The 72089-nt window shown below is 34.5% G+C and overlaps 1 protein-coding gene and 1 long non-coding RNA gene across 2 annotated transcripts in view; both read right to left on the bottom strand.

Annotated features, from left to right (window-relative positions):
• Nucleotides 1-8764, bottom strand: part of LOC120080052 (beta-galactosidase) — a 13088-nt gene extending 4324 nt beyond the window's left edge. The window contains exons 1-8 of the mRNA XM_039034604.2: nt 8476-8764; nt 8061-8205; nt 7832-7899; nt 7689-7742; nt 7504-7587; nt 7271-7356; nt 6075-6155; nt 4784-4914 (exon numbers count right to left, since the gene is read on the bottom strand). Coding sequence (XP_038890532.1) covers nt 4784-4914; nt 6075-6155; nt 7271-7356; nt 7504-7587; nt 7689-7742; nt 7832-7899; nt 8061-8205; nt 8476-8564 — 738 coding nt within the window. The 5' untranslated portion in view covers nt 8565-8764. The remainder of the gene's footprint in view (nt 1-4783; nt 4915-6074; nt 6156-7270; nt 7357-7503; nt 7588-7688; nt 7743-7831; nt 7900-8060; nt 8206-8475) is intronic.
• Nucleotides 8765-40665: 31901 nt separating this feature from the next.
• LOC120080107 (uncharacterized) lies at nt 40666-46811 on the bottom strand. The gene is made up of 3 exons (XR_005482423.2): nt 46416-46811; nt 46183-46330; nt 40666-41122 (listed from the first exon to the last, which is right to left on the bottom strand). It is a non-coding gene; the product is annotated as an uncharacterized LOC120080107 (long non-coding RNA).
• Nucleotides 46812-72089: the final 25278 nt, after the last annotated feature.

Raw genomic sequence — 72089 nt, 5'->3', positions numbered from 1 at the left:
GTTCTGGAGCTCTCAGATGCACAGTGTAACGGTCATGCTTGTCCAGGGCCTGTTGCCCATGGCCGCATGCCCAATCCAACCCCCTTCTAGCATATTTTCATGTCCTGTATTGTATTAGTTTAGTTAGCTTGCTTTCTTTACATTTTCATTGTAAGTGACCACTCGCCCTTTTGCATATGCAAGGGCGCCAGTTGGCTTTTTGTTCAGAATGCACTATATGGGGATAAGACTAACCATCATTTCCTCATACCCGGAGTAGTACTCTATAAAGCCGTTGTTGTTGCTTATTGCTTTCTAGTCTACTACAATCTTTCTTTCTTTATTCACACTCACAAATCTTCTTACGAAAACCTTTTCTCCAAACCCGTTTTCTAAAACCGTTTTCCCTAAAACGGGGGTGGAGGTTGCAAGAGGCACTCGGTGTGCCATCGGCAGTCCGTAATCGAGTTGGCTGGCTTGTTCGTGAGCGGGAACAAGTGCCGCACAATCGCTAAGAGAAGCTTCCGAAAGAGCGATTGTGATAGTTGGTATCAGAGCCAAGTTGGCTTATAGAGGGAAGATCAGTGATCATGTCGGCGACGAAGAACTTGAACAAGTCCCATGTGGACAGATTGGTAGAGATAGAAGAACAAATGCTCTACCTGAGAGAGGTCCCAGATAATGTTCGTTTCCTTGAGACTCGGCTACAAGAAGTTGCCGAGAAAGCCGATGGAATTGATGCGGTGGTAGGCCGCCTAGACGGATTACCCGTCAGAGAATTGATGATGAGGGTAGAGACCCTCGAGACCAAAACAGTACGGTCCGGCAACTTTGAACGAGGCGATAGCTCCTCGGGTTCTGTTGCCCACATAGAGGAGCGTGTCGAAGAGCTGGACAGCTCCCAAAAAGCAATACTTCAGATGGTAACCGACCTATCTGAAGACTTTCGATCGGCCCTGGATGTCGTCAGAGCCGAGATAGCAGATGTGAGTGCGAGGGTGAATCTCACCATCCGAGCGGTAGGGAACCAAGCCCCACCTGGGGGCGCAGTGGCAGTAAGCCGAATAAAAATCCCAGAACCAAAACCCTTCTGTGGGGTGCGAGAAGCGAAAGCCCTGGAAAATTTTATCTTCGACCTTGAGCAATACTTCAAGGCGACGAACACAGTGACTGAAGAGTCGAAAGTCACAATAGCAACGATGCATCTAATTGAAGATGCAAAACTGTGGTGGAGATCACGATTTACAGACATACAGGAAGGACGTTGCACTATTGATACTTGGGATAGATTGAAACAAGAACTTCGTTCGCAGTTCTTCCCTGAAAATGTTGAGATCTTGGCTCGACGAAAACTCAGAGAGCTAAAGCAAACAAGTAACATCAGGGACTACGTAAAACAGTTTGCAGGACTCATGTTGGACATACGAGATATGTCCGAAAAAGACAAGGTCTTTTGCTTTGTGGAGGGGCTGAAACCGTGGGCAAAAGCAAAACTATATGAACAGAGAGTACAGAATCTCCCCTCTGCCTATGCGGCAGCTGAACGACTATACGACCTTAGCACTGACTCACAAGATGTGAGGAAGCAATCAACTTCCTCAAATGATGAAAACAGAAACAGCCGTTCCAGCCCTCCCAGGCCTGGGGGAGGAGACAAGAACACAGGAGGGGACCGTAAATCATCCCAACCGAGATCAGGAAACAACTGGCAGGGGCCGCCACAACAGCATAACAATTACAATCGCCCCCTGTCTTGTTTCATATGTAGAGGGCCACACAGGGCGCGTGAATGTCCAAATCAAACCGCATTCAGTGCTTTTCAAGCCACATTAGCCTCTACCTCCGGAGACGAGGCCGAACTAGAGGAGACGGTAACCGAGCCAGCGGCAGAAATTGAGAATCCCAGGATGGGGGCATTGAAATTTCTGTCTGCACTCCAGAAGAATATGGGAAAGGCGACGGAGCCACTAGAGAAAGGTCTCATGTATGTGGACGCTTGGGTCAACCAAAGATCGGCCAAAACCACTATGGTTGACTCTAGGGCTACCCATAACTTCATGGCGGAAACGGAAGCTCGCCGCCTGAACTTGAATTGGGAAAGAGATGCAGGAAAGATGAAAGCTGTGAATTCCGCAGCCCTACCGATTTCGGGGATAGCGAAGAGAACTCCGGTAAAGTTAGGAGACTGGAAGGGCCTCGTCGACTTCGTGATTGTCAAGATGGATGATTTTGATGTGGTACTGGGGATGGAATTCCTACTTGAACATAAAGTCATACCAGTGCCCCTCGCCAAATGCTTAGTCATTACCGGATCTACACCGACCGTAGTCCAAGCAAGTATCAAGTGGCCAAATGGAGTGAGAATGATCTCAGCCCTCTAATTGAAGAGGGGCCCGGCCCACGACGAACCCACGTTCATGACCATCCCAGTAGAATCGGTTGAGTCCACTGAAGAGGAGATCCCCCAAGACGATCTATTTGTCTTGGAAGAGTATCAGGACGTCAGGCCGAGAAGCTTGCCCAAGTCCCTACCCCCACGAAGGGGGATTGACCATGAGGTCGAGTTGTTGCCAGGGGCAAAGCCGCCTGCCAGGAAGGCATATCAGATGGCCCCGCCCGAATTGGCTGGGCGTCGAAAACAGTCAGACGAGTTGTTAGGTATGGCTCAGCTTAGCTTCAATATCCAGCAGAGTTCCGCGATCGGAAAGGCGGCCCTCGAAGTGTGCGACAGACAGCCACTCAGGCCACACTTGGTGGACCACCCTTATGCAGGCAAAAGTCCTCAGACACATAACTTCACTAAAGAGTGGAGCAAAACCCCTGAGATAGCTCGCGCCTACCTAGAAAGAGCATCAAGGAGAGTGAAGAAATGGGCTGGTAAGAAGCAGAGGGCCCTTGAGTTTCAAGCTGGGGACAAGGTCCTGATCAAGCTACGACCGGGACAGTTTCAGTTCCGAGGCCAGAGAGACCAACGGCTAGTAAGGAAATATGAAGGTCCAGTGGAGGTAATTGAGAAGGTCGGGAGAACCTCATATAGGGTTCAGTTACCCTCATGGATGAAGATTCATTCTGTCATCGGTGTGAACCTCCTGAAGCCCTATCATCCCGAACCCGAGGATGGACAGCGGAACATGCTAAGGCGCCCATCAGTCACGATGAAGAGTTTTGCTGAGAAAGAAGTTGCACAAATCTTGGGTAAACGTACGCGCCGTAGTGGAAGACCCAGACGAGAACTGACAGAGTTCTTGGTGAAATGGAAGGATCTCCCCGATGAAGAGATCAGTTGGGAGCGGGCCGAAGACTTGAAGAATGCGGCTCCGGCCATCGCAGGTTTTGAACAAGGTCGGTTGACGGGGACGTCAACCAATTAAGTGGGGGAGAATGTAACGGTCATGCTTGTCCAGGGCCTGTTGCCCATGGCCGCATGCCCAATCCAACCCCCTTCTAGCATATTTTCATGTCCTGTATTGTATTAGTTTAGTTAGCTTGCTTTCTTTACATTTTCATTGTAAGTGACCACTCGCCCTTTTGCATATGCAAGGGCGCCAGTTGGCTTTTTGTTCAGAATGCACTATATGGGGATAAGACTAACCATCATTTCCTCATACCCGGAGTAGTACTCTATAAAGCCGTTGTTGTTGCTTATTGCTTTCTAGTCTACTACAATCTTTCTTTCTTTATTCACACTCACAAATCTTCTTACGAAAACCTTTTCTCCAAACCCGTTTTCTAAAACCGTTTTCCCTAAAACGGGGGTGGAGGTTGCAAGAGGCACTCGGTGTGCCATCGGCAGTCCGTAATCGAGTTGGCTGGCTTGTTCGTGAGCGGGAACAAGTGCCGCACAATCGCTAAGAGAAGCTTCCGAAAGAGCGATTGTGACACACAGCATCCACCTACTGACCACACCATGTATCAGTAAAAAAAAAAAAGAGCCGTATTTGGAGCCTTCATTTCTAGATTGTCTTCAACCTCCTAATAGTTTAATAACTAACAACTTGAAGAACTCACATCATGATAGTCATGATAGCGTGTCTAGAATTCTCTTACCTATTGGTTATGTGCTTTTCTTGTATCGTTTCTTATAACCACTATTGGTTATGCGCTTTCCTTGTATCTTTTCTAATAGCCAAATTATTTCTTTCACCTCTTACTCCACCAGTGATCTTTTTTATAAGTGAAAAAACGAATGTAAAAGCCTTCCTATTTGGAACTGCAAATTGTTCGACGGAAATTGGCTCTTGCAGAATATGTTCTACCTAACCGACAATTGAGCTCTAGCAATATTTTAACATTATACTCCGAGCAGCACCCAAGCATCACACTCTAGTAAGCTATCCCCTCTTGAACTCAGCAGTGTGGCAAAAAAAATTAGTTCCATCGCATAAAGATTAAAAAGATTTTTTTGAAAAAAAAAGTTTTGAATTAAAGCCCGTTATTCTTAATAAAAATTTCAAATACTGTAGCACTATTTTTGGTAGAAATATGTAGCACTGTGAACAAACCCATTTAAATTAATTTATGAACTATTCCATTATCTTATAGGCTCACATGGGGTAAACATGTCTATTCCACTATTCTAGACACGTCAAGATCAAAGATTTAAAGTATATGCAAATTTGAGAAATTACATTATTTTTTTCACCAAACACTAACAACTTTGTGTTCATGCCCAAATCCCAAACATAAATATGGTAGATCTTATAAATGAAATAACAAACTCATCTTATAAACCAAATAACAAACTCTTACAGTCAAAAGGATAGCAGTATATGCAATCATTAATTTAATTTATGCATAAACAAACCTGTGAATTTTTTGCAAGTTCAAGACCAAAATTGAAAGATGGGCTCAAAGGGCTCCCCGAACCCACATCATAGCCAATTGCACAACTCCAATTCATTAAATTTTTTAATGACCCACCATCTTTAATCCCATCTAAAAGAAACAAAAACAACAAATTTTTTAACAAGTTCAATAATTAACATAAACTTTTTGACAGACATTAAAAATGAAAAACAAGAATTATTTGATTACTCTTGGGGAAAAAATTATTTGATTGTTTGTGGAGATTTAGATGCTAGGGAAGGCATAAATTGGTCCTTAATCATAATGTTAGAGAATTTCAGTCAAATGGGATTCGAAACTAAAACCTGGGGGACACTAGGAGTATTTCAGTTAAGAAGCTCAAAAAGAAAGGATGTTGATATCATGGGGGTGAACCAAAAATTTTCCTAATTATATATATAATCTTTCCATTCTTGGGAGGGAGGATGGAGGAAACTAGAGGAGAAGTAGAAAATAATCTTAACTATCTTATACATTTAATTTAAAACAAACTAGGCGGCACCCCAGAAATTTTTATAATCCTAATTTTTACATAAAGTGTCTTTCAATTCTAAAAAAAAATTATGGAGGGCGACAAGAGGAAAACTATAAAATCTAATTACTTTATATAAATAGTTTTTATAATTTACAAAAAACTAATAAGAGCAATTGTCCCCTCCTTCCTTGCCCACCCTGCCCTTGATTGGGCAACCTTGACAAACAGAGGTATAAATTCTTGTATGCAACACTTATGCTATGTAATGAAGAATTTCATTGGTTATTCTTGAAGATATAGATGTTAGGCTGGTTCATATAGTTCATATTGTGTCATCCTCTTGGTGAATTATATCTAGGTAGTAGCCATGAAGTTTCTTCTTCCCATGCTCTTACAACTACAATATTCATATTCAAATTCTCAAAACTTTCAGCTTTTAATGATGTTTCACTAATACAAGCTCTACACGTGAAACGACTATCTCATGATTTTTGTCTCAAAACACGAATAAAGCTAAATTATGAGGGTCTTGTGTGGTCAAGGCACACTTTTCAGGAAATTGGATTCAGAAGAAAATCTTGAATCTTTGAAGATATCTGGGGATTAAGTAGGGTCGTAGGACAATATCATTTTTTCAGTTACTCTTGTTGCACTCATTCTAGTTCTTTTTGCATCTCCGGTCCTCTTTTTATTAACGCCAACTGGAGTAAAAGATCTCAAATTTAGTGAATGGAAACTAACATTTGTAAATGGGTTATTGCAAATTACTACTTACATTGTGGCTCATACTGCACTCCAGTAGTCAGCCTTCCCATCTTGCTGACCAGCCACGCAGTTTTTGGGAGTTCATCTTTTGCTGCAAAGCAATGAAGCATTATGATGACAATTCAGAGGTCTCTGACTCATTATTAGAAATTTGGAAAGTTAAAAACAATGACATCTGTGAAATTCCATCATTATAGTACTTCAATACATATGAGCACGACAGTGCATTGAGAAAGGGATATTAAAAATGCTGAAGGATGTACTAGGATGTTCTTTCCTTTCATGGGGAAAACTTTTCGATCTGTATTAAAAGATAAATGCATATATACTTTTTATGTATCGGATGTCCCCGAAAGGACGCATATTTACTTTTGATGCAGGGGGAAAACCTTTACTTTCCTATGAGACTTTTCTTTTTTTTAGTACAATAGGGGTGGGGGGAATAGAACCATGGACCTCAAGGTCGTTAACACATCTCGGATGCCAGTTGAGCTATACTCACTTTGGCACTTGTATTTTTCTATAACACCACCAAGTACTAAGTACTATTTTCACAAATCAAAACTAAGAGTTAGTTTCTCAGTATTATTGTAGTATATTTTATCTCCTTTTCTGAGTTTAGCTTTTCCTTTCCTAGTCCACTCTTTGCTTCATCAGCATGTTCATACACAAAAAATGGAGATGGGAGGAACAGAGAGAGAGAGAGAGGGTCAAGAAGAGGAAGTAATGAAAGAAAAAAGAAAGAAAGAAAAGAATAGCTGGAGTGTGAAAAATAATAGATAAATGACCTTCACAATCAAGGTGATCCCCTCAGGATAGTAATAACTAATAACAGATATTCAGGACCCCGAGGAGGGCACTTGTTCCCACCCTATCAATGCAGCCAAAAACCAATTAAATTTCCACCTACAGCCTTATCAACTTGAGGATGGTAAGACAATAAATCTAGCTTACGTATATACATACACCTATCCCTATTGCATGTTCTTGTCCTTAGTATCCAAATAAATATTTTAATTTGAAATTAACAAGCTCTGGGCACATGTAACCATGAAAATTTTACATATTTGATATTTCATATGGGAAGACTTAATATGCAATATATGATAACTAATGTTATGGTTGGAATATGAGAGATAACTGACACATATTATCGAACCATACACCCACACCAACATGCTTATCAGAAGGTAACTCATTAATTACAGGAGAAGGGCATAAGTGTGATTCCTGCTGACAGATTCCTTGAGCCATATCTGAGTCCAATAAGACCAAAGTCCTCGGAACATAATCTGCAGATAGTGAACCATAACCGTGTCAACATATACCTCGAAGATGTCCCCCAAATAACTCTAGGACACATTTTGTGTCCTCACAAATTTGTACAAAGTCAATATGTGCATGTATTGTATTATGTGTTATCTTATTGTGTTGCGAACCTTTTCTTCCGTAGGAGTGGGAAAATACCAAAAGCTCCAAAGCCATATTTGGGATAGTATGCACATGACCTCATTTGTAAAACCCTGAAGGCATAAGCCAGCAGATATAAATCACCACAGCCAACAAGCAGGGATACATCAATGAACCAAGAATAAAATTTAACTCGAAGGAGTGTATCTCTTACGGATCAGAGTTTGACACATAAAGGTCCACAAATGTATGGGGATCAACAATGTCACTGCCCAACAAAAGATTCTTGTTCTCAAGAAGAAATCATGAAGAGACTAAGAGGCATCTGTCAGTAGTATAGGCAGCACAAAAGAATACCTTTGCCATCGAAACAATGCATTCCCTACGATCTTATCCTCAGGCTTATGATCAAGAGGACCTGATACCTGAACAGGTTAAGCAGAAACCACGATCCTTTGCACCAAATCTACTCTAACAATATGCATTTCCCCCAAAGGAATAGTAAATAACGGAATTATATACTGATTTTTTAAAAATTGGCATTGATAACTAATTTGCGAAGAAACATATAGATTCCAAGGGATACGGTTGCGACTAAATCCACCTGAGGGTCATCAATGGGCTTTAGCATGATCACCGTGCTAAAATGCCTTGCCTCATCGAAATAATCCTCGAAAAGACATTTTAAAGCAAGCTTCCCGAATAACAAATTATAAGATGACTCCAACATCCTGCATTGAAGTAAAGAAAATACGTTTTTCCACTGAGAGCATCTCCACATAAGGAAAAATAAATACTACAGTTCTCAAAATCAACAATACTCGTAGGCGCTAAATTTGGCATTATTCAGTATACACACAGAGAAAGCAGAGTACATTGAATGTCAAGTAAACTTGCATCACTCATCTTCCTAATCACATAAGTTCAAAATTATGCCCTGGCATTGAGATGTGAAGGTGGAAATCATATAAAGAGAAGAGAGGAGGTTGGAGAAGACATACCTGGTACGAGCAGCAAGCGGAGGATAATCGAAGAGTGGGGGAACGAGAACCACTGGAGGCGGAGGCTCCTTGTTTATCCAATTTCCCATGGCTACTCGGAGTGATTGTGGTGTAGAGGGAATTGGTGAATGGATCAAAGCGAAGAGAAAGAAGGTCGAAGAAGGAGAAGAAGAATGATGAAGAAGACGAGGGAAGAAGAAGCAGACGGTTAGCGAAAGTTGTGAAATGGAGCTCGCGCATCTCTCTCGATGCAGAAGAATGTTTCAAAGCTTTGAAGGTTTTTTTTTTTTTTTTTGGTACGGATGGCCACTCCAAAAATAGCCTAGGAAGTAATGCAAGGTAGATTCTGTTTATGTCATAACCATGTGATTTTATCAATCAATGCATCCTTCGTATCTGTCGATATAAATTTACTTGCTCTTCGATAGTTCGTCACACGTTTTTCGATGCACGATCACTCGATACGGCACAAATCGACACGTGTATACTCGATCATATCAACGTCATACTCGATGTTCGACCACTTTATACTCAATTATTTTGAATTATCCATGTCACTCGATACATTGTGAAATTTCAAATTGATTTCTTGAAATGTGAAGTAATTTTATACTCGATAACATTGACTATATAGATGGTTGATTTACATATACTATATAGTCGGTGCATATTACATGATACTCGAGAATAATCAATAAACATTGACTATATAGATGGTTGATTTACATGTACTATATACTCGGTGTAATGTAGAGATGTTCTGATAAATACTCAATACATAGTCACTGAATACTCGATACTCGTTAAGATATACTCGTTACACGATAAACATTGATTTTAGAAAATTAGATTAGGGTTTCTCAAATATTCTCTTACAAGTGAAATGAAAGCTAGTTTAAATACAAGAGAACCTAAGATCAATGAGCTTTTACATATACAATAAACTAAATTAAATAATATCTAAAATATAACATAAGCTAAATCTATTACATTTAATATTAACTTCTATAACATATACTCTAACATACTACAACTCATTAGCTAGGATCAAGTATTTTATTTGATTTAGAGTTCTGACAAATCCTTAATCACATGTTATTAATTATCGATCCAATCTTTATATGAAAATTATTGGAGAACTACCCATAACATTTTTTCCAAATTAAAATTTTTAATACTAGAAGATGACAAGTCTCAAAGAAGGCCGCATGCCCCTATTATCAATTATGGGGCCTAAGTTCAAATAAGCAAGAATTTTTTTTTTTTTTTTTTTGGAAATTGTTATCGGTGGCTAAAAATAGATAGCCAAATTGAAATATTCAAAGAGTTTTATGTATCTTGAATTATAGCTACTAAAATAGTAGGTGATGAAAGTGAATTTTTTTTCCGAGTTATGGGCAGATCAATTTTTCTATATAAATTTTCGCATTATTTATATGAATTTTTATACTATCTATGTGAATTTTGACATTATTTGTAAATCTGACATTATTTTTATTAGGGCTTTCCATGTGAATTCTGACACTATTTGTAAATTTATACCATCTATATGGTCACCAATTTTTTTAGTATTGTCGAGTATCGTGTAACATGCACCGAGTATATAGTAATCAACCATCTATATAGTCAATGTTTATCGAGTATTGTCGAGTATTGTCGAGTATCATGTAATGAGTATATCTTAACGAGTACCAAGTATCGAGTGACTGTGTATAGAGTATTTATCAGAACGTCTCTACATTACACCAAGTATATAGTACATGTAAATCAACCATCTATATAGTCAATGTTTATCGAGTATTGTTGAGTATCTCCAACTATATAGTACATGTAAATCAACCATCTATATAGTCAATGTTATCGAGTATAAAATTACTTCACATTTCAAGAAATTGATTTGAAATTCACCATATATATCGATTTGAAATTTACCATGTATCGAGTGACACAGATATTTCAAAATAATCGAGTACAAAGTAATTGAGCATCGAGTATGACGTTGATATGATTGAGTATACCTGTCGATTGCAATGGCATCGAGTGACTATAAAGCTGGGTATCGAGTGACCGTGCATCGAGGAAGGTGTGATGAGCCATCGAGGATCGAGTAAATTCGTATTGGCAGGCGCGAAGGGTGCGTCTCAAGGGCGAATCGATAAAATCACATGCTTATGACGTAAGTAGAAGACCACTTTCCATTGCTTTCTCTACAAGAGACCATTTTTCATTTTGGCCTCCCAAATTAAGTCATCTGTACAAAAAACTCAACTTTGAAGCCTAGAAGAATTTCACTTATGTGGCGCTCTCTGTCTAAAGGTCCCTGTGAATGATATCATGTTGGTCATGGTTTGTGTTCATAAACCCACCCAATAGCAAAAAAAAATGAAAAATATTCTAAAAATAGTAAATTTAGGCTGTAATCATTTCTATCATGTTTGGTAATCCTTTGATTTTTTTTTTATTTTTGTTTTTTTTAAATTAAGTTTATTTTATCTACATTTCTTACCATGATTTGGATACAATTGTTGAATTCTTAGTCAAATTCTAAAAACAAAGATAACTTTTTGAAAGCTGCTTTTTTTTAGTCCTCAAAATTTGGCTTGGTTTTTTAAATCATTGATGAAAAGTAGATAACAAAAGAAGAAATTTGGACGTGGAAGTAGTGTCTATATGCTTAATTTTTTTTTCTAAAAAAAAAAAATAGTTACCAAACAGGGCTTTTGTATTTCGATTTTTGCTTTTAGTTTTTGAAAATCGAGTCTATCTCCTCATTTTTTACAATGATGTGTATCTTTCTTAAGTATAATAATTGAATTCTTAGCTAAATTCCAAAAACAAAAATAAATTTTTAAAAACTACTTTTTTTAATTTTTAAACCATTAGTAAAAGATAAGATAACAAATAAGGAAATTTAGATGTGGGAGTAATGTCTGCTGGCTTAATTTTAAAAAATAAACAACCAAAAATTGATTTTTAAAAGATCAATTAGTTTATAAACGCAAACCAAAAACCAATTGGTTTTTTAAATTTACAAATATAGGGAAAAAAATTATTAGATCTGATTTTTCATTTTTTATAATTCCAATTTTACGTTCTTTGATGTATCAACATTATATTAGCAATATATTTGATGTACTTTATGTTTAATGTATTAGTTAATTGATATACTTTATATTTTATAAGTAGTCAAAACATATTTATATTGGTAAATCAGTCAATTATATTGTTAATAAATCAAATTTATCATTCATTCTGTCAAATTTATTCGCCAACAATTGCTTGTGCATTTGTTATTATTCGTTGACTTAATTTGGATTCTTGTTCATATGTTTCAAAGTATTATTTTTCTAGAACATTGTCATAAACTTATAATGGTTCAATTGGTCATGTTGGTAACCATTCTAAGTGTATATTAATAAACTATTGATACATAAATGTGAAATTGAATTTTGAACGGGTAGTTATCTACTACTAATATATTAAATCAAATATATTTTGAAAAAGTAATGATATACAAACGATACACCAATATTACAGTTGAAATGAATTTTGTATTGCCGTTGATATACTACAACTACTAATGTACCAATGTTATAATTGAAATTAAAATAAATTTTATTATTACACTAATGATATACTTGAAATGCATTTTGAATTAGTGCTTATATAAAATTAAAATAGCAATGTTTGTACTTTATGTATATATCATTTTGAATGATATAATTCATATTTAGTATATCAACAATATTGTTGGTATACTTTTTTTTCTCTTTAAATGTGGAATATCAATGTACTCATGTATGAAATATGAAGTACATACATTTTACAATTGATATGTCAAATTAAATGCAACTTACATGTAATCCAATTTTGGAAATATAACAAATTAATTGATATACTCATGTTAGTTATATAATTGATAAAATTAATTCAATTGAGATATACTATCAAAATCAGATAAAACATTTGAAAACATAATAAAACTAAAGTCAAAACCTAAATAAGACCATCATAATCAAACTAATCAAATGAAAACAACTCTATATCAAAACTGAATTAAAAAAAACAAAAATAACGTCTATCATGACACTTTTTTTTTTAAAAAAAAGACCATCATAACACAATTAAAATTTTGATATATCAATTACATAAACGATATATTTTATATAAAGTATATCAGCTAACTGATAAATAAAAAATAAAGTAGATCATTAGACCTATATACCAAAATTAATGAAGTATATCAGTTGACGGATATACCAAATATAAAGCATATTAGATATACCCACTAATATACAAATAAGAGTAAAACTGGAAAAAATAATGTTCATATTACGTCTTACTTGATTTTTAATTAAAATTTCTCAAAGTTTTAAAATCCTTCTAATTTAAATTTCTCTAAGTTTTAAAATCTTTCATAAAACTTTTTCTAAATCACTTAAAAATTTTCTTTAGAATTACACTTTTTGTGTTTTCAAACATTCAAAAATTAATCTATAATTTTAAAAGGTTTCCTAACCAATGTTTGCTAATACTTTGTTTTCAAGACCATTTTCTTTAAAGAAATTTCTACGATGGAGTCTAGGAAATTTGGGAGTCTAATTTCCTAGAATTCTTGAGGTGAGGGATCACATCTTTGAGAGTTCAAGATTTGATCTCGAGAAAAAATGAATTTAATTAATATTTTAAAAATCCTTTATTTAAAGGCTATTCCTATGACAATTTCTCACAATCTTGAGGTGAGGATTTTTTCATCAATTTTAATATAGCCTAATCAATGGAATTTATCCACTTATTTTAGGGATCATTATTTGATTATTTCAAATATTGGAGTAATGAGGGGTAAAATAAGACATTTTCTTCTTTTAAAATGATTTTTTTTAAAAAAAATAATTTTCAATTAAGATTTAAAATTTGGCCACCATTTTTTTTAAACGAGTATTGTGGGGTGTTAAACGACTCCCGAACTCAACTATAGCTTTTGTAGACCACTTCTATTTTTTATTAAAAATTATTTATTTTATTTTGGTGCCTAATCACACCGTAAAAAATGTTGGTGGCGATTCCTATTTTATTTTCTTTTAAAATTAACCCTCTTTAAGGACGTCGGCCGCTCCGCGTCGTCTCAAGCACGTGGAGACAACTTTAACGACTCAACTGGGGACTTGAGGTTCTACCTTGAGAGTTTGGCCATTTTTTTCTTCTTTCTTTATCTTAAATTAATTCAATCTTTAATTTTGTTTTAATTTATTGTGTGTATTTCTTGAGTATTTTATTTTTCACACACATTCACAAGCCACCTATCTGGGTTTTTCCTACTAAGATTAGAATCAAGGACGAAGTAGTGTTGACCTTTGAGGAGCTTATGCTCCCGTGTAGGCACACGAAAAATCCTCACTCAATTTGGTTATTATGTCGCTCAGGACTTTGACTAATTTGAGGACCTTTTTCCTATATAGGATTTTGGAGCAAACCGCACTTTGCTTGGAGCCTTTTTTTTTGTTTTATTAGTTTATTTCACACACTATCACAAGCCCCATATTCGAGTTGTACCTATTAGGTTTAGATTTGAGGACGAAGTAATGTTGACCTTCGAGGAGCTTATGTTTCAGTGCAGACACACGAAAAGTTCTCACTCAATTTGATTGTGTGATCAAGTATGACTATACCCATTTTGGGGATCTGTGTCAACTAGGGTGTTAGTATCAACCTCACTAGCTTGTTTGAACCTTCACATTATTTGTTTATTTCTTTCCCACATCATGCATTTACATCTAGACTCATCTTTATTTACACCTGGTCTTAGGATGGTAAACACTCAGGCGCCTGAGGTATTTGCCCAAATTATCCCTAATGAAGACTCATGGGAAAGTGTATCGCAGTGATCAGAGCAGCTTCAGCTAGAATCGAAGGCAATTTGGCCCAAAAAGATGGAATTTCCATTTCTGTAGACATGTCGGATAGAGTTATCGATGACAACCTAGAAGATTTAAAGGTTTTATGGAAAAACCTAACCTTGGAGCACGAAGTGGAGTTTGCAAAAGTATATGGAAACATAGCTTATCTCATGTATGCAAGCATTAATACATTAGCATTATAGGCTTTGCTACAATTCTGGGATCCTATACTGAAGTGTTTCACGTTCGGCATGTTTGACTTAACTCTTACTATGGAAGAATATCAAGCTTTGATCAACATATCACCTTGCACCGGAAGTAAGGTATATGTGTTTGATCGAAAGTTGACTCTACAAAGGCCATTATCCAAGTTTCTGGATGACGTTCATACATCTGATATAAAAAACAGATGAAGGCCAAAGAGGGAATAAACTGTATCCCCATCGGCTACTTATTTGTCTTACACGCGAGAGTTTGCCACAGAGAAAGGGTCTATCTCTTTTGGCGCTATGTATTTATGGTACTGTCATAAAAATCAAGGGGTATGTAGAAGCATAAGTTATTAAACTTTTTGTTGGAATAGAGCAAGGAGTAAATCCTGTCATCCCAATCCTAGCAGAAACCTTTAGATCACTGAGTTATTATCGATTTCAAGGTAAAGGAAAGTTTTTTGGTTGTGCTCCAATGCTTTTTATATGGATTTCCAGTCACTTAAAGTATTCAGTTGAGTTTGGATATTCTCGAATAAAATTTAGCAGTCCTTGGAACAACATGAGGAATACTATTAGAGACTTTAATTGCGTTATAGAGTCCAAATACTCCGGATCTTGCAGTTTGGATGTGATTCCTAGGTCATGTGATGTTGAAAGAAGTAGTATGGGGAGCACCCTGGGTCCCCATGAGCCCTTTGACGTATCGATGTGGACAACTACCACTTGTTCCGTTATTAGGCCTATAGGGAGGGATCGCTTACTCTCCTCTATTGTATTGCACCAAGCATGGTCAAAGCAATTTGCACCAGTGGTCTATGGGTTAAAAGATTGGGACTTCTCGTACGAGGTTGACACAACAGTTGCCAAGGTGCAAGAAGTAGTTGAAGCAGGAAAATTTGTGAGAAGAATGAAGAGTCTATAACATTGCTAAGGAACTACAAGTTTGTACAACAATTGGAGGGCAGCCAAGAACGGGATTAAAATTGCTATTGACCACAGTGATTAGATCCAAGCAGAATTTTTACGACAGGTCTAACAATTGAGAAAAGGATTTGGAGTAGTTAAAGGAGATGAATCAGGTCTTAGCAACAAAAAATGAAGGTTTGAGAGAAGAGGTTAAAAATGGGTCCAACGAGCTACTAGCGCCTAGAGGTAATTGGAGAAGGCAAAGTGATGTCTCCAAATGCAATTAGAGTTGGAAAAGGAAAGAGATTCTTTGAACATCAAAGCGATTCATATGAAAAAGTAGAATAAGAGATTACCAAGAGATATCGCTTCCTTGCACAATGAGATAGAAACACAAAAGAAGTACATCAAATAATTAAAACAAGAGTTAGAGAACATGAATAAAGTTGCTGTGAAGTTCCAAAGTGCCTTAGGTGAGCAAGCCACATCATCCCAAAGAATCTTTACAGAGATTGAGAATCTACAGAATTCAGCCAAAGAGTACAAATCCCAACTCACTAAGGCAGAATGTAAAAACGTACTTCTTCAGGAAGCTGCTACTAGCTTTGAACACCAATTGTTAATATGTCGCAATGTGCAAGAGGTGGTAACTGACGACTATATTCAATTGAAGAAAAATTATAAGGAAATGTCAACAGATTTTGCGATATGGAGGGATGAGTATAGTATATTGAGGCACAATTATGACAATGTCAAAGGGAAGATAGAGCAAAGAGCTGAGAAGTTAAGGTAGATGGCAAAGATGGCATATTGGTTCTCAGCACAGGTTACAACCCTCAGACAAGGCATCGTACCCACACGACCCGACAACAAAGAGTTGTCTAGTTTTCTAGGGATCATAGGGCAATATCTTGGACACTTTGGGTGCTACCACTAGAGTTTAGAGTCATTATTTTGGGACATATATTTCGCATCATACTTCTGTAGGACTTTCACATTAAAATTGGAGTCAATCCTTGATGTCTGTCATTTTGCGTTAATTTTTTCTTTTTCTTTTTCTTTTTCTTTAATGAAAGTACTTTCTCTTTTTCTTCCTCCCTGTCTCTGACTAATCATTATTTATTTCTCTTGTAAATACGAAAAAGTTGAAAGTTTACAAAAATAGCTCGAAGTTCACCTCCTCATCATCCTTATTTGATAAGAAGAAAGGCGAGAATAATGGATGATCAAGTTAATGAACAGGTCCAAGCAGTGTGTCAAGATGTAGATGAGTTGAAGGAATAACTGACAAAGATCTTAAAATTACTCATCGTTGGAAAAGGAAAAAATGTTGTCAGAAGTTCATCACAGGTTGAATTTGGTATGAATCAGGTGTTACAAGAGATGCTTTCTTACCCCCCTGGGCCTACTCCCCAAACGATGTCAAGCCTACACCTGGTGGGAATGTCATATCCTACATCATCTCTCGTACAAGACTCTAATCAGACCTCACAGCAAGTAGTCTGCACGAATGATCATGTATCCACCCCAGTTATGGAGGGTGGTATGAAATGTTCAGAAGATCAGGGTAGCAAAAGAAGACTTACAATCTTTGGAGGAAAGATTACGAGCAATTGAGGGTGCAAATATATATGGGGATGTTGATGCAACACAATTATGTTTAATCTCACCCAAGTTTAAGACTGGATTTTGAAAAGTATAATGGAACCACGTGTCCAAGAAGTCACCTGGTTATGTACTGCCAAAAAACATCGGCTTATGCTCATGATGATAAACTATTGATTCATTGCTTCTAAGATAGCTTAATCGGCCCGACCTCTCACTGGTATATGCACTTGGTTAGTTCACAATTGCATAAATGGAATGATCTTGCTGATTCATTCTTAAAGCAGTACAAATATAATAATGATATGGCACCATACCGTTTAGACCTCTAGTGAATGAAGAAGAAGAGTGTTGAAACATTTAAAGAGTATGCGCTGCAATGGAGAGAGATGGTCGCACAATTGCGACCCCCTTTGACCAATAAAGAATTGATAGCTATGTTCATAAATACCCTTTGAGCCCCGTACTATGATACGATGATTAGAAGTGCCTCAACCAACTTCTCAGATATCATAACAATTGGAGAAAGGATTGACTTTAGGGTGAAGAACGAAAGAATTATTGATTTCGCTTCAGAATTAAGAAAAATGACGACTCCAAAAAAGAATGAAGGACAGATGCATGAGTTGAGCTCGACCCAAAGAACAACAACATATATATCCTCATCAATTGCTGGAGAATCAAATTATTCTCCTAACCATCAGAATGGAGGACAAAATCAGTTTGTTCAGTCAAATCAGAGAAATGCAAGGAATAATTGGATGCAAACCCACTTTGATCCTATACCCATGTCATATACGAACTTTTTCCATATTTGTTAAAGAATCATCAAGTAGCCATTATACCTCAAGAGCCTCTACAACCACCGTATCCTAAGTGGTACGACCCAAGTGCAAGGTGTGAATATCATGTTGGGGCAGTAGGGCACTCTACTAAGAATTATTATCCCTTGAAAGCTAAAGTACAAAGTCTAGTTGAGGCCGACTGGTTAAAATTCAAGAAGATCGGAGAAAAACTGAATGTCAACCAAAACCCACTCCCAAACCCTGAAAATCCTGTTGTAAATGTTGTTAATACACCATCGGAATGTCACAAGGATAATGTTCATGATTTGACCAACGCATCCCATTATACCCATGTCATTACTGTCAACTCTCAACTATATATATCCAGCTTCATGAAGAATTAAGAACAGAGTCTTCATTGGTGGGATTCATTGGTAAAAAGGGATGTTTGCTTCACCCTAGAATAAATGACATTCCATAGAGAATTGTGTCAAATTCAAAAAAGAAGTACAAAAATTGATGGATGCAAAATTTTTTATAGTAAGCCAAACGAACATGCATAAAGTCAAGGTTGATATGATTTCTAGGGCTTCATCTTCGGGAGAAGCTGCAAAAGGAGCATCATCTATGCTAGAACCATTAATCATCCATTATGAAGAGAAGTCAAGTATCACTCCCTGTATCCAAATGCCAAAGGCAATGACTATTGAAGTACCAAGTCCTTTTGCTTATAATGATAGTTGAGCTGTACCGTAGAGGTATGAATGTCAATTCATTACAAAAAGTATTAATTCTGCAGCATTTGGAGGAATGACTTGTAGTGGGAGATGTTATATGCCAGATAGTTCAAAAGAGGATGAGGTCCATCAGCGAAAGGATAAAGTTATGGAGATGACGAATGAGGATGATCTAAATGATTTGAGCAAAGTTTTTTTTTTTTTTTTGCAGAAAAAGCCACACTAGGTGGATAGAGGGTGGATCTCAAGCCCGTCTTCAAAGAAGAAGCATGCGAGTTTCTGAAGTTGATTAAATAAAGTGAATACAAAGTAATAGAATAGTTACATTGTACTTTAACTCGTATATCGATTTTGTCATTATTCATGCACTCTGAACCACATTGCAAGGTTCTGCTTGATATCTTGAATCAAGCGCATGTGGATCATGACATTTCATGAACGTACTTAGTGAAATTGTAGAGAATATATCTGCTACAAATTGTATCTCCTTTATAGATAAAGAGATCCCCCTAGAAGGTACAGGGCACATAAAGGCTTTGTACATATTGGTGAAATGTAAGGATCATCGTGTAGTCAATGTCCTTGTTTATAATGGATCATCCCTGAACATAATGTCTAGATCCAGTTTGATGAAACTTCTCGTAGACCTCTCTTACTTGAGGCCAAGTTCCATGGTGCAAGTCTTTCACGGGGCTCGTAGGGAGGTGATTAGAGATATGAAAATCACACTAAAAATTGGACCTACCACTTTCAATGTGCCATTTCAGGTTATAGATGTTAACTCTTCTTATAGTTGTTTTCTCGAATGATTATGGATCCATTCAGTAGGGGTAGTCCTATCTTCGCTTCATCAAAGGGTGAAGTTTAGTGTAGAAGGTGGTCAGGCCATTGTTTATGAAGAAGAAGACATGTTTGTCACAAAGACTTCAATACTTCCCTATGTTGAAGCAGCAGAACAAGCTTTTGAATGCTCGTGCAAATCATTTGAAGTTGGGATTGCTACTCTCTTTCCGACGGAAAGATTGGATATTGGTCGTTATATGTCTCAAACTTCCATAATGGTTGCAAAGACAATGATAAGGAGTGGTTATCAGATACATGGAGGTATAGGAAAGCATAATCAAGAAAGCCAGAAGTGATCTCTCTTCCTAAGTCTAAGGAAAGGTTTGGATTGGGATATAAACCGACAACTTCTGAATGAGAGAGGGTTCGAGTAGAGAAGAAGGAAAAAAGTGGCGTATGTCTCGAAGAACGTTGAACCAGGTAGAATGCATATACCTAAATGAAGGAAATCAGACATGAGAATTTCCATGAGCAGCGGAATTATCGTTCCAAATTACATTCGTATTTGAACATAAACAATTACAGTCACAAACGAAAACCAACCGATCATGCACAATACGAAATTATAACATGCTTTACATAAGATCAAGGGATACAATATTATACCTTTGAAAACTCATCTTCAGACTCCTTCGATCACAAACACTCGTTCAATCAGCAAGATAGTAATCATGAACGCTCGAACACTTCGGTCGCAACATAGCACGATCAAAGAGACCACCACATGAATACCGCGAACACAACGAACAACCTCCAAAAACCTTGACTTGGTCGAGTTGAGTACAACACCACTACAATGGCTACCTTGGTATTCTCGGTGTGAGAATCCATAAGTGTGGACTCTGTGTGGACTTGGTTAGAGGAAGAGATCGGAGGAAGAACAATCGTGTAAATGATTAAGCAAGTGGGAGATGACAAAGTCTATTGTATAGACGATGCCCAATCGTTTAACAAATGCTCTGTGATCATTTAACAAAAGCTCCACGATCGTTTAGCTAAAGGCTAGCTGAGTAAACTATCATGTAGTGTCACTCCACGATCGTTTAGTCTCCTTTCAGCTATCGTTGAGTGAATCCTATTCACTTGACAACCAACCATGAGTAATTCCGAGAATGGAAAATCTCAATTCAACAACTATTAAATTTAGGAAAACATTTTTCCTTTTATCTCACGGTTACCATGAAACCACCAATAACCTCCTACTCAATGGGTTATTAGAGAAAAAGAGATAATTATCTAATAATTAATATTATTATAAATATATATGATAACCAACTTATCATAGTATATTTATAACCTATAGTTTTAATATTTCATCTCATGAAATATATAAACCATAGCTCTTTTTCTATTTCATGGTATTTAATGTAAATCTCATTTACACTAATCCTCCACTTGATGTATCTCATATATCATACCGATCATATCATATATAATCGAATTACCTCTTATCAATTTGAATATTTCAAATCAACACCAAGAACTGATTTTTAACTTGAATCCATTGAGCTACCAAGGGAACTTTATAGACATGTAGCTCGAAGCTCTAACTGTGAAACCTGAATTTCAATTTCCCTACTTAAGTAGGTAGTTAAGGAAATTAACTAAGTATAGGTTAAATCCTATGTTGAAGAAAAGGAAAATTTCTAAGTGTTTAAGTAGATTTGTTTAGTAGCTTTAAGTTGAGCCTTAACTAGTGGAAATTTGGCTAAGTATGAAGTCAAAAGAAACCATGTGTTTGGTGTTAGGAAATGTTAATGCATGAGGCTCTAATAAAACTAAGTTTATAGAGGTTATAAGAAATTAAGCATTGAAGCCAAGGACAACCATGTGTTGAACTGTGAGGTTTGGACGCATGCTTCTAAAGCATTGGCAAGAGGCGCTGCCCAAAGGTTGCTCATACGCTGGGATGATAAGATGCTACGTGAGCAAGAGCGAGAGGATTAGACAATAAGCGCAAGGCACTGGGACTGGGCATGCTTGCTGACTAATATGCGCAAGTTGCTGGACGTTGGAGCATGCGTGCGGGTGATTGCGTAGTTGCATGCGGCGTTAGACAATAGCGCTACATGATAGGCGAAGTGCTAGATGATGACACTACATGATAGGCGGACGCGTTAGACAATGGGCGTAATGCGATAGGCGTCAGCGCTACGCGATGAGCGAGATATGTGATAGCGAGATCGTGGAGAGTGAGAGATTAGTAGACGATGAAGCTATGCGATGGGGTGTGAGTACTATGTAATAAGCACAGGCGCTATGCGATGGGTTATGCGTTAGATGATGAGTGATAGCAAGAGGGCTGAATGATGAGCGACAACGAGAGATTACTAGACAATGAGCTAGGCAATGAGCAGAAGAGCTATACGATGAACTAAACGACGAGCCAAGCCATGGTGGGCGCATGGTGAAGTGCCTATGCATTGCTAAGGCTTGCAGTACATAAGGCTTATAAGGTTAGATTGCATTGGTCTTGAGCAAGAGACTAAGGATGTTGGCAAGCAACAAGGACATGCTAGCATTAGTCATGAGGTATGCGTTAGCAAGAGTCTAGGTGACGGTAAGACATACCATGAGGCGTTGAGCTGAGATCTAGCTTGACCCAAGGGTTGTTATGCATTGGCGATGTGCTATGTACTAAGGACATCCGAGGGCATGTGGGTAAGAGTGTAATGGTTAGCAAGTAGTATGCGTTAAAAGAGTGTAATGGTCATAAGCCTAGTTAAACGCATGTGCCAAAGGTGAGCTATGTGAGAGAAGACGGATATGCGGCCAAAGACTTGTGATGTCTTGAGTTTAGTATGGCTCAAGTGATGCGTTGATGAGAAAGCCATGGGCTGATGATGGCTAAGAAAAGGTTAAGTTTAAGTTAGTAGAAGGTGGACAAGTACGATTTCATGCAAAGGAAGTATGCATGAGGAAGACAACTCAAAGTAGGAGGTGGATGCACCAAGGAGCTTGCAAACCAGTTTGGTTGAGCTGGATGAAAGAGAGGCTAACACTTCAAGCTAGTGGTGGCAAGGAGCTGCATGGGCAACAGGAAGAGAGGACACTTGGACATGCAGCCAAGTAGGAGGTGTCGAGCTTGGAGAGACTTTGGACGCCTATCAATAGGGACAAGGACTTCTCTTCAGATTATAACTCAAATTCTCTTCAAAGGTCATTAGGAAGAGTGTATGAGGGCTGATTGGCAGGAGGCTATGCGTTGATCAAGGAGGGCATGCATTGGTAGCAAGACCATGCGTTGGACAAGTGGTTCCAAGAGGAGGAGATGCTATCTGATAGTGAGATCATGAAGTAGCATCAATTTGGGACGAGGAGTTCTCCCAGACTACTCGTGCATTTTTAGTGATTTCAAAGCCAATTGAAAGCTAAGAAAATCTAGTTTTCAAGGTAGGTCTGTCAGAGAAGAAGCTCCAAGGAATTAGGCTGAAGAGTGAAGAAAAGACAGAATGATCGAGCTCTCGGGTAAACTTGGTCCAGTCTTGATGATTGGAGAATTTCGGCCAAACCACGAGGATTTCTAAGCTAATATTTTAAGGTAAGCTTCCTGAGACATTTTAGAACATATTTTTAGAAGAAGGTGTCTCAAGATAAGGCTTGTAATAATCAGTAATCTAAGCTTATATTTGAATTTGGAATTTAGGGTTAAAAAGGGAACCTGAGGAAACCTAAGGATCTCCGGAGAGGAAAGTTCCTATCTAACCAAGGTGAGTGGTTGTTCCATCGTTTGTATGGTTGATTTCTATATATATATATATATATATATATATATATAGATGTATGATTATATATATATAGGTTGTATTTGAAATATTGGAATGATGGGAGATGTGTTTTGTCTAGATTTGATTGTTGTTATAATGCGTATATAATTGCATTGGGAAATGGGATTTATACCCGGGATATTGTTAGCATGCTTTGTGGACACTTGACTGGGATTGCTAGGCCATCTGGTTGGAATTTTCAGCGTACCCAAACATGTCTAACAGAAAATGTCGACATGTGCACAGTCGGTGAGTTATGGGGTATTGAGCTTGTGTCCACGTTAGTTATCGCGTTATTCGCGGAGAGTACCCAGGGAAAATACATAATCATGCCAGGATTGTCCAGCTAATAGACTGGGGAGATTATATTTTTTTATATGATTATTGTTTGATTGTGGAATTGTTTTCCCAAAAGTGAATTCCTGAAATCAAACCTATGTTTGTATAAAAATGCCACTCACTGAGCTTTGTAGCTCATATTTTCCATGTTTTATCCCCCCCACAAGGTAGTGAGGAGTTCTAAGGTGCTGCTAAGGTCAAGGTCCGCCACACCATAGTTACACTTTCGATTTTTTAGAGTTGTATAAATGTTGTATTGTTAGTAATAAAATGAGTTAGTCAACCAATTGTTGATTTCATCGTTGGCTTAAAGTTTACTGAGTGTAGTAAGGTAGAGATGGGCAGTAGGTATCACAAAAGGGTGGCATCTGTGGTCCTTCACACCTCTCCTCGGGCTTAGGAGGTGGGTTCGGGGCGAGGTGTGACACCACCGGTACGTGAATAACTGACTAAACTCTTTAGTCACGGGATCCACCATCCGTTAACTACCAGATACTCCACTAAAGACTGAGAGCTAAACTCTCCTTAATATAGATATATTATGTGTCCATATCAACCAATCAATAATGTGATAACCCTTCATAGATCGCTCGTAAGTACAGTTGGGCCAATAACCGTTATGTCCCCGTAGTTACATCTAGCTTCTTAAGTACCACTGATCCCTCTAATGAACATAAGTCATAGTCCTACTATAACTGAGTCCTCTCTTCCAAAGAGAAGTTATGGCCACTATGTTTAAGACCCAGAATCAACCCTTAAGGGAGCAATCTATCTACTTACCCCTGCTTTGGGGAAGGAGTGAATTCCATCTTGTGTAACTGAGTTTCCAGCTCCCAAATTAGACAAGTCCCAAAAAAGGTAGGCATGTTGAGTTGGCAATCTAGCCATTATCACCCATACTAATCAAAGAACCCTCCTCAAAGGTAGGAGTTCCCAAAACACTCAGGATTGAGGTCATGTCACCTATGGTCGTTTACGTGAGATGTAAGTCTCTAGTATCAACGACGTTATATACAGAGACTAGTCATCTCGTGGTCCGGTCTTATACAAACTCTTTGTATAGGACACCCCCGCTCGCATGTCTCCACGTGAATGGTCAGGATCTACCTCTGTAGTAGTTCACAACATTTGCAAACCTTTACAAAGCGGGTCGTATCCGTAGTGTCACCAGGATCAAGTATCCCTCCTTAATCCTTATACTATAGACCAATTTAGGTTATCACTTAAGGCATGATCCACTTGTATATCTCACATACATGCTTAAGTTTTCATACAATAACCGTGGAGCTTTGTTTATTGGATATGAGTGCCAGGGAAAGTAACTCTTATTTTATTCATAACAATGTGTGCATATTACAAACTATGAGATTTGGGAGAATTAGGACACCAATCCCAACACTAAGTTGCCTGAAATTTAAAGGAATTATTCTTTGACGATAAGCAGTCAAGGGAATACACCAAGGGATTTAAGGCCTCGATTGTTGTTTTCTTTGAAAACATTCATTCATCTTGTCAATTGGTTTATCCTTGTCTGCCAAAATTTATGTTGAACAATTGGGAGATCAAGAAGATGTCAAGCGTCACTAAAGGATTGCCAAAGTAATGATATTTGTTATGCACTCTATGGTTATGCCTAAGGCCACAGGGATTCCTTTGTTAATAAGGGCATCTTTTAGCACTTTTTGCCATAAGAAGTTTTGTTTTCAATGTTCAGTAGCAGTATGTACTTTTGTGATTAAAGAAATGAAAAGATGATCGAATCTCTTTTTATTCCAATCGCTATGTCTATTCTATTTCACTCGTGTTATTATTATGATTATTTTTCGCTTCTTTTCGCCTCCTCTACCTTTTACCAATAAAATTCAGGGTCAATAACAAGGATGTTGGAGAAGAAAACAATGTCGATGTAAGTGTTAATTTTGAAGGTCCAATCTGTAATCTCGAACATAGTACGAAAGATGAATGCGAGGTATCACCCGATTAATAAGGATGATAGAGCAAGAGGAAAAGAGGACTGGGCCATATCAAGAGCCTTTGGAAATTATTAATTTAGGGACACTAGAAGAGGTGAAAGAAGTACGAATTGACACTTTGACTTCGGAACAAGATCGTTTGAAACTTGTGGCTTTGCTTCATGAATATAAAGACATATTTGTCTGGTCCTACCAGAATATGCTAGGTTTTTTAACACAGAGATTGTGATGCATCGGCTACCACTCAAACCTGAGTGTAAACCCATATGAAAAAAGCTTCACAAAATGATGCCGGAGATGTTGAACAAGACAAAGGAGGAAGTTAAGAAGTAATTTGATGTAGGATTCTTAGCAGTGGCTAAGTACCCAGAGTGGGTTGCACATATTGTCCTGGTCCCAAAAAAGGATGGGAAAGCTAGAATATGAGTTGACTACAGAGATCTAACTCATGCAAGTCCAAAAGATAATTTCTCCCTTCCTCACATTGACGTACTAGTAGATAATACTGCTGGGTATTCTACTTTTTCGTTTATGGATGGATTTTTAGGATACAACCAGATAAAGATGAATCCAAAAGATTAAAAAAAAAAAGACAATGGTTATCACCTTATGGGGGACGTTTTGTTATAAAGTCATGTCTTTCGGTTTAAAAAATGTAGGGTCAACTTACCAAAGAGCTATGGTTATTCCATGACTTGATGCATACAGAAAATTAAAGTATATGTGGATGATATGATAGCCAAGTCTAGACTCGGAGAGGAACATATGGTTACCCTTTGCAAGCTTTTCGAGAGACTATGAAAGTTTCAGTTAAAGTTGAATCCAGCAAAGTGCATATTTGGGGTATCGTCCGAAAATTTGTTGGATTTCATTGTCAGGCAAGAAGGAATCAAAGTAGATCCAGAGAAGATTAAGGCAATAGTGGATTTGAAACCACCGAAAACCCAAAAAGAGGTTAGAATTTTCTTGGGGAGATTAAATTACAGTGCACGATTTATTTCACATTTAACTCAAACCTATGAGTCAATACTAAGACTTCTTCGCAAGAGTAAAATATGTCTTTGGAATGAAAATTGCCAAAAGACTTTCGATAAAATCAAAGATTATTTGCAAAGTCTTCCAATACTCGTCGCACCAATCCAGGATGACTGTTAATCTTATACTTAACAATAAAAGAAGAATCCATGGGATGTGTGCTACGGTATCACGACACTACAAGAAGGAAAGAGCAAGTTGTTTATTATTTGATCAAGAAGTTCACAAGCTACAAGTTGAAGTACTCGTTGTTAGAAAAAACTTGTTATGCCTTAGCGTGGACAACTCAAAGACTAAGACAATATATGTTGTACTACACGACATGGCTTTATCTAAAAAATGGATCCTATTAAATACATTTTCGAAAAGCCATCTTTGTCTGGGAGGATAGCCAAATAGAAGCCAAATAGAAGTATTGCTATCGGAGTACGATATTGTCTATGTCACTAGAAAGGCCATCAAAAGAGTGCAATCGCCGATTGCCTAGTTGAATTACCCATCTGCTACTGACGATTAGCCCCCTTTTATTATTATTTAAATTATAGTTATATGATTTTAGTTATATTTAAATAGTTTTAGGTTATTTTAAATGATTCTTAAATAAAATTTTATTTTAAAGTTTAATTTCTTCTTTTAAATTTCATATTTCAGTTCCTATTTATTAACATTTATCCATTTTATTTTTTTTATTACCTTTAATTATTTTATTTTACAAATATTTTATTATATTGTCATTTCGATATATTCATGCTATAGATTTTATTACGTCAATATTGTTAATGCTTACTTGCATTGTTTGTAAAAAATATTTTGACGATGGATTGTAGAAATATTTAGGAATCTGATTTTTTATAATCTTGAGGTGAGGAAGTCGATTTTTTGAAAATCCGAGATCAATTTTCAATATGTTTTTTTATTAAAATCCTAATATACTTTGTCATGTTTGCTTAATTTATTATGATGCATCTTTAATTATATTTTGCTTGTATAATGTTCATATTAAACTCTTCTAATTTAAGTTTCTCTTAGTTTTAAAATCTTTCATAAAACTTTTTTTAAATCACTTAAAATTTTCTTTAGAATTACACTTTTTGTGTTTTCAAACATTCAAAAATTTATCTATGATTTCAAAAGGTTTCCTAATCAATGTTTGCTAATACTTTGTTTTCAAGATCGTTTTCCTTAAAAAAATTCCTACAATGGAATCTAAGAAATTTGAGAGTTCGATTTCTTAGAATTCCTAAGGCGAGGGATCACATTTTTTGGAGTCCAAGATTTGATCACAAGAAAAAATAAATTTAATTAATGTTATAAAAAATCCTTTATTTTAAGGCTATTCCTATGATGGATTTTGAGAAATTGTAATAATTTCTCACAATCTTGAGGTGAGGAATTTTTCCTCCATTTTAATATAGCTTAATCAATGGAATTTATCCACTTATTTTAGGGATCATTATTTCAAATATTAGAGTAATGAGGGGTAAGAAATTTTCTTCTTTTAAAATGTTTTTTTTTTAAAAATAATTTTCGATTCAAGATTTAAAATTTGGCCACCGTTTTTTTAAACGGTATGTGGGGTGCTAATACCTTCCCAATACACAAACGACTCTCAAACTCAACTATAGTTTTCACCGATCATTTTTATTTTTTATTAAAAATTATTTTTTTATGTTGGTGTCCAATCACAATGTAAAAAAGGTTGTGGTGACTCGTATTTTATTTTATTTTAAAATTAACCCTTTTTAAGGACGTCGGCCGCTCTACATCATCTCGGGCACCTGGCGACAAGAGGCATACACAATAAATATTTCAAGATTAAGAATCTCGGTAATAAATGGCAACAAATAGAAAAAATAAAATTAGAAAAGTCTCACTTGAAGTAGCAACCAATTACCCATTGTATTAGATTGCATGTAGCTCCAGATGAAATCTCCATCCTCTAGATTGAAGACTCTCATGTCAAGAACACACTGTCAAAATTTGAGCTCAACTGGACCACGGATCGATCCCTAAATGACTAAAAAAAGTTGCTGGTTAAATGAAGCTTTCTCAAAATTTTCTCACTACTGTTTTCTCTCTCCTCAGTCTACGTGTATATCACTTCATTGCCCGTTGCTGCTTGGTTTAATAAACAAAAAACCTAATAAGTCCAAGTAATGGGCCTTTATTGGCTTCACTAAAAATGAAATAAACCCAACAAATCTCCCCCTATTTCACTTTGTGAAGGAACTTGTCATTCTCGTAGTAGAACGAAAACTTAAGCTTCTCTCTTGGTAGATTCTTCGTTAACATATGGATCCATTATGATCAGTATATTTCATCTCAAGCTCAAATAGTTCATCAGTTAAAGCATCTCTCATCCAATGATACCTCACATCTATATGCTTCATTCTGGAATGAAATGTAGCATTCTAGCCAAGTGGAATAGCACTCTAATTATCATTGTATATAACATATCTTTGTTGTTTGAAGCCAAGCTCCTATATAAAGTGCTTCATCCACAACATCTCTTTACAAGCCTCTACTGCTGCAATATACTTTGCTTCAGTTGTAGAAAGTGGAACACACTTCTGCAATCTTGACTGCCAAGATATTGTACCACCTGCAAATGTCATCAAGTAATCGGAAGTAGACTTTTTGTTGTCTAGATCTACTGCCATATTTAAATCAGTGTACCTAATAAGTACTGACTTTCCACCTCTAAAGGTGAGCTTCAAACTGGAAATGCCTCTCAAATATCTCATGATGCACTTAACTGCCTCCCAATATTGTTTTTTTGGATTGGATATAAAACGGCTAACAACACCAACAACGTGAGCAATATCAGGCCTAGTACATACCATGACATACATAAAGCTCCCAACTACTGAAGCATAAGGGATCTTGCTTATATCTTTATTCTCTTTATCTTTAGAAGGATTCTGTTTGCTAATCAGTTTGAAGTGACTAGATAAAGGATAATTGACTAGTTTCACTTTACTCATTTGAAATGCTCAAGCACCTTCTCCAAGTATTGGCTCGTATGACATATACAACTTCTTGGATGTTCTATCTCGAACTATTCAAATTCCAAGATTTTTCTTTGCTGGCCCTAAATCCTTCATGGCAAAGGATTTGCTCAACTATTTCTTTAACTTGTCTATTCTTGAAACATTCTTACCAACAATCAAAATGTCATCAACATAAAGCAATAATATAATAAAATCATCATAAGAAATTATTTGAACAAAAATGCAATGATTAAAGGTAGCCTTTTTATAATCTTGCACCCTTATGATTGACTCAAACTTCTTATACCACTACGTTGATGCTTGTTTCAACCCATAAAGACTTTTCTTCGATTCACACCACATGCTCTTTGCCTTTTTGCTCAAAACCCTCTGGTTTTTCCATATAGATTTATTTTATTTAAATCCCCATGAAGAAATATGGTCTTAACATCCATTTGCTCAACCTCTAAGTCAAGAGTAGCTGCCAAACCTAAACCTACATGTATAGAAGACATCTTGACAATTGGAGAATTTTCGTCAAAGTCAACACCTTTCTTCTGACTGGACCCTTTAAATACCAATCTCACTTTGTAATGCGGCTTTGAGGTTTGTTCTTTCTGTTTTAAACCCACTTATTTTTCAGTACAGTTTTTCCTTTAGGCAATCTCACAAGCTTAAAAGTGTGATTTTCATGTAAAGACTTCATCTCATCTTTCATGGCATCAATCCACTCTCTTTTGTGCTCATCTTCTATAGCCTCTTCATAACTCTTAAGCTCTCTCCCATCAATCAATAATAAACATTCATTAATTGAATATCTTGTTGATGGACGTCAATCTCTGACAGATCTCCTAAGTGAAATATCTATAGGAACTTCTATTTTTGACAATTGTTCCTGAACACTGTTATCTGTCTCAACCTGCTTATAACTCTCATTTGTATCAACAAACCGTTCATTATGAACCTCATCTTCTATTTGTGTAGAAGGTTGTGTAAAAGAAACCGAACTCAGATCAATCAAATCATCATTGTGTTCAAACTCTATTTTATCTTTTTCTCAATGTCTAGTATTATTTGGTCTTAAACACAACATCTCGACTTCTTATAAGCTTTTTCTATACTGGATCATACAAACTATAATCAAACTCATCTTAACCATAACCAAGAAATACACATTGTCTTGTCTTTGCATCAAGCTTTGATCTCTCATTTTTAGGAATATGAATAAAAACTTTACAATCAAAGACACGTAGGCGATCATAAGATATATCCTTATTTGACTATATTCTGTTTGGAACTTCTGATCCTAAAGGAAAACAAGGTGTGAGATTTAGAACATGTACAACTGTGTTCAATGCTTCTCCGCAGAATGATTGTGATAATTGTGACTTAGAAAGCAAGCATCTCATTCTCTCAACTAAATGTTCTTTCCTTCTCTTAGTTATCCCATTTAACTGAGGAGTCTTAAGAGGTGCCTTTGGATGTCGAATACCATGATTTCAGCAATACTCATCAAAGGGTCCAAAATACTCACATCTATTATCATTCTTAATACACTTCAACTTTTTGCCAGTTTCTCTCTCAATAAGGGCATGAAACTGTTTAAACACCAATAACACCTCATCTTTAGTCTTTAAGGTATAGACCCACGTTTTCCTTGAATGATCATCAATAAAAGTCACAAAATATAACACACCTCCAAATGTTTTTATTTTCATAGGACCACACATATCAGAATGTACCAAGTCTAATACATTTGGTTTCCTTAAATGCTAAGATGACTTAAAAGTAAATCTTGCCTGCTTTCCTGCCAAACAATGAGGACACCTTTATAGGGATGCATTCTTTAGATCAGGAGGATGATTTTTCTTGGCTAAAATCTTCAAACCCTTACCACTAATGTGATTGAGTCACTTATGCCAAAGCTCAACACTTGCTTCATCATTCACTATGTTTATATCACAATTGGAGATGTCCAATTTTTCCACGAGGACAGCCTTCCCCCCCCCCCCCCCGAACAGGGCGGGGATTCCCCGATTAGGTGGAGAATGGGAGTGGGAGTAGGGGAAAAAATCCCCGTGAACTAAATGGAGATGGGGATGGGGAATGCATTCCCCGTCTCCACCCCCGGTCTGTTCCCCGTCCCCATCCCAATTAGCTTTTACATATTTATTTAGTATAGTATATAATGTTATGTTGTTATTATTATTATATAAATATCATATTTAAATTTAAAATTTGATTATTTATTGAGAAACATAATGAATATGTTTAAATTTAGATTATATATGTGAATAATTTGATTTATATTTATTTCTTTCTACTAAAAAGAATTAATTAGTTTTTTCAGGCCAAAATTTGAGTAATTTATCTTTAAATTCAAACAATTATTTAATTAAAATTTGTTCACTTTAGTGATTTAAATTAATTAGCTTTTTACAAAAAAAAAAAGTAACGGGGAAAAATTCCCCGCAGGGAACCCGATCCCCACGAATTCCCCACGGGGAATCCCGCCTCGATCCCCTGGAAAATTTCACGGGGATAGAGAATGAAATGGGGAGCGGGGATAGGGATGGAGAATGGCATCCTCGGCTCCATCCCGCCCCGTGGACAACTTTAATCACAATCGGCGATCTTAGCCTCCATATAATACAGTGAAAAATATTTCTCTCCCTTAGCTATCACCATAGAGCCTTTAGTAAGCTTCCATTTACCGTTATAGAAGGTATTGTAGAAATCTTCTTCATCAAGATTACCTGTAGAAGTCATTCATGCAAATATCAAGAATGTGTTTAACATTCTTCAAAATCAGCTTAGAACCATTCTTGTTCTCCAAGTGTACATCTCCAATGCCAAATACTTTTGCTGATCCATCATTACCCATCCTAACACTACCAAAATCACCAGGTGTATAGGATGCAAATAAATCCCTCTTTGATGTAGCATGAACTGAGGCAGCATTGTCAATCACCCAACTGCTCTGTTGTGTAGCAAGATTTATAACATCACCATCAAATTAGATGTAAAAATCTTCGGTGGCTCAGTAATTGTGTCTTTATCATTTTTATCGTCCCTTTTAAATTTCCGACAATGGTTCTTTATATGGCCTTTCACATGACAATAATGACATTCAATATTTGCAAACTGGCCATTCTTACTTTTACTTTTGTCTTTATCCATCGAACCTTTACTCTTACTCCTCCCCCTTCTTTCAGTAACAAGAACATTTAACTGTGGAGAAAAGCTCTGTGACTTTCTTCTCATCTCCTCGTTCAACACGCTACTTTTTACTAAGTCCATACTTAGTACACCATTTGGAGTTGAGTATGATAAGGAAATTTTAAGCGTCTCCCACGAGTCCGAAAATGTAACAAAGACCCATAACCCATGTATCTCATCCTCAAACTTGATATTCATCCTAGATAACTGATTAATGATATCTTGGAATGTATTCAAATGGTCTAGCATGGGTGTTCCATCTTAATACTTCAACGCCATCATTTTTTTTTATCAGAAATATTTTATTATTACTAATTTTAGGGGCACATAGTGACTCAAGCTTGTTCCACATTGTTTATGCATGAGTTTCTTCACCAATATGGTTTAGTAAATTATCTTCTACCTATAGTCTTATAATCCCACACACTTTCCTATGACATAATTTTCATTCTTTATCATTTTTATCATTAGGCTTCTCTTTAGAAAAATTTGGAAGATGCAAATCTTCACATATAAAATATCTTCCATATTTCTTTTCCAAACTTGATAATTTGACCCATTATGAGCAACCATCTTAGCTGAACTAGTATCCATTATTCAACACAAGACAATCACAATTAATTAACCAACGCTCTAATACCACTTTGTTTGGATAAACACTATATATTTTGGATCAATTATCCCATTCTTGTGTGAATCTATTAGAATACTAATCAATTAGCAATAACAATAATAATCAAGTAAGAACACAAGGAATTTTTACGTGGAAAACCCCCCCACAACGTGGGGAGTAAAAAACCACAGACCGAAGTCAAAGTCTCCACTATAATCAATAATGGGTATAAATAGGTTCTCTCTAGTCACAACTAGAGGCATACACAATAAATATTTCAAGATTAAAAATCTTGGTAACAAACGACAACAAATTGAGAAAAAATAAGATTAGAAACGTCTCACTTGAAATGGCAACCAATTACCCATGGTATTTGACTATAGGTAGCTTCAAATGAAATCTCCATCGTATAAATTGAAGACCACGTGTCAAGAACACACTATCAAAATTTTAGCTCGATCGGACCACAAATCAATCCCCAAATAACATTGTTGATCGGATGAAGCTTTCTCAATTTTTTCTCACTGTCGTTTTCTTTTTCTCATCGATCTGCATGTATATCACCCCACTGTCGGTTACTGCTTGGTTTAATAAACAAAAAACCTAATAAGCTCAGGTAATGGGCCTTTGGGCTCCACTAAAAGGTTAACCTTAGTTGATGTAGAGTAAATCTCAATACACCAATCTCAAAGATTAAACCTTAGTTGATGTAGAGTAATCTCAATACACCAATGCCAAAAGTTAAACTTTAGGTGATGTAGAGTAATCTCAATACACCAACATCGAAAATTAAATCTTAGATGATGTAGAGTAATCTCAATACACCAACATCGAAATTTTTTGTCTTACGTGCATGCAAGACATGCCTCCAAAGGGCTAATCATAACCCGGGTACAAGATCCAATGGTTTGTAACCACTTTCCATAAGTCCTTGATAATCCTTTTCCATCAAATTTTTTTTTTAAAATCTTATTTCCATCTAAATTCCTTTCCAACACATAAATTCTCAACATTGTTTTCAAACATTTAACAACGTTTTCATGAGAAATCCTTGGTAAAATCAAAGTACCTGAAATAAGCTTGAGAGGTCTTAAAAGAGTTATGTTTTGTATGTTAATTCCCTCAATTATACTTCAATTCTTTGCTTAAAATGTTTATTTTATAGGTAAATTCCAATCCCGACACAAATGGAGTTATTTTGAAGAATTTGGAGCTAAATCGAGCTAAACTACACTAAAATAATCACTTTAAAAGAAGAACTATGACAAATGACCACTTTACCCCTTGAAAGAAACAAATCAACAAGCTTCAGTAATACTCGAAGCGTCGCAACGCTCCCTCCACACCTAAGCCTGATGTTTGCTCAACGCTGAAGGACAAGATTTACCAATTTGCTGCAAAACAGGGCAGCGTTGTGACGCTCTGAAAGTTGACAGAAAAATAAAAAAGCATGCGCGCACGCTTGCATAAGCCAGCGTCAGACTTTTCAATTTGTAGGGTTGCAACATTGCGACCCTCATCTGATACAAATTGTTAATTCTCCAGATTTTTCAGTAGAGAAAGAGAGAAGAACGAGAAAAATTCATATTTGTTGATAGAAAGAGTCTTAGATCAAAATTAGAGAAATTCCATGAATTTGTTCTTGTATTGAGAAATTTCTTGCAATTTCACAAGTCTTCTTTGTGAAATTATTTATGGATTGCATCAATTGTTCAAGGATTTCTTTCAAGACTTCTCAATTCTATGGCTAGGTAATTGTATTTCTTGGGAAATCTTAATTCTAGGTTTAAATTCTTGAGTTCTTTTGTATATTTTCTTGAATTTTCTATATTCTTGAATGTTCTTGGGTTGAATTTGAATAGAAATTAATAGAAGATAATTGATGCTTTGATTCTATTGATTTCTTGTATGTAATTCTTGCTTGGCACTATTGCATAATGGTGAGATAGGTTACAAAAATTAAGTTTTCTTGTGTTAGTTAGGATTTTTTCCGAATTTAACTCTTGAATGTCTTAATTTAGAACATTCATACAATCATTCTTGAAATTTACTCTGCTGCTTTCTAATGAATTTTCTCAAACTTAATTCTCTGCTACAGCTGCTTTGATCATAAAAACAAAGGAATGCTTAAATGGACTTAACCATTCTTCTATTTTAAAATAGAGACTTTTGAGAAACTCACCAAATTGCAAGAATTCCTCCTTAAAACAGCAACAATCTCCCTTAGAAAACACCAAAACCAGTTGCTACCTTCCTCAAAATCTAGAAATTTTTGTTGCTATCCTTCCAAATTTATGGGAAAAAAAAACAAAGAGATATGGGTATTCTTCCACTTCTTCTTCGTTGTAGCTCACATATATATAAAAAAAAAATACATAGAAAACGGTGGAGTTCTTCCCGTTGGCTCCGACTTATCTTGGTGACATTACAGATTATCTTGGTGACATTACAGATATGACCCACTATGGTAAAGTGTTACAAACGATTTGATATTAATCGTTCATGTGGAGACATGTGAGTGAGGTATTCTATACAAAGAGTTGGTATAAGACCGAACCGCAAAATGATTAATCTCTCTTTATAATACTGTTGACTAAAGAAATTAACATTTCATAAAATGACTATAGGTAACTCGATCTCGATCCTGAGTGAGTTATGAACTCCTATTTGTGAGGGCAGTCATTTGATTTGTATGGGTGAGAGTGGTCTGACTCGCCGACTCAATAAACCTACCATTTTGAGAATTTTTTCGAGTATAGAGCCGGAACATAGCTACACAAGATGGAATTCGCTCATTCCCATCCTTAGGGTAAGTAGATGAATTGCTCCCTTAAGTGGTGGCTCCAGGTCTTGAACAATGGGGTCCCTCCCTCTCACTAGCTCGAAAGGGTTTTGTTTATGGTAGGACCATAAGCAAGTTGTTCATTAGAGAACCAATGAGACTTAAGGCGTTAGAATGTAATTACAGGGGTAAAATCGTAATTTGACCTAGCTATAATTACGAGCAATTTGTGAAGGGTTGACTTACTGTTGATTGGTTATATCCGCGGACACAGAAATATATATATAGTGGCAAAGAGTGCAACTGTGTGTCTTTAATGGAGTGACATGCAATTAATGAATGTTGATTAATTTAATTAAAGGGTATAATTAATTAATCTCAAATCATTGGAACTTCTAATCTTTAGGTCCATAAAGTCCCATTGCTAGCTCACTAAGGGTACAACTTGAATAAATTAATATTTGGATTAATTTGAATTGTTTAAATTAAATAAGGGAATTAATTGTATAAGATACAATTAATATAATGTATATAGATACATTAAACATAAAGTTAATTTGAATAAGATTCAAAATTATACTTTATAATAGATGAGAGATAATATTTGAATAAGAATCAAATATTAATTATATGAATAAGATACTATAGGTTATATCCTATAGGTTATAATTAATATGAATAAGATTCATATTAAAACTATCGATTATAATTTATATGAATGAGATTCATATTAAAATTATTGGTTATGTGAGAGGTTGCTATTTGAATATGATTCAAATTAAATTAAACATATGATATGTAATTTATTAATTAATTGGTTAATTGTTAAGTAATTAATATTTATTTAATTATATATATTAAATTTGATTTAATATATAAATTATTTAAATTAAATTTGAATTTAAGGTAACAACTCTTTTAGGAGTTATTTGTGAAGTGTGGTAGAGAGTTCTAACTCACTCTCCAACCACTTCATCTTCACTCATGAAAAGAGAATGAGATTTTTTTTTAGTGTTGATTCATTGGTACATATCACGGAAAAAAGAGAAAGAGTTTCTCTTTACAAAAAAAAAAAAAAAAAAAAAAAATCTAAAAAAAAAAAAATCTCTCCCTTACAAGAACTCTCCCTACAAAGATCTCACAATCATTGATCCTTGTTTGGAGAATAGCGAGGAAACCAAGTGATAGTGTCTCACTCAGTATTCGCGACCATTCGTGGAAATTGGAAGAAGTCCTGAGTTTGTGTTTGTTTATGAGACCGACGTAAGGAGAAGAATTTTGTTGAAGATGGTCTTCAAGAGGTACTCTTCTCATTCTCTAATAGCATGATGTAGAATTAATATTTATCATATACATGTTTGATGTATTTTCTTTGTTTTTCAAGTTTTTCAAAATGAATTTCATTGGCATATGCGTTCACGCGCTTCCGCTAAGAAATTCGATTCCTTCATATGGTATATGCTAAATGCATTAATTTTGTCTACTATTATACTAAATATAAATTTTAGTAGTTATTATATGATTTTAATTGTATTAAGTTATACTTAATTTGGTATATCAATTGGATAACAAATATTTCATATTTCATATTAGTTTGTTGATATACCCGATTTAGAGAGAAAAAGAATATCAATGATATTGTTGATATACCAAACATGAAGTATATTATTTAGAATGATATTTAAAGTATATCATTGAAATTTAAATTGTATATTAGTATTAATTTAAAATGAATTGCAAGTGGATCATTACTGCATTAATAGTATATTATAATGAGCTTAAAATGCAATACTGAGTATTTGGTATATCAGTAGTTTATCAACAGTCAATCAAATTTTATTTAAACTGTAACATACATATATCACTAGTATATCAATAATTATTAAAAATTAATTTTATATACATTTTGAGTGTATCAACAGTATATCACTCATGATCTAATCTATTTTAAGTATTGTATTGAGTATCAATAGTATATCAATACCCATTCAAAATTCAATTTTAAGTATATATGTTATTAGTACACCTGTAATTATAATTAGATACTTATTCAAAATTCATATAAAGTATAAATGAGCTTATCAATATTGTATCAATGCACATAAAAAAAATTAATTTCAAAATATATTGTTAGTGTATCAATAGTAATATTTCTTCTCAATAAAATTTTAAGTATAACATTATTGTATTAGTATCATATCAATATCAACTCAAAATTCATTTTAAATATAAAACGTTAACTTATCATTAGTATATTAGCACTTCTTATAAATATATTTGTTCAAGTATATCAATAATGTATCACCACATGTTCAAAATTCAATTTCAAGTGCAGCATCAATTAAACTATAGAACTACAATTTTATTGTTTTTAAAAAGACAATAAAAGACCTCCCAAGAATTTATTCTTAAATTTACAAATTTAGCATAGATTTCAAAATTTACAAATATAATAAAAAAAAATATTGAAGCAGACTTTCGTTTATTATTAATTAAAATTTACCCTTATTGATGTATTAACATGCATATCCACCATATATCTGGTTTACTTTATACCTGGTATATTAGTAATATGATATACTTCATATTTGATATATCAGTTGACTAATATACCAAACATAAAGTATATAAGTTATACAATTGATATATCAAAATTACCATTTATCTATTATAGTTACCAATCAACAAATACTTATACATTTGCTATTATTCGTGGACTTTGATTGATGTACCAAATATAAAGTATATAAGTCATACAATGATATACCAAATTTATCATTCATAAACCATGTGTCGAGAAGTGCTTGTTCATTTACTATTATTTGTGGACTTAATTTCAATGCTCCTATGTTATAGAATATTATTTTGTCGTGCATTATAATTAGTTTATAAAGTTTCAATCCACTATGTCAATAACCATTTTGAATGAATGCTGACAAACTATTGGTACATTAATGTTACACTTGAAATTGAATTTTGAACATACGTCGACACGTTATTGGTATACTTGAACAAATGTATTTTTAAGAAAACTGATATACTAATAATATACTAATATTTTATACTTGAAATGAATTTTGAGTTCATGTTGATAGAATATTAATACGTCAATATTATACTTAAAAGTTTATTTAGAAGAAATATCGATATCCTACTGATACACTAATGATATACTTGAAATTAGCTTTTTATGAGCATTAATACAATATTGATCAACTAATTTTTACTTTAAATAAATTTTGAAAAAGTGTATAACTATAACCACTGATGTGCTAATAGTATATACTTAAATTGAATTCTGAACGAGCATTGATATACCCCTGATATACCAATACAATACTTAAAATGGATTTAGATCAATAGTGGTATATTATTGATACTCTAAAAATGTATATAAAATGAAATTTTAATGACCATTGATTTATTATTGATATACTAATTTCTACTTGCAATTCATTTTGTATTAGTATTAATATACAATTGAAATGCAAATATTTTTTCTTTAAAAAGTTGAAATGTCAATGTTATATTTATGTATTATTCTAAATGATATAAGTCATATTTAGTCTATTAACAATATCTTTGATATGTTTATATTATATCTAAATTAGGTACATTAGTCAATTAATATATAAAATATGAAATATTTGTTATATAATTGATATACTAAAATTAAATATAACTTATACACCATTAAAATCATATAAAAAAATTTGAAAATAAAACATATTAACTAATATAATTTATATTTGTTACATCATTTGATAAAATCAATATCGTTTATCATATACCATCATCATCAAATTGGAACTACTCAAATGAAATTAACTCTATATAAAAAAACAAAACAAAAAATAAAAATGATATTTACCATAATCGAACAAATAACTCGACCATAACACAATTAAATTCATGATAATTATTAGTTGTATAAATGATATTATTTAAATCAAGTATATTGATTGCTTGATATACCAAATATAAAATATTATAAATTGACTAAAATATGAAAATATGAAGTATATATCAGATATGCATGCTGATACACAAATGATTATGTAATAATAAAAAAAAAAACTAGGAGTTGGGTTTATTTTTTTTTGCTATATTTGTAATTTTAAAAAATGTTGCTATATCTGTAAATACCCTTATATATATATATATTTTTGACTATGCACGGAAATTTTTCAACCATGAATGCTAAAATAGTATATTTGAATATGATAATAATAGTTATTATAATAATAATTATAATAAGTGCTATTTTTCCATTCATTATAAATGTATTATCATATATTTTTTATTATCATGTGTTGTATATGGAACTTATATATAAGTGCTATTTTATCTTTTAACATATAGTGGTGATTTAATATATTATGTTATTGTACAATTATACATTTGAAGCCTATGAAGAGTAGTTTTGAAAAGTATTGAAAATTTTATCGTGTATTATCAAGTGCAACTTATATTTTACTTTAAAGTAATTTAATTTTCAATGATTGATGAATTTAAATTAATCATAATAAAATGGAGGGGTCTTTTCAAATGTAATAAAAAAGTTCAAATTATTTACCATCAATAGAAAAATGCAAAAAGAACTCAAAACGGATGGAAGAAAGCCCAGCTCAACATGTGAAATACTGAAAATATCCCAGCCCATACAAAAGATCGTGACCCCCCCAACAATTAATCGGATTATCCAAAATTCATCTGATACCTGTGTCTTCCCACGTCTTCTTCTTCCAACGGCAACCAATCCTTAGATACTACACGATAACCAATTATTGCCCCCTATCTTGCCGGCTTCTCCCTCATCTGTTGGTTCATTTTCTTCTCCCGTCGTTGTTGCTTCATTTTTTTTTCTCTTTTTCTTCTTCTTCCTCTATCCTGCTGCTTCATCTTCTTCTCCCGTTGCTGCTTTTGATTCTTCAAGGTTACAATCTATCATCAAATCCGTCAAGGTTATAATCATTAATTCTCTTTTCTTTTCATTTCATTAATTCTTCTATTTAATCATACTTATCAAACACTATTGAACCTAATTTTGTTTAACTAGATGGTAAGCAAAAAATGGTCAAAGTTGATAGAAGTAAAGGAAAAAGAAAGAAAATAATGAAAGCTGAATCATCAATAACCAGAGCAAAAGCAAATAAATTTGAAAAGAATAATAATGTAAAAAAATAGTTGATAACTTTTCTCTATGTATCAATAGAACTTTAACATCAATACATACTTGTTGTGCATCGTGCTTATTTAATAATATACTTGTATGTCAATTGTCTATTTAAGGAACTTTAGCAAAAACTTTAACATCAATCAATCTATTATTGATAACTTTGAATTAAGATAGATAGAGACAGAGCACTATCTTTGTTTATCTCAGATAGACAGTGATAGACTTCAATGGTAAACACTAATATCTGTTTCTATAGTTTCTATATGGTTTGCGCTCTATATTTGTTTAGTTGAGTAGATCTATTATTGATAACTTTGAATTGAGATAGACAAAGATAGAACATTATTATTTTATCTCTGTCTATCTAAGATAGATGTGATAGACTTCAATAGTAAACTGTAATATCTGTTTCTATTGTTGGAGTAAATCAACATGCAGCGGAAGCAACAAGGATCAATAAGCACACTCTAATTCATTAATTTTGACAGTAACTAAAGCATGCTCATCTAACATAAAAGGGTTTGAAATAATACATTTGTAGAACTTTTCGAGATCTTGATTCTCAGCTGTTGTCTTCTCTGAAACTTACTGTGAACCACCTCAAGATCTTCCCTACTATCCTCTTGGAGTTTTAGAATGAGTTGTGGGACTCAAGAATAGCTTTAACAAAAGGAAACTTGGAGAGAAGCTTACTGCTACAACCCACTTAAAGAACAATTTCTTCAGCCTGAATTTTTCTGAAAAACTCTTTGAATGCATGCCTCAATTCCACTCCAATCTTCTCAATTTATTGCAAGCTATCATGCAAAGAAGATGACTGCATGAGATGCACCTCATGCTTGGAGTTATTGAAGCAAATATGAATGGGTTTGTGTGAGCTAGTTGAAGATGATAATGGAAAAACTCATCTTTCCCTTTTGTGTAAAATTTCCAATTTTTCAATTTTTCATCAAATGATTCAAAAATCAATTTGATTTTTTTAAAAAAAAATTGAAAATATTATTAATTTTGTAAAACTAATTTCATAAATTAATTTTATAATAAAATTAATAAATAATTATTTAAATAATTCAATTAATTCTAATTAATTTAATATCAAATATTAAATTAATTTTACACAAATCCACCTTCATATATTTAAATCATATTTAAATATAAATTCTTTTATTCTGTATAATTCTAATTTGAATATTTCAAATTAACTTATCATGCTACTCTAAAACTAATCCATTTACGAGCTAGTAGGGGGACCTTGTTGACTTACAAATCATGAACTCCAACGATCTGAGATTAATTAGCTAAACTCATTATACTGAATTAACCCCCATTCATTAACTAATGAGTCACTCCACTAAAGCCCATAGTTGAACTCCCCTCACTGTAGATATATTATGTCCACTTGATATAACTATGATCAGTAAGTCGATCCTTCACAAGTTGTTCGTAATCACAGCTGGGTCAAGATCACCGTTTTACCCCTATGAATACATCTCGTTCCTTAAGTTTCTACTGACCCTCTAATAAACAATTTTGATTCATAATACCTATGAATCAAATCCTTTCTCAATCATGAGAAGGCGGGGCCCCGATTGTTCAAGACCTGAAATCAGTACTTAAGAGAACAACCTATCTGCTAACCCTAAATTGGGTAGGAGTGAATTTCATCTTGCAGGGATATATCCCCAACTATTCATCTGATCTTATCCTCAAAATGGAATGCTTATTGAACAGTGCTGTTGGACTACTCTCACCCATGCAGATCAAAGGATAATCCTGAACAAACAAGAATTCATAGCTAGCTCAGAATTAAGATTGAGTTAACCTAGGTTACCTAAAATGAAATAGTCAGTTTTAATAGTAAACGGTCGTTATAAAGAAAAGTGACTATTTTGTGGTCCAACCTATATGCAAACTCATCGCATAGGATGCCCCCACTTACATGTCTCTACATAAATGATCTGTGGATCACATCATTTGTATCACCTACAAAATGGGTCGCGTTCATTAGTGTTAACAGGATGAGATACCCAATTTTATCCATATACTTATTAGACTATTTAGGATATATACTATTAACATGATTATGTTTATGTCACTACATAAAGTTAAAGTATTCACACTATAGCCATGGATATGTTTATTGGATTTTCATATTAGAATGAAAAATCAATAATTTTATTGAATAAGTTACTCAATAATATTTTATTGATAAATAGAATGTTTAACACAAATTGCGAGTTCTAGGACATTCCCAACAATCTCCCACTTGGGCTAAAACTCCAGTGAGAACAAATATATTCAATATAATGTTGAGAAACATAAAGGGAAAATACAATAAACTAGGGCATCTATAATACCATAGATATTCTCCCACTTACCATAGATTATACTACTCAGAGTCCTAGTCCAACCAGGTGGCCCTCGAACACTTTAGATGAGAGGGCCTTTGTAAATGGATTAGCAAGATTGTCTTTAGAGGCTATCTTTGTGACGATCACATCTTCTCGGTATATTATCTCTATGATGAGATGATACTTTCTCTCAATATGTTTTCCACGTTTGTGCCTCCTTGGTTCTTTCGAGTTGGCAACAACACCAATATTGTCACAATACAATGTGATAGGTAAGTGCATATATGGAACTACTTCTAAATTAGCCAAGAATTTGCGTAGCCATACTGCTTTTTTAGCAGCTTTACATGCAGCCACGTATTCCGCTTCCATTGTGGAGTCAGCAATACAACTTTGCTTAATGCTTCTCTAAACTATAGCTCCTCCATTGAGAGTGAAAACTGATCCTGAAGTAGATTTCTTGGAATCTATGTCAGTCTGGAAATCAGAATCAGTGTATCTTATAAGGATCAAATCCTTAGGTCCATACATAAGCATATAGTCCCTCTTTCTCTTTAGATACTTGAGGATGTTTTTGATAGTAGTCCAATGACTGTGTCTCGTTGGATTGGAATCTGCTGACGATTCCAACTGCAAAACATATGTCAGGGCGTGTACATAACATTGTGTACATCAAACTCCCAACTGCAGATGCGTATGGAATTCTTGTCATTTCCTCAACCTCTTGAGATATCTTAGGACACTGTTCCTTTGACAAATGAATTTCATGTTTACAAGGTAACATACCTCTTTTGGAATTTTACATATTATATTTTGACAATATCTTGTCAATATAAGATGCCTGAGATAGTGTAACGACCCGACCTCCTAGGACTTAAGTTAGGCCATTACTAAATTACGCATACATGACACTTAAAACGACGCTTCTTTATGTTGAAATAAATGCTAAATAGATAAGGAAGTTCAAAAGTCCTTTATTAAATGCAAATGTCGAAAACAAGATTAGGGTACCCATAAATCATAAAGGTTATTAAATAAATATGAAAAAAAATTCTTACTAACAAGTTCAAACATCAAAACTAACATTAAGAGAAATATGAAAAGAACTTTAAATCTCTTTATGCAGAAGCGTAAAAACTAGTCCCAGTGGCTCGATCACGAATTTCGCTTGTCCATCGCCGGTGCATCTCTACCCTTACCTAAAACAACAACATGAGAAAGGATGAGTATAAAATACTCAGTAAGTAACCCCACTACTAGGGTCAGGCTAGACATCTATGTCCTCTAGATGCCTACCTCTAGTGGAACATATAAACTGCTCTAGTCCTCATGGGACACATATATACATGAAAAACTTATTTCTATCCTACTGTAGTTGAGTATGTCCACTACCTCTAGTAAGTCCTGTAGGACCCACAACCTCTGGTGAATCCTGAAGGAAACATAATCTCTTACATACGCATGGTTATGCATACTCTCTTTTGTATACACATAAACCCACTTAATGTGTACCTCTTTCGTATACATGGTTACGTAACACCTCTTTCGTATACACATAACTCACTGAAGGTGTGTACACCTGGTTAAGTATACACCTCTTTCGTATACACCTAACCTACTAAGTATGTACCTCTTTCGTATATCTAGTTATGTATACACCTCTTTCGTATACACATAACCCACTGAGTATGTACCTCTTTCGTACACCCCAGATCCTCTTTATAAATGTAGGGATGCGTACCTCTTTCGTACACATGGTTAGGCATACACCTCTTTCGTATACACATAACCCACTGAGTATGTACCTCTTTTGTACACCCCAGTACCCTCTAGGTATGTATCACTTTCATACACACCAGCCCTAGTACATTTCTTTCATGTACTAGTGCCCTTGAACGTGCATTACTTTCATGCAATCACATAGTTTAGAAAGGAAAGGAGATTGCATCTAACTTCATATTACATATAACATTCACCTAATCATGAATCCTCTAAAATCTCCTCATCGTCAACCTAATGTTAATTAACCTCAACATACATATTTAATCTAGTTTTAAATGGATCAACTGTAGCACATCACTTTCATTCACTAAATCATGTAAACAATACAATATTTGGGATTTTGTAATATATCATACAGTCTACACATTCTCATAATAAATCGCATAACTATATAGGTCAGCAAATGTCTAATACTCATCTAGCTTTAAGGCACTCCAATAGGAGTGCTACTTAACTCATAATTTAAGGGTCATGCTCAATCATCATTTAATATAACTCATAAAATTCCAAATCAAGCTCATACGTAATCATATTCCGATATATTACCACATGCTCATATATCCTTCATAAGCAGTCCATCCAACCTCAAAACAATCAAAATTATTCAAAGAAAAAATGTTGCAGGATCCTCAATGTTAAATCTACAGTGTATTGCCTAGCACAAAAGCGATTCCAGTAATAAAATTACTTACCTTAAAGTAAATCCAAATTAGTTCAAGCAAGCTTATCCCCTCCTTGCCAAGCAAAGCCTTGAAGCGACACCTTAACAAATTTTCCGCCCAAATTGGTCTTAAACTTCAAACTTGATGGGCCACCTCAAAATCCTCCCAAATTTTGATTCTAAAACCCCAACATTATGGGTTAATCAAACCATAACAAAAACTTAGTTAACAATAAATCTACGAAGTTTGAAAAAAACACTTACCCAACCAGTCTCAACACTCAAAATCAACAAAACGGTGGCGAACGAAAGAGATAAGTCTGGCGGCGTGTGGTCTCCGACGACAGTGCGACAAGTAGTGGCCAGAAGAAGCCTGCGTGGCTGGGTGGCTAGGTATCCAATCTGATGCTGCACTACAGATTTGACGGCTGGAAGACGATCGACGGCTACTTAGACGGCTTTCCTGCTAGGCGAGCGGTGCGACGGGCGGTGGAGAAGCTGGCTGGGCGAGCAGCGACGAGGTCGGGTCTGGACAGTGAGGGAGGCGGCAGCGGCGTTCGGATCTAGGCAGTGAAGGAGTCGACAGCAACACGTGAATGGCAGGGAAGAAATTTTGGGGGAGAGAAAGATCTCGTGTGTGAGGGAAATGGATGGGTTTTCTTTTTATTTAAAAAATAATAATAATAATAATAATAACAAAAAAGGAAAATAGTATAATTATAATTAAATCATTTCCTTATTCCACTTTATACTATTTAATTCCTTTCCTTTTCCAAAGAAAATTAATTCCTACCATTAATTTTTAAATTGAATAATTTTGTAAGGTCAAAAATTAAATTCTCGCATTTACACTTGAACTCCAAAATTTCAAAAATGCCCTCCACTGACAAAATTACTGAAATTATATAAAAAGTGAAGATTCGGGGTGTTACAGATAGTGCTAGAGTTCTATTCTTTCGATTTCGAAAGATCTGTATTCCTAGAACGTATTGAGCATCACCCAAATCTTTCATTTGGAATTTTGTTGCAAACCATCTCTTTACGTCAGCAAGAAAAATTGTCTCATTCCCAATGAGCAAGATATCATCAACATAAGGAACTAAGAATGATATATTCTTGTTGACTATCTTCTTGTATACACAAGGTTCGTCAGCATTCTATTCAAAGCCATAAGATTTGATTGCAGTGTCAAACCTTATATTCCAGGATCTTGATACTTGTTTCAATCTATAAATGGATCGTTTAAGCTTACAGATTTCTGTTCTTGTCCTTTTTCGATGAACCCTTCTGGTTGAGACATAAAAATACTTTCATCAAGATAACTGTTTAGGAAAGCTGTCTTGACATCCAGCGCCAATGGAAAGAAGTATTCTTATCGACTTTATCATGGCAATAGAGAAAAAGTTTCTTCATAATCAACTCCTTCTCTTTAGGTAAAACCTTTTGCCACGAGTCTGGCTATATAGGTTTGCACCTTGCGAGTTTGGTCTTGTTTTCTCTTGTAGATCCATTTGCAACCTATATATGTAACCCCATGTGGTTGATCTATAAGTTCCCAGACAGAGTTGAAGTACATAGACTCCATTTCAACGTCCATGGCTTTTATCCACTGTTCCTTGTCAACATCTTTCATTGCCTTTTTAAAGTTAATGGATCCTCTAAACCATCATCCTGTATGATGTTTTGAGTTTCTGTTAAACCCATATAGCGTTCAGGTTGTTGAATAACCCTCCCACTATGTCGAGGCATCCTCAACTCTTGGGATAGACGTGATAGAACAACAGTTGTTGATGGACCAGCTTGATCAACATCACTTATTGATGTTTTTGTAGCATCTTTAGCCATTTCTTGCAATATTAGTTACTGCGAGGTAGATGATTTTTTATATGATCTTCTTCCAAGAATGTAACATTTATCGATACAAATACTTTGTCTTTTTGGGGATCATAGAACGATCCTCCTTTTGTTTCTTTGGGGTATCCTACAAAGAGGCATAATTTCTAACGTTTTTCCAATTTCTTAGGATTTTGTACCAACACATGTGTTGGACAACTCCAGATACAAAAATGACGTAAACTAGTTTTGCGTCCTTTCCATAATTCATATGGTGTTTTTGTAATACTTTTTGAAGGAACAACGTTTAAAATAAATATTGTAGTCTGTACTGCATATCCCCAAAAGGATTGAGGTAACTGAGCATAACTCATCATTGATCGGACCATGTCTAACAAGGTTCAATTTCTCCTTTCTGCAACACCGCTTTGTTGTGATGTTCTAAGTGTTGTGAGCTGGGACTGAATTCCATGATCTATTAGATAGTTCTAAAATTGTAAATCCATATACTCACCACCTCGATCAGATCGAAGTGTTTTAATTCTTTTACTTAACAAATTTTCTGTTTTAGTCTTAAATTCTTTGAACTTTTCAAGAGTTTCAGACTTATGACTGATTAAGTAAATGTAGTCATATCTAAAGTAATCATCAATAAAACTGACGAAATAATGATATCCTCTTCATGCTTTTATATTCATCGGACCACATAGGTCTGAATGTATAAGTTTGAGAGGCTGAATGTATAAGTTTGAGAGGCTCTTTGGCACAAAGAACTTTGTCAGAAAAAGATCTTTTAGTCATTTTTTCCTCAAGACATGATTCACGTGGAAGTAAAGAACTATTTTCTAAATGATTTAGATGACCATTTTTAACCAATCTCTCAATCCTGTTAAGATTAATGTGACCAAGTTTGAGGTGCCAAAGATAGGCATTAGGAGAAATTTTCCGTTTCTTATTTTGAGTCTCAGTCGTTTTAAACATCTCTATATTTAGAATGACTTTTGCTTCAGTTGGTTTTAATATGTACAAGTTATTTTCGAGCCTTGCAGAACAAATATGCACACCTCTTGAATAAACAAACACTTCATTAGATTCAAAAGATATTATGTACATATTTTCTAGCAGACAGAAAATGGAGATCAAGTTTCTTTTCATTTTAGGTACATAATATATATTCCTAAGTAAGATAAAAGACTCTAAAAAATATAGCTTGACATCTCCCACTGCATGAGCTGAAATGACTTCACCCTTCCCATCTTGAAAGTCATTTCCTTTTCAAAAAGTTCTCTCCAAGAACTAGTTTCCTATAGAAAAGTGCAAACATGATTAGCGGTGCCTGAATCCAATATTCAAGTAAGGTGAGTATTCTCCACTATACATGTTTCAACTACTAGTAAATCAACATTACTTTATTTCGCCTTTTCTGCTTTCTTTTCAGCAAAATACTTTAGGCAGTTACACTTCTAGTGCCCATCTACTCCACAATGGAAACATTTCCCTTTGGGGGGCATTTGGATTGAGGGAATTAGAATGGGAATAAGAGTGGGAATGGGCAAGGGATACCCATCCCCTTGTTTGGTACAAGTTTTGAAGCTTTAGGCTTGAGAATATGCTTTTTCCATGTATCATTTATACCCATGAATGATACCTATCCAAAATGGTGGGTTTTCTTCGTTCCTACTCTCTTCTCTTTTAATACATTTATTTATTTATTTTTATATATGATTAAAATTAATTAAGTTAAATTATTTATTATATGAAAATTAAATTTATATTTTATAAAATTATATTAAATTTAAAATTATTGTATATGAATTTAACTATTACTATTTAATAAATTAATATATTTATATATATATATATAATTTTTATTTTAGTTTAATAAACTAGTTTATATATACACATATATACCTATTCTTATTTTTTTAATAAACTGTCAAGAACCGAAGCAATAAAACTATCAATTAATTAATTATGTTTATAGTTAGTTAATGATCATTATGATTAATATAATATGAATTAATTTTTTATAATTATAATTAGTTTATCATTGATTAATTAGAATTCATTGGTTGTTTCATTAATTAATACATCATAATTATATAAATTCATCAAATCGATCCCATCAAATTATGTAATCAAGTAGCTTCAATTGTAAATTTTTCGTTTTACAAATACTTGTAATTAATATTATTATTTGATTGTTCAATAATTAATTTTCTCAAAACTTTGAAATGAATTTATTGTTTATCAATAAATCTATTAAAATTTTAGAGAGTTTTCATGATTAATTTTACAAATTAAATACCAAAAAAATTATTCTCATAAAATCCAAATAACATTCCCATGCACAACCAAACACATTCATCATTCATTCCCATCAATCTTATTCCTAGGCTTATTATTCCCAAGCATCCTTAATTCCTGGGCATATATAAAACCTTAAACCAAATGACCCTTGGGAGTTTGTTTTTTTTTTAGTAGTGGTTTTCTTTTTCTCTTTTCCTTTCTTCTTCATTTGTACAGATTTGTCTTTCAAAGAAGAAGGAACAAACTTCTTATTATCAGTGGGTCTTGTTCCAAACGTTGTCCCCTTAAAAAACTTCTTAGATTTAGAAATAACATTTATTTCTTTCTCCTTCAGTTTCAACATCGACTGATATGTCTGTAACTCGTTCAACAACGTAGTCAGATTATAAATAATTTTGTTCATAACAACATTGGTTCTGAATGGCAGATAACTCTCTGGGAGAGATTCCAATATCATACTTACTTGACTTGTTTCATCTATCATCACCCCATGAGCCTTAACTACATTAAAATAGACCATCATATCGAGAACGTGTTCTCTAACGTTGGTTCCATTTTTCATGCGAGTAATGTGGACATAATGGTCTCATGTCGAACAGAGGATGACGGTTGCCCGAACATCTTCTGAAGCGATGCCATTATCTTACGAGCGGTGGGCATAACCTCATGTTTCTTATTAAGTACATCAGATATACTTGCTAAGATGTAGGCCCAAGCTTTCTCATTAGCTCTTACCCACTTATCATAGGTGTCCTGAACATTTCGGTTCGCTATTGCTGGGAACCGGAGGACATTCCTTTGTCAACACAAACCTCAAATCATCCATAACTAATATTGTATTGATGTTGGATTTCCAGTTTGAATATCCTTCACCATTAAATTTATCGGAAGCTAGCAATTGTATGATTGAATTCGACATTTCTGAAATAATTTAAACAAATTCTATTAAATATTTATGCATCTAAATCCAATTTAAACAAATTCTATTAAATATTTATGCATCTAAATCCAATTTTAGTAAAATAATAAAGTACCCAATAAATCTTTATCTATTTGCAACGATACTTTAGTGATTTAAAACAATTGCTACTGAGGGGCAGTCAAGAATTCCTTCACTGAAGCAAGACAATTCTTGACCAAATACTATTACCAGAATAACTCTTTACTCCTATAATTCTTTTGATTATCGTTTTCGGTCAAGATCTTTACTAACAATTAGTAATTCTTGTAAGTGTGACTCGCCATTTTTAGATCTTATAGAACGGTACGAATATGTCCCCGAAATAGAAGACAATACCCAAGACGAAACTATAAGACCCTATTCATTTTACTGAAGCCTGGGTTGTTTCGAATCCTATGTTACAACCCTCCGAGGGGATCGCCGTGGTTAACGACTAGCTAGTGCTGCCTAAAAACAATAACAGGCGCAACATAGGAATCTCACGGTTCAAACTAATGGAGGAAACCGTAGGACAATGTTGACACATTTCCTTCACCCACTTACTATGAACTACTTCCCTCATTCACCTTGTTATTGACCCATGTAAATACTTTTCGAATGGAGTAGTCGCGGTAAAAGTGACAAAAGTCGAGCATGGATCTCACGGTGTGAACTCTTGAGGACGTGAGAGCTAATAACTATATATCGAATATATTGTTAATCTCCCATTGAAGTGTTCTATATGTTATATTTGGATATATGCCTACGATGTCTAAGTGTTTAAACTATTTTTAAACCTCACACCGCTCACACAAGCTCATAAAATTAGTTAACAAATCTTTTGGTCATAATTCCCAGGTTGGAAGTGTTCCGTAAACTATCAACTTAAGTACCCCTAGTTTTAGACAGGTTTATGAACTGATTTGAGTTTGTAACCAAATTTTATAAGGTAACAATCTATTTTAACGATTAAAACTAGTTGTTAACCTAAGTGAGCATGCAACTATTATTCGTTATGGATTTTAAACGTCTAACCTAATTTTATAACAGCTTACAAAACTTTAAACATGCTAAACATCCACAACATACAATAGAGGCATTCAATATCTAATATAAATATTATATTAAATAAAAGAAACCCTAACGTGCATACTATATATTATAACATACTTTCAATGCATGTAACATGCTTCCTACGGTGGGGTTTTAAATGTACATGACATACTGTATGCATATACATGATTTATTTAATTATTACATACATCACATGCATAAATAATTAAACACAAATTGATATGATTTTAGTTTTGGCATAAACAAGCAAATGAATGCCTAATTATTACAAAACGACATAAAAAATCGCTTCTAAACCCCTCAAACTGCTCCAAACCGAACCCAACTAGACCAGCCAAAAGTATTTTGCGACTGAACTGGACAGGACCTCGTGAAAAACCGATCGAACTGGCTGCTCTCGATCCATGTTCAAAATCTCACTAAGGCTCAACGTGTAGCACTGATGACTATCGTCTAGTGCGATTGTTTAGTGTTGGGCAGAGCTACACGGTCGTGTAGTGTCTTCCAACTATCATGTATCGCCATCATCTAGTGTCAAGTAGAGCTACACGATCGCCATCGTCTAGAAACTATTGTGCATCGCCATCGCCTAGTGCGGGACAAAACTACACGATCGTGTAATGTATCATATAGCACCGAACAAAGCTACACGACCGTGTAGTACTATCGTCTAGCTCTGCTTCTCATCGTTTAGTACCCGTGCAAAGCAAGACAATCGTGTAGTGTTATCGTCTAGCTCCGGACAAAGCTACACGATCGTGGAGTGCCATTGTATAGCACTTCAACAACCAACACCCGTAGCTACACGATCGTCTAGCTTTTCTTCACATCATTTAGCTCCCGTAGCTAGACGATCGTCTAGCATTTAAACGTTAACGATATTTAAGCAGAGGCTGAAAAACTGGACTTTGTAGCTCGACCTTCTTCACTTGTTTCTTCAATTACAACTTAATTTCAACTCTAATGACTTCAAATAAATTATAGACCCTTGAGAACACATATAAGCTCATGAGTCGAGAGCCAATTACAAATTTAATCAAGAAATCAAAGAGAAATAAAATTCCAAATCTCAGAAAACCATATTAGTGCACCAGTCTCATATAACTCATGAAAAACACCCACCACACTAAAATTAAACCGAATTGAATGCTTATATGATGCTCTGATACCAATTGTTGGAGTATATCAGCATGCAGTGGAAGCAACAAGGATTAATAAGCACTCTAATTCATTAATTTTAGCAGTAACTAAAGCATGCTCATCTAACATAAGAGGGTTTAAAGTCATACCTTCATAGAACTCTTCAAGATCTTAATTCTCAGTTGTTGTCTTCTCCAAAACTTGCTGTGAACCACCTCAAGATCTTCCCCACTATCCTCTTGGAGCTTTAGAATGAGTTGTGGGACTGAAGAATAATTTGAACAAAAAAAACTTGGAGAGAAGCTCACTGCTACAACCCACTTAAAGAATAATTTCTTTAGCCCGAAATTTTTTGAAAAACTCTTTGAAAGCATGCCTCAATTCCACTCCAATCTTCTCAATTTATTGCAGGCTATCATGCAAAGAAGATGACTGCATGAGATACAACTCATGCTTGGAGTTATTGAAGCAAATATGAATGGGTTTTGTGTGAGCTAGTTCAAGATGATAATGGAAAAATTCATCTTTCCATTTTGTATAAATTTTCCAATTTTCCAATTTTTCATCAAATGATTCAAAAATCAATTTGATTTTTTTAAAAAAAATTTAAAATATTATTAATTTTGTAAAATTAATTTCATAAATTAATTTTATAATAAAATTAATAAATAATGATTTAAATAATTCAATTAATTCTAATTAAATTAATTTTACACAAATCCACATTCATGTATTTAAATCATATTTAAATATAAATTCTCCTATTTCGTTTAATTCTAATTTGAACGTTTCAAATTAACTTATCATGCTACTCTAAAGCTAATCCATTTACGAGCTAGTAGGGGAACCACGTGGACCTACAGATCATGGGCTCCAACGATCCGAGATTAATTAGCTAAACTCATTGTACCGAATTAACCCTCATTCGTTAACTAATGGGTCACTCCACTAAAGCCCATAGTTGAACTCCCCTCACTGTAGACATATTATGTCTACTTGATATAACCATGATCAGTAAGTCGGTCCTTCACAGGTTGTTCGTAATCATAGTTGGGTCAAGATCACCGTTTTACCCCTATGAATACATCTCGTTCCTTAAGTTCCTACTGACCCTCTAATAAACAATTTTGATTCATAATACCTATGAATCAAGTCCTTTCTCTATCACGAGAAGGCGGGACCCTGATTGTTCAATACCTGAAATCAGTACTTAAGAGAACAACCTATCTACTAACCCTAAATCGGGTAGGAGTGAATTCCATCTTGCAGGGCTATATCCCCAACTATTCATCCGGTCTTATCCCCAAAATGGAAGACTTATTGAGCAATGCTATTGAACTACTCTCACCCATGCAGATCAAAGGATAATCCTAAATAAATAGGAGTTCATAGCTAGCTCAGGATTAAGATCGAGTTAATTTAGGTTACCTAAATGAAATAGTCCGTTTTAACAGTAAACGGTTGTTATAAAGAAAAGTGACTATTTTGTGGTCTAGTTATATGCAAACTCATTGCATAGGATGCCCCCACTCACATGTCTCTACATGAATGATCTGTGAATCACATCATTTGTATCACCTACAAAATGGGTCATATTCAATAGTGTTACCAAGACGAGATACCCAATTTCATCCATATACTTATTAGACCATTTAGGCTATATTCTATTAACTTGATCATGTTTATATCACCACATAAAATTAAAGTATTCACACTATAGCCATGGATATGTTTATTGGGTTTTTCATATTAGAATGCAAAATCAACAATTTTATTGAATAAGTTACTCAATAATATCTTATTGATAAATAGAATGTTTAACACAAACTGCGAGTTTAGGACATTCCCAACATCTATAAGGTTTGCACTCTATATTTGTTTAGTTAAGTGGATCTATTATTGATAACTTTGAATTGAGATAGACAAATACAGACTTCTATCATTGTCTATCTGAGATAGACAGAGATAGACAAACACTAATATCTATTTCTATAGATTTTATATTGTTTGCACTCTATCTTAGATAGATAGAGATAGAGCACTATCTCCATCTATCTCAGATAGACGTCTCAAATGGACAACGATAAAGCACTATCTATGTTTATCTCAGATAAATATTGATATACTTCAATGGTAAATACTAATATCTGTATCTATAGTTTATATATGGTTTACACTCTATATTTGTTTAGTCGAGTGTTATTATTAATAACTTTGAATTGAGATCGACAAAGATAGAGCACTATCTTCTCTGTCTATCTCAAATAGATAGTGATAGAGTTCTATCATTGTTTATCTGAGATAGATAGAGATAGAATACTATCCCATAGATATTGTTAAATATTATTAATAGTTATCTTAATAGTTTTTAGTGTTATTCAAATTTTACTTTCTAACATATTGTTAAATGTATCTTTTCAACGGGTGGAACATGAATTGATCATGGAAAATGAGAACATAAACTTAAGTGTTATAGTTTACTTTAGTGTAGAGGTCTTAAATTTGATAAGAACAAAGTTAGATGAAACAATTTTTCCAAAAGTTTTAAATGACCCATTTAGACACTTTCTTTGTTGGGGTTGTTGCCCTAAAGTCTCGTGTCCTGTAGTTTGTAAATAGTTTGTACGAACGCTTGTGTTGTATAATATATGATATTTACTTCATATCTTGTTTTTTGCTCAGTTGCTTGTTTTATTTGCTTTACCACAAACCAATAAACATAAAATCCCTGGTTATCTGTATGTGACTCAAGCACGTATGTGGTGACATACAAGTGGATCATGTCTTGAGTGATAACCAAAATGGTCTGTAGTATATGGATATAGGAGGAAAACCATATCCTGGTAATACTATGGATGCGGCTCGCTTTGTGGAATGGTCACAAGTGTTGTGACTTGTCACAGATGGTCTGATCTTGATCATTCGTGTTGGGGACATACGAGCGGGGCATCCTATACAAAGAGTTTGTTTAAGATCTGACCACGAAGTGTTAACATCTCATTATATAACACCGTTCATGACAGAGACTTCACTTCACTAGGATGACCACAGGTAACATGACCTAAATCCTTAGTGAGTTGGGAACTCTTACTATTGAGAACAACCATTTGATTTGTATGAGTGCGAATGGCCAGGTCGCCAATTCAAACCTACCATTTTAGAGATTCGTCTGATTTGAGAGTTGGGAACTCAGCTACACAAGATGGAATTCACTCCTTCCCGGAGGTAGGGGTAAGTAGATAGATAGCTCCCTTAAGGGCTGATTCCGGAGCTTGAACGATGTGGCGCCACATACCTTCTCTTGGCCCGAGAGGTGTTTACACATAGTTGGACTATGTTGTATTTTTCATTAGAGGAATCAGTGGTACTTAAGAAGTGAGATGTAACTACAGGGGCAAAATGGTAATTTGGCCCAACTGTACTTACGAGCATCTGTGAAGGGTTATCGTACTCATGATTGGTTATATTTGATGGATACAGAAATATATATGTGGTAAGAAGAGTTCAGCGGATGGTCTTTAGTGGAATGTCTGACAGTTAACGAATGGTGGATCTCGTGGCTAAAGAGTTTAGTCAAGCTATTCACGGGCTGTTGGAGCTTCGAGCCACAGGACCATTAGGTCCCCTGGGTAGCTTAGATAAAGTCGAGAACCAGTGTTTAGGTTAATTTGAAATGTTCAAATTGACAAGAGGAAGTTCGATTACATATGATATGATTGGATTGGTTAATTATATATGATATAATTGGCTAAATGTATGGGATACAATATTTTGGAGGAAATTAGATATAAATATGATTTATATCAAGTAGAGGAGAAAATACTATAGTAGATATGTGATATCAAACTATAGGTTAAAAATATAATATGACTATATTTATTAATATTTTAGTTGGTTAATTATATGATAATTAACCCAAAAATCACGTTTGGACGTGGGTTATTGGGGCAGCGTCGGTTATTGTAACTGATGAATTAAAATGAAAATAGTTTTCATTTTGAATTCCCCGTCCGAAAAGAAATCAAGAGAGCGCGCTGGTGAAAAGAAAACGATCGCTTAAGAATTTCGAGAGCCTATACGATAGTCACTCTTCACCTAAACGATCATCCATCTTGCTCCTAAACGATCATATACTAGTTCCTACACGATCGTATAGCTTCTTTAAACGATCATAGTGTATGCCGAGTTTGCTAAATGATCGTATACTATTTCCTAAACGATCGTTCTATAAAACCTACACGATCGTGTAGCTTTTCCTAAATGATAAGCATTTTGCTATACGATAATGCCTTTTTCCCTCCCACTTGCTTATCGCCTACACGATCCATGCTTCCTCCTTCCTCTACCAAATTCATCAAAGACCACACTTTGGGTTCTCACTCTGAGAATACCCGGGGCTCTTTTCTGGTGGTGTCGTCCCCGTTGCGGTCATGAGTTTGCAGTTGTGCGTGCTGCTGTGTTGACGATCGGGTAGAGGTTTCCACTGCATTGAATTTCGGGGTTTGAAGACTGTCTTCAACTGGTATGGCAACTATCTCCCTCGTTTATTTCTTCTTCAAATCATGTCTTTAATTGACTGTTAGTTTACATAACTGTGCGTTTGAATGTATAATGTGTATTTCGGTCATGATGAGATCGGAGCGATCCGAACACGCTCGTGGAACTCTTTGGTAAGAGATCCTTCATTCTTAATATTAAAATGGCCAAAATACCCAACCACTTCCTCAACTACTTAGTAAGAAGACAATGCTATACAAAGAAGCCAAATGTCCTTGCATTTAACTTTAATGGCCATATAGCAGAATTTGGGTTGAAGGAATTTTGTTTAGTAACTGGATTGAAAGGCCACAAATTTCCTCAATTAAAGTTAGGACAAAAAAAAGTGTTTGAACTTAGGAATATTTTTTTTCTTCATGACAATTATATAACTAGGAGAGATATAAATAGAACTTTCAAAGCACTATGCAATGAGGAGGAAGAGTCATTGAAAGTTAAGTTAGCCATCTCTACATCCTAGAAGCTTTTTCAATCCCCAAGCAACAACACAACCATGCCAATTTCAAATATCTAGATATTTTGGATGATGAACAAGTCTTCAAAGACTATCATTGGGGAAGATTGTCTTACAACCTAACCGATCAATTCTTTAAGAGAGCATCATATATTGATAAGGATGCTGTCTACCTTCAAGGATTCCTATTAGCATTAGTTTTTGGGCTTTCGAGACAATCCCAAAACTTTTCGATTTAGATGTTGGATTTGGAAGGAAACTTGAAATCAAAGGTCCAAGAATCATCACATGGGAGTTCTTGGAGTCAGATAACTGGAGTGTTGGGCTTGATGCCTTAAATCTCGTGGGTCATGTAGTTTGTAATTATAATGTACAAACATTTTATTTATTTAATAAAATAGAGATGTTTTATTCGATATTTAGTAGCATTAACCGATAAAACTAATAAACTAATATCCAAGGTTATCTTTTGTAGCTTAAACATGTATGTAGAAACCTACAGGTGGATCATGTCTAAGTGTTAACCTAAATGGTCTGTAGTAGATGAATAAGGTTGGATATCTTATCTTGGTGGAACTACGAATAGTGCCTATTTTGTAGATGTTATAAATTTTGTAAAGTGCTACAAATGATCTGATCCTAATCATTCACGTGGAGATATGTGAGCAGGGGTATTCTATATAAAGGGGTTTGTATAAGATCGGACCATGAAATGATTAGTCTCATTATATAACACCGTTCATAATAGAGAATTACATTTCACCAGGATGACCATAGGTGACATGACCTTAATCCTGAGTGAGTTATGTACTCCTGCCCATGAAGACGGTCCTTTGATTTTTATAGGTAAGAATGGCCAGATTGTTGACTCAGTAAGCCTACCATTTTGGGGATTCGTCTAATTGGGGAGTTGAGAACACAATGATACAAGACGGAATTCACTCACACTCTAACATGTGGGTAAGTAGATAAATTGCTCCCTTAAAGGCGATTTCGGGGCTTGAACAATGTGGCACCACACTCTCTCTTGGCCGAGAGAGTTTTGGTTATAGTTGGACTATGACTTATTGTTCATTAGAGGGATCAATGATACTTAAGGAGTTAGATATAACTATAAGGGAAAACGGTAATTTTGGTCCAACTGTACTTACGAGCAATTTGTGAAAGGTTATCGCACTATTGATTGGTTATATCCAATGGACACAAAAATATATCAATAGTTCGAAGAGTGCAGCCGTCGGTCTTTAATAAAGTGACCGACGTTAATGGATGTTGAATAATTTGAATAATTTAATTAAAAGAGTTTAATTAATTATTCAAGTATCATTGGAGTTTCAATCTATAGGTCCATAAGGTCCTCTCTGTAACTCAACAGGGATCATTGAGAATTAATTTTGGATTAATTTGAATTGTTCAAATTAATTGAGGGAATTAATTATATATGATATAATTAATTTAAGTTAATTATATGTGATATAATTAGAATAATGTGTTTGATACATTATAATATAAAATTTATTTGAGAGGAAATAAATATTTGAATATGATTCAAATATTAATTATATGAATTGGATTCATATAAATACTATAGGTTAAATTTAATATGATTTGATTCATATTAAATACCATAGGTGTAATGAGAGAATTTCAAACCATAGGTTATATTTTATTTGATATAGTGTAAACTATGGATTATATGTTATATTCGATCGATATAACATATAGTATAATATATGTTATATGATAAATGAGTTATTATATAATTTATATAATTTTGAATGTGAGATGGGAAGTGGTTAGAGGTTTTCTTCTCCCTAACCAAAAACACAAAATAATGATGGTTTCCTTTTGAGTCAGTATTCTTCCCTAAAAAATTCTCTCTCAAATTCTTCATCCCTCTCCCAAAACTCAAAGCCTACACCTCCTAAGAATTCTCTACCCAAAAGAAAATACAAAAGGTTCTGATTGGTGGTGTCATCATTTGGTGTCCGTGACCGGTTCAAGATTTTCGTGAAGATCTTTGGCTTCAAGGCTAAGCATTCATTTTCCTCTAATTTAAAGCATGTTGTATTTTTTTTCTTGTTAATGCATAATTTTATGTCTGTAAAAATAAAAATTGGGTTGATCCTCACTTCCATTGTGGAACTTCACAGTTCCTTCATGGAGGACTCTAAATGAGAACATTTTCAAAACCAAAGATGTAAGTAATTTCTTAAACGAGAACATTTTCATTGTTTATCACTTTAAAGATAGACGGTGATAGTGTTCTATCTCTATCTATCACTGATTGACAATGATAGACTACTATCACTCTCTATAACTGATGGTGCTAGTTTTTTTTCTCTAATAATTTAACATTTATTCACTTGTAGCTTTGTATGATACCACTGCATCCAACAGACGAAGAATCTTAATCAATTTTTAAATATTTCATAGAAGTTGAAGCAGAAGAGGAGAAAGAGAAGTAAAAAGAGAAGAAGAAAGAGAGGCATATGAATGAAGAAAAGAATGAACAAATTCAAGAAGGAGAAAATAGAATAATGAAAGAAATAAGTGAATTAAGAAAAGACCAACAAAAAATAGTAGAAGAACAAAATCTTTTGAAACAAGGCCAAGAAGAAATCAAAACAATGTTGAGGTCAATTATGGAAAGCCTAAATTGTAGACTTCCATTAGAAAATCTTCCACAACAACAAGAGCATGAAGAATGTGTGGAAAAAAATAAACCACCTTCTCTTAGCCTTCGAATTTTGGAAGAAAGTCATGATCTTGAGACAATGGTTGACTATGCAACAACGTATTTATCTGGGGTAAGTATTTGGTTTTTCATGTGTGTGTGTGTGTATATATATATATATGCATATCTATTAACTAAAATTGATTTTTCTTGTAGGTTCAAGTTGAAAATGAGAGTCAAAGGGAAAGAAAAAGTTTGTATGTATAATAGACAATGATAGTCCTCTATTATTGTCTATTTTAATATTATATTTTTAAAGTTTCTTACTTTCTTAGATAGAAAACAATAACAAATTGTTTTATTGTAAGAAACTAAGATGCAAACACAACAACTTGAAATAAAAGATGATTTTGATCCATTTTAAACTATAGATTTGGAAACATCCAAAACACAACTGTTGCCTGAGGTTTGATTCTTTTCTTAATCTACTTTTTGTTCAAACACAAGAGATAGGACAATGATAGTCCTCTATCACTTTGTATCTCAGATAGATAGTGATAAACTGCTATCAGTGTCAATCTTAGATAGATAGTGATAGTCCTCTATCATTGTCTATCTAACATAGACAATGATTCTTACTTTCTATCATATGCTTACAAGTAGATGAAGTTAAAGAAGACACTGAAACTGATACTGAAACTAAAACATAAAAGGAAGAAGATGAGGTTAAAGAAAATGCTAAAATAGATTAAGAAGAACAAGAAGCTAAAGTAGAAAAAGTTGAACCAGAAGAAAATCAAAAAAGAGAAAGAAGAACTAAACATAGAAATGAGAAAAAGGTAAATATCGTTGTTTATATACGTGATGATAGACAATTATAGTAGCCTATCATTTTCTATCATGCAGTGTTCTTCTTATGAACTCCAATATCTTTTTACAGCAAATCAATGAAGGAGAGCTAATTTAGAAAGAGAAAGAAGATGAAGAGCAAGTAAAAGAAGAGCAAGAGAAAGTAGATGAAGAGCAACTAGAAGAAGACCAAGAGAATTGATAAGGAAAATAATGAAGAGATTCGCTTTCAGAAGGAGAACAAAAGAGAAACCAGAAGCAGAAGCAAATTGTTGATGAGGAAGATGAAATAGAAGAAGAAACTAATAGTGAAGACGATACTGATGAAAAGATTCAAACAACAGGAAAAAGGTGAAAACGGAAAGGAAAGAAACAAGAGTGGGGCAAGCGTAAAAAGTTTAGACCAAAATGTAGAGTTTGAAGCCTCATGTATCAGAAGACGGTCAGTTAACCAAACCTCATTTTTAATTAACAAATAAAATACCCATACGTTGGCAAATTTTACAGTATTCTAATAAGGTAAATTTACTATAAAATATAGGCTACTGTATGCTGAACAAAATTGAATAAACCTACAAAGAATAGGAATTGTGAACAAACCTACGTTGTGACTCTGGAGGGCTTCACCAATTCTTCTCAACAATGCACCAAGATCACGATCTCTTCAATCCAAATAACACCACCACTATGGTTTCATTGGTATTCTCTTGGGATTGAAAGTAGAAGAGTTATGGGAGTCTTTTCTTGGAAAGGAAAAAAAAAATTCTGAAGAGAGAAAAATCATTGAGAGAATTAAAAACTCAAAGCCGATCCCTTTTTAGATCCACCCCTTTCACACTAATAATGAAGGAAGAATAAAAAAACTTCCCTCAATGGTGTTTGATTGGGGAGAGAGAAGACCAAGTTCAGCCTTCCACGTGTGAGAGATCAATTACTTTAAATGATCATTAATATTTAAATTAAATTAGTTAAATATTTAATTAACTATTTCATTTAAATAATATTTATATGAACATCTCCCACATAACCCATAATTTTGATTCAATTTATTATATTATATTATATTAAACAATTAATTAATTCTCCAATTAATTAATCATCAAATTAAATATATTTAATTTGATTCTATAATTGAATCACATTCAATTATCTTTCTCTCATATCCTATAGTTTTAATGTACATCAAATGCGCATTAATTTTAACCTATAGTTTTAATATAAACTCGCTTCATATTAAAATATACATTTGAACTCCTTCAAATATTTAATCTCCCTTAAGTTAATTTTTTAATCAAATTAAAAAAATATTTATATTATAAAGTTTAATTAAAATATAAACTTTATATTATAATGTATGTATACATTATATTATTTTCCTTAGTAAATTTGAAAATTTCAAATTACTATAATTACCTCAATACAATACCCTTTATGAGCTACCAGTGGGACCTAATGGACCTACAAATCAGAAGTTCCAACGATATGAGATTAATTGACTAAACTCATTAAACAAGTTAATCAATATTCATTAACTATGGGTACACTTCACTATGGACCCACAGCTGCACTCCTCACTCAGATATACTTATGTATCCACGGTTATCGACCAATAAAAATAAGTTTTTCCTTCACGAGTATTCGTAATGCCTGCTGGGTCAAATTACCATTTTACCTCTGGGTTACCTCTATATCTTCAAGTACTAGTGCTCCTCTAATGAACAATCTTTTTATGGTCCTACCATTAAATAGAAACCTCTCGGGCCAGTAAGAGGGTAGGACCCTTTATTCAAGACCTGGTGACTCCACTTAAGAGAACACTCATCTACTTACCCTAAAGTCGAGAAGAAGTGAATTCCATCTCGTGAAATTATGTTTCAAACTCCTTACTCAGTCTTGTCCCCAAAATGGTAGGTTTATTGAGTCGGTGAACTGGCCACTCTCACCCATACAAATAAAAGGACAATCCCTCATGTACAGGAGTCCATAAGTCACTCGGGATTAAGACTAAGTTGCCTAGGTCATCCTAGTGAAATAGAAACCTAACTAGTTAACGGTGTTACTTCTAGTAGTTACTATTTCACGGTTTAGTCTTATGCAAACTCATTGCATAGGATACATTCACTCACATGTCCCCTACTGAACGCTTTAGATCATTGCATTTATATCAAATACAAAGTGAGTTGTATCCACAATGTCACTAGGATAAGACACCCAACCTTATCCATATACTATAGACCCTTTAGGTTGTATCTTGAACACTGATCCCTGTATGTCTCTACATATAGCTCAAGACTGATACAATAATTTAGGATGTTACTATTGGGGTCGATGTCCTAAATCTCATAGAGTTTTGTAGTTTGTAATTGTAGTGTACAAAATTTTTATTTATTTAATAAAATATGAGATGTTTTATTTGACATTTAGTAGCATTAAACATACAAACCAATAAAATAACATCTAAGGTTATCATCTGTAGCTTAAACATGTATGTAGAAACATACAGGTGAATCATGTTTAAGTAATAACCTAAATGGTCTGTAGTAGATGAATAAGGTTGGATATCTTATCCTGGTGACATTACGAGTATGACCCACTTTATAAATATAACAATTGTTGTAAAGTGCTACAAATGATATGATCCTAATCATTCATGTGGAGACATGCGAGCAGGGGTATTATGTACAAAGGAATTTGTATAAGGTCGAACCATGAAATGACTAGTTTCATTATATAACGCCATTCATAATAGAGACTCACATTTTACCAGGATAACCATTGGTGATATGACTTGAATCTTGAGTGAGTTGTGAACTCCTGCCATCATAGTCCTTTGATTTGTATGGGTGAGAGTGGCCAGATCGCGAACTCAACAAGCCTACCATTGAGGATTCGTCTGATTGGGGAGCTAGAATCACAGCTACACAAGACAAAATTCACTCCTTCTTCAACGTCAGGAAAAGTAGATAAATTGCTCCTTTAAGGGCTGATTCTGGGGTTTGAACAATGTAATGCAACACCCTTTCCTGGCTCGAGACGGGTTTAGTCATAGTTGGACTATGAATTATTGTTCATTAGAGGAATTAGTGGTACTTAAGGAGCTAGATGTAACTATAGGAGGAAAACGGTAATTTTTACCTAGTTGTACTTACGAACAATTTATGAAGGGTCATCACACTGTTGACTGATTATATCTAATAGATATAGAAATATATTTGTAGTGTAAAGTATGCAACTGTCGATCTTTAGTGAAGTGCTCAACGGTTAATGGATGTTGAATAATTTAATTAAAGAAGTTTATTTATTTATTAAAGTACTATTGGAGCTTTAAGCTATAGGTTCATGAAGTCCCCTCTGTAGCTCAATGGGGATTAAATGAGAATTAATTTTGGATTAATTTGAGTTGTTCAAATTAATTGAGGGAATTAATTACTTGTTAATTTAATTATATATGATATAATTACTATAATGTATTTGATATATTATAAAGTTTATTTGAGAGGAAATAAATATTTGAATATGATTCAAATATTAATTATGTAAATTGGATTTATATAATTAAATTTAATATAAATGGGATTTATATTAAATACCATTGTTTAGAGAATTAAAACTATAGGTTATATTGTATATGATACAATTTTAAACTATAGGTTATATGTTATATATGATATAACATATATTAATATATTATATTAAAATTAATTATTGATTTATTGATTTTAATATTTTTTGAAATTGAGGGAGGGAAATAACTTCTTTCCTCTATTATCTCTCAACTTACGTAATGTGAATGGGTGGTTGGAAGATTTTTTATCTTCTTCTTCTTCATTTTGACAGAGAGGGTGAGATACAGAACACTTCTGAGAAATCTCTCCCCTATTCTCTCTTAACTCATGTAATGTGAGTGGGTGGTTGGAAAATTTTGATCTTTTTCTTCTTCATTTTGACAGAGAGGGTGAGATACATAACACTTCTAAGAAATCTTTCCCCAATCTCTCTTCTCCTCTCTCAGTTATCATTCCCTCTCCCAAAATTCCAAGAGCCCACAATCTCCTTGGACTCTCATCCTAGAGAATACAGAGGAAACCAATTGGTAGTGTCTAAATTAGGGTTTCGAGTTGGTGGCCAATTAGAATTCTTTTTTATTGTGATTTTCTAGAGCCATTTTGAAGAAGTGTTCTTCAAAGGTAAAGTCTTCTTATCCATTTTCTCTTTTATCTAATTTCATTTAGCATGCTATAAAATTTAATTTGAATGCATAATGTTTTTGTATGTTTTCTGTAAAATTGTGGGTTCTGTAAAAATTGAGATTTGGGTCTGGTCCCCGTTTCCGCTCACAAACCTTAACCGGTTCCTTTAGTTAGTTTATTGGATTAGGGTTATTTAGGCAAGATAAATACAAGTAAATAATAACTATTTATTATAATAAACATTAATAACACTTTATTAATGATCGGTCAAATGTTACATTTACTATCTACAAGTTTTAGGGCATAAAACCCAGCAAACTCCCACTTAAACTAAAACTCTAGTTAGTGGGATGTATATACAATAAATAATCCAAAGCTGGAAATGTCAAATATATAAGTACATTACATTAAAAAGTAAATATACAAATACAATAAACTAGGGCATCCCTATACCCATTATATCACACCCTTTCTCAGAATCCCTTTTTATCCTAGGAAAAGATGTGAAGATAGCCAATGATAACTCTCTTATGACATCTACTATCCAACTTAACTCTCATAACCTGTTCTTCATAGCCTTAAGCACCTGATAAGCCATTATAAACATTTATTTCCTCAGACATTACACAACCAAAACAACTAAAACAGGTGCACAAACTTATACATACATAACAAAATATTTAAACAGATACAAAACAGTGGGTCCCATCTCTAAACTACACTTAGTCCCTAAATATGTACATGATGAACAACTTTTAAACAAAACAAACTTGACAACCTAAGCTTCTCTTCCTTTTCCTTTTACTTCAAAACAAACTTAGATTGTTGTTGGATTTAACAAATAATCATCAGAAGAATTCAGGATCATTAAACACTTTAATTCATCAATTTTAGCAATTAAGAAAACATGTTCATAAGAAAAATTAGGGTTTAAAGAATATACCTTTGAAGGCATTCTTCAATCAACGGATTCAGCTCCAATCTTCACTCCAAAAGCTTGTGGGTCACCGATGAATCTTCCTTACTATTCTCTTGGACCTAAGATTGGATTGTGGGATCCAAAATAAGTTCTAAATTGAGGAATCTTGGATGAAAAAGACTGGTTTTCTTCAAAGGTTGAAGAACACTTCTTTAACTTTGAAAATTCAGAAAAAAAAAAAAAACACATTGCATGTTTTGTTTCTCAGCCCACAATTACTGGTTTTGTTCAGCATGATAGTGCAATCAAATTGCATAATAACTTGACACCAAACCATCAAGAAGATAGTGGAATTGAAGGTGGAGAAAATAGGCAAAACCCACTGATGACAGAAAATCAGAAGTCGATTTTACTCGACAACCAACTTCCCTTAGATGCGGTATGCGATGCATATTCCTAAGATATGCATTGATAGTCATGCGTCGATGGTCATGCGTTGGAATGATAATTCATTAACGAATGTATGCGATGACCATGCGTCCTGCCCCAAGTTTTCTTGAGTTCACGCCAAGTATAACATGAACGCAAGTTTCTCGGGTAATCCGAGGTCGAACACAAGGACTTGTAGCTATATGATTGCGGTGATATGCATGCGGCAGTTTAAATAAAAGAATTGAGGGGATGTTGCTAAGTTAATCCTATTCCTACTCCTATCTAACAGACAACTCAATGAGAATATGCATGAGAGGTAGAAATACGACAAACCTTGACATGAAATAAATGTGTGGGAAAATAGATAAAATGCGGAGATGCTTAAGAGTGACCGCAAGGGCAACCTTAGTCAACGCAAGCCATGCGATCATGCTACACACACTAAAAGTCTAAATCTAGGACGTATACGGTGTGCATGCATAAATGTCAAGATGACTGCATACCGCCACCATATCCTACTTCCTGGACACAACCATTGTCCTCTCCGCAGGGTGCATACGCTGTGTGATAACAAACAGAGCTTATTCCTAAGTCTTCATTCTTGCTTATGCAAACCTAATTTAGCCCTTACGAGCATCGATTCTAACCTAGCTCTCTCGAGCCATTAGGTTCTTTCTTTAGACTCTTTATCGAGCAGCTCTAAAGGTGTGATGGGTGCATACATAAGACAAGGTAACCGCATGAACTTGGTTGACGCAAGATTGTTACTATCCCCAATGAAAAACGCAAACTTTGCTTAATGCGTCCAACCACTTACTCTGCCGAGCAATTGATTGTTACTGACTTTACTCATAGACAAGCAATGCGTTAGCCTATAGACAGGCGTATCCGCAGCTCCACACTAAGCAAATAATATTTTCTCGCAAACTCACGCAACGCACACCTCTCGGTGGTTTGCTACATGCTTCATATCCCGAATCCACGTGACTAAGTATGCAATACCCAAGCAATCCCAATAAGTGTTGCAATGAAAGTAAAGATGCTAAGCAAAAAGATGGAGATGGAGTCGAAGGAACAGAGAAATGCATTGAAAACAAATTGTATTAATTCCTTAATTCCAAGATGTCATAAATACAATATAAGAAAGAAGGGAAAAGGAAATAACCGGTTGGAAGCAATGAATTGCTCCCAGCGGATATGCGTCAAGGCTGCCGCTGGTGCCATGGATGGGTGGAGGAATTGAATCTCTCGAGATCTAGCTTCGGCCAAAGGCTCCGATCGTCACTTGGAATGGATGAAGGAGGTGAAGAACTTCCAGCCGTCTTCTCACGCGTTTGTCTGGATCGCAAGGCCATAGGCGAACCACAGGCAAAAACCTTGAATGAAATGAATTTCAGCTCATCGGCTTCTATTTATAGAGCTTGGATTGCCGACAACATTAATTGGAGTGCTCTGAGTCTGACGTATGATGCGTTTGTCCTTTCTGAACCTCTGCCACTAACGGCGTGGTAGGTGAAATTTCAAAATCATCTTTGGATTTGCTCGAGGTAGATGCGTTGATGCGTTCATTTCACCTACCTTGCGTTGATCCATTAAATTGCATTGTCGCATAGCCGTAATCATTCAATGGCCGCATTCGCTTAATACCACAACTCTACATGATGACTGCAATTGCCTGACGAGCGCAATTCCCATGTGATGGACGCATGTGGCTGATCACCGCAACGTTGATCTAATGCGTTTACCTTGCGATGGAGAGCTTCTTCGCATGCGGTCGTCTATGTGGTGGTCCCGTTTCCACATTTGCATTCATTTCCTGCATTAGCTACAAAGATAGAACATTAAATGCATAATTAATGCAAAATAGCGGGTTAGCTGAGATTCGACATGCTGATCGATGCAACTCATATTCTTGTGAATTCCTATCATGATCGACACATATTCTACCTAATAACCTTCATAATTCTAAGTAAAAGACCTAAGATGACATGCATTTCTGCATGTCATCACCCACTCAAAAATTTAATTGATTCAAAATCAATTTAATTAATCAATTTCTTAATATTTTTAAATTAAATTTCCAAAATTTAAATTTAAAATAAAAATTGGTTTTTTTATTATTTGAATTTTCATAAAATCAAAAATTTAATATTTCAATTTTAAATAAAATTAATTCAAATAATTAATTTTAAATAAATTTATTTAATTAATTAAAATAATTGAATATCCAATATTAGAAAAAAAAATTCCACAATCATGAATCTCTATTCATGTAATTAATATTTAAATCAAATTTAAATATTATCAAAATTTTCAATTTCGTTTTAATTCGACAATTAAACATGTAATTATATTGTATATAATTACCGATTCCCTCAAATTGAATTTCAACGTTTCAAATTCTCTCATCACTCTATTCTAAGGTTTAATCCATTTATGAGCTAGTAGGGGGACTTAATGGACCTACAGATCATGGGCTCCAACATCCAAGATTAATTGGCTAAACTCGTTAAACTTAATTATCAACATTCGTTAACTACTAGGTCACTCCACTAAAGCCTAGTAATTGCACTCCCCTCACTGTAGATATAATTGTGTCCACTCAATATAACCATAATTAGTAAGTTAACCCTTCACAGGTTGTTCGTAATAATGGCTGGGTCAATGGCAATTTTACCCCGAGACTGCATCTTGTTCCTTAAGTTACACTGATCCTCTAATGAACGATTGGTTTCTAATCCAATCAATAAGCCTAGTCCTTCTCGAGCCATGAGAGGGTGTGGCCCCTTATTTAAGACCCGGAGTAAGCACTTAAGGGAACAACCTCTCTACCATCCCTAAAAATGGGTAGGAGTGAATTCCATCCTGCACCCTATATCCTCAGCTATCTACCCAGTCTTACCCTTGAAATGGGAGGCTTATTGAGCCGATGCTGTTGAGCCAACCCTCCCCCATGCAAATCTAAGGATAATCTTGGATAAAAAGGTGTTCATAGTAAGCTCATAAATAAGGTCAAGTTACCTAGGTCATCACTTTGAAATAGTCAGTCTTAAACAATAAAGTAAAAGTGACTAATTTCTTCGTCTGATCTATACAAACACTTTACATAGGACGCCCCCCACTTGTATGTCTCTACATGAACGAATTAGGATCACTTCATCTATATCGCTTTACAATAATTGTAACATCTAAAAAGTAGGTCGCATCTAATAATGTCCCCAAAATAAGATACCTAGCCTTATTCATATACTATAGACTATTTTGGCTATTTACTCGAACTTGATCAACTCTTATGTCTCCACATAAAATTCAAGTACTCATGTAATAGCCATGGATCTTAGTCTATTGGATATAGGTTATTTCTAAAATGAAATGAGCAATTCAAACATTCAATAACAACTTTATTGAATCAAACTTCAATAACATCTATATTGATTAACAGAATAAGTTTATTGTTTATAAACCACAAGTTTTAGGACATAAAACCCAACAGATCTCACTTGGACTAAAACTCCAGTGGTTACACACATTTGTATACATAATGTTAAGTTTTTTGAGTTTTTTTTAGAGAGAAATACAATAAACTAGGACATCACATACTCATATTTTATCTTTACTAGGTATCATATAACTTGGGAATCATATACCTATGGGTTTTTCTCCTACTTGCCCTAGATTATACAACTTATAGTCCTAGACTCACTAGGTGACCTTCAAACATTTTAGCTGAGAGGACCCCTGTAAACATATCAATATACATTATACTTCTAATCAATAAATAGAGAATGCATCTTATACCCTCAACTTTTCAAGTCTCCATGTTATCATGAAGTATTGGTGGCTTGACTTTCTACTAAACCCATATTATGGCTAGGCGGTCATACAACCCTCCCATTACATCGAGGTTGAAGGAAATCAATCACGAAGATTTCCATGAGCAGCGGAAAGATCATTCCAAATTACAATCATATATGAACTTTACAAATTACAGACGTAAACAGAAACATATGGTTATGCAATCAATACGAAAATTACAGCATAATACAACAAAAATCAAGGGGAAATCTACACAAATTGATGACCTAAGGTAACATGATCTTAATCTTGAGCTAACTATGAACTTCTGTTTATTCGAGATTATCCTTTGATTTACACAGGTGAGAGTGCTTCAACATCACCGCTCAATAAGCGTCCCATTTTGGGGATAAAACCGGATAGATAGTTGGAAACATAGTCCTATAAGATGGAATTCACTCCTATCCATTTTAGGGTAAACAGATAGGTTGTTCTCTTAAGTACTTAAGAAGCAAGATGTATTTACAAGGATAAAATGGTAATTTTGACCTAGCTGTAAATACGAACGACTGGTTAAGGATCAACTTACTGATTATGGTTAAATTAAGTGGACATAAATATATCTACAGTGAGGAGAGTGCAACTACTACGCTATAGTGGTATATCTCGATAGTTAACGAATATTGATTAATTTGGTTTAAAGAGTTTAGCCAACTTAATCTCAAATAGTTTGAGTTCATAATCTATAGGTTCATAAGGTCCCTCTAC

Source organism: Benincasa hispida, chromosome 6 (genome assembly GCF_027475165.1).
Source record: "Benincasa hispida cultivar pf3 chromosome 6, pf3_genome.v1.1, whole genome shotgun sequence".
In the NCBI taxonomy this organism is placed as follows: Eukaryota; Viridiplantae; Streptophyta; class Magnoliopsida; order Cucurbitales; family Cucurbitaceae; genus Benincasa; species Benincasa hispida.
The sequence above is the reverse complement of the archived record's forward strand: the minus strand, read 5'-3'. Positions and strand labels throughout refer to the sequence as shown.